This window comes from Enhydra lutris, unplaced genomic scaffold, assembly GCF_002288905.1.
Source record: "Enhydra lutris kenyoni isolate GAN:26980312 unplaced genomic scaffold, ASM228890v2 scaffoldscaffold12, whole genome shotgun sequence".
Taxonomy (NCBI): Eukaryota; Metazoa; Chordata; class Mammalia; order Carnivora; family Mustelidae; genus Enhydra; species Enhydra lutris.
Genome location: NW_019154096.1, coordinates 23,518,198 through 23,590,286, shown reverse-complemented (window position 1 = coordinate 23,590,286; position 72,089 = coordinate 23,518,198). Strand labels below are relative to the sequence as shown.

At 42.7% G+C, this 72,089-nt stretch overlaps 1 protein-coding gene across 1 annotated transcript; it reads right to left on the bottom strand.

Moving 5' to 3' along the window:
• Positions 1-35,687: 35,687 nt before the first annotated feature.
• LOC111145355 (KIF1 binding protein) lies at positions 35,688-71,862 on the bottom strand. The gene is made up of 7 exons (XM_022500210.1): positions 71,362-71,862; positions 64,437-64,535; positions 48,871-48,950; positions 48,371-48,554; positions 45,674-45,758; positions 41,193-41,308; positions 35,688-37,098 (listed from the first exon to the last, which is right to left on the bottom strand). The coding sequence occupies exons 1-7, from the start codon at positions 71,785-71,787 to the stop codon at positions 36,223-36,225; spliced, it is 1,866 nt and encodes a 621-aa protein (XP_022355918.1). The 5' UTR covers positions 71,788-71,862; the 3' UTR covers positions 35,688-36,222.
• Between the last annotated feature and the right edge of the window lie 227 nt (positions 71,863-72,089).

Below are 72,089 nucleotides of genomic sequence, written 5' to 3'. Positions count from 1 at the left end.
TCTCTCAAATATATAGATAAAATCATTTTTAAAATATTATTTATGTAATGTTAGGGGTATCAGTGAACCCCCAGGGTTGCAACTCCCACTCTGATGACTTCTCTCCCTGGGATCTGCCACCAATTCTCCTGGACACATTCTTTCCCTACTGAAGGCCTCAGTTTCCCCATCTGTCACATGGATTCTCTGGACTCCTTTGGCCAAATGGTCCCTGAGGACCTCCCAAATCTCAGAAATCACTGATTTCAGAAATGCCACCCCCCACCCTCCAGTTCTGAGAGAAAGCCGGCCAACTGAAATGATATTAGGAGGAGGAAAGCATGCACGACCTTGGAGTCATCTGAGAGTAAACAGAAGGTGGAAGGCACAAAGCATTTCCTTAGAGACAGAAGGAAAGAATGCTCGTGTCCCAGCACGACATACAATCAGTCTTCCACTAGGACAAAAGTCATCCAGATGGGACAATAGTTCAGTCCCGCTGCTAAGACAGTTTAGTCCCAGTGCTAAGATGACCCCCAGAAGCCACCCCTTTAATCAGAGGAATTCACAGGAGGATGAGGTCACCAAATCCCTCCTCCATTCAGCAAGTAATTATTGAGGAATGCTCTGGGGAGATCAAGGTGAACAAGCCAGAGGAGGCCCCTGACCTCGTGCGGTTTCCTTTCCAGAGGAGTGGACAGGCCACTCACGCAAACCAAGCGAGATCGTTCTAAGTAGTCATAAATGCGTAGCGAACAGAGAGTACGGGGATAATCAAGGAGTGGGGGCTACTTGACAAGGGGTCCACCCAAAAAAGGCATTTGAGATTAGATCAGAATGTTAAGAACAAGCCAGCCAGGAGACTGTGGGGGAGGCGCTTTCCGGGCAGAGGGCGTCACAAGGGAAAAGGTCTTGTGGTGGGAAAGAGCTTGGCAAAGCAGTGAGGGGGACAGTGGGAGGCACTGATGTCTGAGGGGCAGTGGGGGGTCTTATGGGCCCAGAACTGGAAGCCACTGGAAGGTTTTACAGAAAGGAGAGAACAAATGCCTCCAAGTGTTCTTCTCCCCTTCCCCCTCTGACCTCACTGCGTCCCTCCCTCCCCCTCTTCCCCCAGCCACACTGGCCTCCTTGCTTTTCAAGGGACAGGACGGTTCCAGGCCACTCTTCCCTTGAGTTTTTCTGCAGTGGCCATTCCGTCCTCCCGAAACACCTCTCCCCCGGGTACTCACAGGGCTCACTCCCTCTCCTGCGCCAACCTTGGCGCAGATGCAGATGCAGACCATAGCCTCTCAATGAGGTCACCTTCACCTCCAAACTTAAAAATTGTACCTCCTGGGGTGCCTGGGTGGCTCAGTCAGTTAAGCGTCTGCCTTCAGCTCAGGTCATGATCCCGGGGTCCTGGGATGGAGCCCTGGGCCCAACATTCTCCTCTAGCTCCCAGCTTGCCCAGGAGCCTGCTTCCCTCTCCCTCTCCCTCTGCCCCTTCCCACTGCTCATGCTTGCACCAGCCTGTGCTGGCTCCCTCTCTCAAATAAATCTTTAAAAAAACCCTCCCTCCCTGCTTTCTTCTGCATACTCACTATTTTCTCCCATGTGAAATAATCTGCGGGTTCCTTTGTTTAGGGCCGTCTCTCTGCCGACATGTCCCTCCTAAGGGCAGGGACTTTCTTGTGTTTGGTTCCCTCCTGCTCCCCAGGACCCAAACAGTGCCGGACACTAGCAGGTGCCCAGTAACTATTTCTGGAATGAATGAAGCAGGGAAGAGGCGGTTGCAGTAGTTCAGACACAGATGATGGTGGCTTGTAAAAGGATGGTGGCCGAGGAGATGGGGGCAGAAGGCAGTGAGAATTCTGGAAGGCTGAGCAAGGCTGGAGCTGGCTGGTTGGGCGCCTGAGCTCTTTTGCTATGACCACATAGTAGGCCTGCAGAGCCCCAAATGCTGGGCCCCATCTCAGACCTGCACTTCACCACCTTCCTTCTCATCTTTTAATTTACCATCAACCTGAACTAGATCAGAGGCAAAAAACCAACAAACTCATTTTTTACTCCAGACCCCTAAATTCCTACAAAATGTCAATAGGGGGCAGCTGGGCAGCTCAGTCGGTTGAGGATCGGACGCTTGGTTTCGGCTGAGATCATGATCTGCTGGATCTGAGATCCAATATCTGCTTATTGGATGGAATGTCGTGAGATCGAGCCCCACATTGGGCTCTGCGCTCGGCGGGGAGTCTGCTTGAGATTCTCTCTCTCTCCCTCTCTCTAAAATAATCTTTTTTAAAAAATATTTTATTTATTTATTTGACAGACAGAGATCACAAGTAGGCTGAGAGGCAGGCAGAGAGAGAGGAAAGGAAGCAGGCTCCCTGCAGGCAGAGAGCCGGATGTGGGGCTCGATCCCAGGACCCTGGGATCAAGACCTAGGTCAGGCTCCCTACTCAGCAGAGAGCCTATTTCTCCTTCTCCCTCTGCCAGCAGCTCCCCTTGCTTGTGCTCTCTCTCTCTCTTTCTCTTTCTGTCAAATAAACAAATGAAATCTTTCTTTAAAAATGTAAATAAGAACCTAACCAAAATTTACAACAGAACTTAGTATATTGTTTTCTCTTTTTTTGAGACGTAATGCCCATTCCATGATACCCACTCTTTTAAATTCAGTAGGTTTTTTTTTTTTTTAAGATTTCATTTATTTATTTGACAGAGAGAGACACAGCGAGAGAGGGAATACAAGCAGGGAGAGTGGGAGAGGGAGAAGTAGGTTTCCCGCTGAGCAGGGAGCCCAATATGGGGCTCGATTCCAGGACGCTGGGATCATGACCTGAGCCAAAGGCAGAGGCTTAACCCACTGAGCCACCCAGGCACCCCAGTTTGTGTTTTGTTTTGTTTTGTTTTGTTTTCGTATATTCACCACTACTAAAAATTCCAGGACATTTGCATCACTCCAGAAAGAAACCTTATACCCATTAGCAATCACTCCCCATCAAAGACTCCTACCCCACCACCCAGCAAGCACTAATCTAATTTCTGCCTCTATGGGCTTGTCTATTCTGGACATATTCATATAAATGAAATCATACAATAAGGGGCGTTTTGTGGCCGGGTTCGTTACCTAGCATAATAGTTTTGTTTTTTGTTTTGGGGGGTGGTTTGGCCATGTATTTTCTTTCTTTTTTTTATTAACATGTATTATTTGTTTTAGGGGTACAGGTCTGTGATTCATCAGTCTTACACAATTTGCAACACTCACCATAGCACATACCCTCCCCAATGTCCGTCACCCAGCTATCCCATCCCTCCCACCCCTCTCCCCTCCATCAGCCCTCGGTTTGTTTCCTGAGATTAAGAGTCTCTTATGGTTTGTCTCCCTCTCTGGTTTTGTCTTGTTTCATTTTTTTCCTCTCTTCCCCTATGATCCTCTGCTTTGTTTCTCAAATTCCTCATATCAGTGAGATCATATGATGATTGTCTTTCTCTGATTGACTTATTTTGCTTAGCATAATACCCTCTAGTTCCACCCATGTTGTTGCAAATGGCAAGGTTTCAATTTTTGATGGCTGCATAATATTCCATTGTGTGTGTGTGTGTGTGTGTGTGTGTGTGTGTGTGTGTGTGTGTAATATACCACATCTTCTTTATCCATTCATCTGTTGATGGACATCTAGGCTCTTTCCATAGTTTGGCTATTGTAGACATTGCTGCTCAAAACATTTGGGTGCACATACCCTTCAGATCACTACATTTGTATCTTTGGGGTAAATATCCAGTAGTGAGATTGCTGGGTCATAGGGTAGCTCTATTTTCAACTTTCTGAGGAACCTCCATGCTGTTTTCCAGAGTGGCTGCACCAGCTTGCACTCCCACCAACAGTGTAGGAGGGTTTCCCTTTCTCCGCATCCTTGTCAACATCTGTCATTTCCTGGACTTGTTAATTTTAGCCGTTCTAACTGGTGTGATGTGGTATCTCACTGTGGTTTTGATTTGTATTTCCCTGATGCTGAGCGATGTTGAGCACTTTTTCATGTGACTTATGGCCATTTGGATGTCTTCTCTGCAGAAATGTCTGTTCATGTCTTCTGCTCATTTCTTGATTGGATTATTTGTTCTTTGGGTGTTGAGTTTGATAAGTTCTTTATAAATTTTGAATACTAGACCTTTATCATTATGTTATGTTATTTGTCATTTCCAAATATCTTCTCCCATTCTGTAGGTTGTCTTTTGGTTTTGTTGTCTGTTTCCTTTGCCGTACAAAAGATTTTTATCTTGATGAAGTCCCAGTATTTCATTTTTGCCCTTGCTTCCCTTGCCTTTGACAATGTTTCTAGGAAGAAGTTGCTGTGGCTGAAGTCGAAGAGGTTGCTGCCTGTGTTCTCCTTAAGGATTTTGATGGATTCCTGTCTCACATTAAGGTCTTTCATTCATTTTGAGTCTAGTTTTGTGCGTGGTATAAAAAAATGGTCCAGTTTCATTCTTCTGCATGTGGCTGTCCAAATTTCTCAACACGATTTGTTGAAGAGGCTGTCTTTTTTCCACTGAATATTCTTTCCTGCTTTGTCGAATATTAGTTGACCATAGATTTGAGGGTCCATTTCTGGGCTCTCTATTCTGTTCCATTGATCTATGTGTCTGTTTTTGTGCCAGTATCATGCTGTCTTGATGATCACAGCTTTGTAAAAGAGCATGAAGTCCAGAATTGTGATGCCACCAGCTTTGGTTTTCTTTTTCAACGTTCCTCTGGCTATTTGGGGTCTTTTCTGTTTCCATACAAATTTTAGGGTTATTTGTTCCAGCTCTGTGCAAAAAAGTTGATGGTATTTTGATAGGGATTGCATTAAATGTGTAGACTGCTCTTGGTAGCATAGACATTTAGCAATATTTGTTCTTCCAATCCATGAGCATGAAATGTTTTTCCATTTCTTTGTGTCTTCCTCAATTTCTTTCATTAGCGTTCTATAGTTTTCTGAGTACAGATCCCTTGCCTCTTTGGTTAGGTTTATTCCAAGGTATCTTATGGGTTTGGGTGCAGTCGTAAATGGGACAGACTCCTTAATTTCTCTTTCTTCTATCTTGCTGTTGGTGTATAGAAATGCAACTGATTTCTCTGCATTGAATTTATATCCTGCCACTTTGCTGAAGGTCCTGTACGAGTTCTAGTAATTTGGGGGTGGAGTCTTCTGGGCTTTCCAAATAGAGTACCATGTCATATGTGAAGAATAAAAGTTTCACTTTTTCTTTGCTGATTCAGATACTATTCATTTCTTTTTGTTGTCTAGTTGTTGAGACTAGGACTTCTAGTACTATGTTGAATAGTAGTGGTGATAGTGGACATCCCTGCTGTATTCCTGACCTTAGGGGAAAAGCTCTTGGTTTTTCCCCATTGAGAATGATATTTACTGTGGGTTTTTCACAGATGGCTTTTATGATATTGATGTATATGTACCCTTTTATCCCTATACTGTGAAGAGTATTAATCAAGAAAAGATGCTGTACTCTGTCAAATGCTTTTTCTGCAACTAATGAGAGTATCATATGGTTGTTGTTCTTTCTTTTATTAATGTATTGTATTGCATTGATTGATTTGCAGATGTTGAACCAAACTTGCAGCCCAGGAAAAAAAAATCCCACTTGGCCGTGGTGAACAATGCTTTTAATGTACTGTTGGATCCTATTGGCTAGTATTTTGGTGAGAATTTTTGCTTCCATGTTGATCAGGGATATTGGTCTGTAATTCTTCTTTTTGATGGGGTCTTTATCTGGTTTTGAGATCAAGGTAATGCTTGCCTCATAAAATAAGTTTGGAAGTTTTCTTTCCATTTCTATTTTTTGGGATAGTTTCAGAGGAATAGGTATTAATTCTTTTTTAAATGTTTGGTAGAATTCCCCTGGGAAGTAGTCTGGCTCTGGGCTCTTATTTCTTGGGAGATTTTTGATTACTGCTTCAAATTCCTTGCTGGTAATGGGTCTGTTCAGGTTTTCTATTTCTTCTGGTTCAGTTTCGGTAGTTTATCTGTCTCCGGGAATGCATCCATTTCTTCCAGATCGTCAAATATGTTGGTAAATAGTTGCTCATAATATCTGCTTATAATTGTATTTCTTCAGTGTTGGTTGTGATCTCTCCTCCTTTTTTTTTTTTTTTTTTAAGATGATCTCTCCTCCTTCATTCATGATTTTATTTACTTGGGTCCTTTCTCTTTTCTTTTTGGGAAGTCTGGCCAGGGGGTTATCAATCTTATTAATTCTTTCAAAGAACAGCTTCTAGTTTCGTTGATTGGCTCTACCCTTCTTTTGGTTTCTATTTCATTGATTTCATTGATTTCTGCTCTGATCTTTATTATTTCTCTTCTTCTGGGTTTAGGCTTTATTTGCTGTTCTTTCTCCAGCTCCTTTAGGTATAGAGTTAGGTTGAGTATTTGAGACCTTTCTTCTTTCTTGAGAAGGGCTTGTATTGCTCTATACTCTCCTCTTAGGACCACCTTTGCTGCATCTCAAAGTTTTTGAACAGTTGTGTTTTCATTTTCATTTGTTTCCATGAATTTTTTAAATTTTTTAATTTCCTGGTTGACCCATTCATTCTTTAGTAGGATGCTCTTTAGCCACTATGTATTTGAGTTCTTTCCAACTTTCCTCTTGTAACTGAGTTTGAATTTCAAAGCATTGTGGTTTGAAAATATGCAGGGAATGATTCCAATCTTTTGGTACCAGTTGAGACCTAGTTTGTGACCCATGATGTGATCTATGCTGAAGAATGTTCCATGTGCACTAGAGAAGAATGTGTGTTCTGTTGCTTTGAGATGGAATGTTCTGAATATATCTGTGAAGTCCATCTGGTCCAGTGGGTCATTTAAAGCCCTTATTTCCTTATTGATCTTTTGCTTTGATGATCTGTCCATTTCAGTGAAGGGGGGTGTTAAAGTCCCCTACTATTATTGTATTATTGTCGATGAGTTTCTTTGATCTTGTTATTAATTGGCCTATATAATTGGGTGCTCCCATGTTAGGGGCATAAATATTTACAATTGTTAGATCTTCTTGGTTGGATAGACCCTTTAAGTATGATATAGTGTCCTCCCTGATCTCTTATTATAGTCTTTGGTTGAAAATCTAATTTGTCAGATATAAAGACTGCCACCCCAGGTTTCTTTTTATGTCCATTAGCATGATAAATGGTTTTCCACCCCCTCACTTTGAATCTGGAAGTGTCTTGGGGTTTAAAATGAGTCTCTTGCAGACTAGCATAATGTTTTTGAAGTCTTCTCATGCAGCATGTGTCTGTGGCTGGATGACATTCACCTGTATGCACCTCACTTTGTTGCTCCATCCATCTGAGGATGGACATTTGAGTTGTTTCTGCTTTTATTATGGGAGTGCAGCTCTGAGCTTTCTGTGCAAATTTTTGCATGGACTATATTTCTGTTCTCTTCAGCATATGCCCAGGAATGGAACTGCTGAGTCACATGGTAGCTCTATGTGGAACATTTTGAGGAAGGGCAGACTGTTTTGTTAAGTTTCACCTCTGTTATCATCATGTTGCTAAGTTGGGGAGGAAGTGAGGTGACTCGTTCATGTTCACCAGGTACCGAATATGGTGCGGGCAGGGGCGGAAGGGAGTGCTGCTCATACCAAGGAATCCTCTGCTTCTCTGTGATGCATTTCACCCATTCTTCCAAACTTTCGAGCATCTCCTGTGTGCCCATCACTAGTCTGGGTGCTAGAGATACTAGAGGTATCTAAGAACAGGAGAGACATGACCCCTGCCCACTCAGAGACACAGTCTAGTGGGGAAAACAGATGATGAGCCAAGAATTACAGTTTTGACAGTGCAGTGGGGAAGTCCGAGAGAGGGTGTACCTCAACTTACCCTGTCCTTTGTGCAGTAAGAGCCTGGGCTCAGAACCAGCCAGCTTGGGTTTAGATCCCTGTGCCCCTCATGCTAGCTGGCGGACCCAGGAAATTCCCAAGCCCCCCTGCCTCCGTTTCTCATGTGGGAAATGGATGGAGTAACGGTATCCACTCTGAATGGGTCAGCTAGATTCAGCCCATCAAAGCCTATAAGGCACTTCAAAGCTAACCCTGGTTAGCCCCCTGAAGAAGTAACAAGTGTTGACGTTGCTGTTAGGCTCTCTACCCCTTACCCATCATCCAGCAACATGAATCCCGGTTCCTCCATCTTGCACGGTTTCAACTGGCAGTGCTCGCCCCACCCTGTCCACTCGGCCCTGGCCGGAATCAAGGGGAAGCCCCGCGGTGCTCTGTTGCAACGTCCTGCCGAGCGGCTCGAGGGGTTTGATGCTCCAGTTAGAACCCCTGACTGCCTGGTTCATTGTGGAACCAGGAGAAGGAGATACTTTTGATATGTCATCTTTTCTCCTTAGAAAAGATACCTAGATTATAAGATTACCTAGATTATAAACTCCTGGAAGCCAATCTGTCTCACTCCTGCAATGTAAAAATGTGTGGGCCAGAAAAAGAAATGGAGGCAAAGTCTCTGGGTGGGCAGTAGAGGCTTCGGAACACAGGCTCTGGAGCCAGACAGATCTGGGGCACAAGCTTGGCTCTGCCACGTAGAGCTACCTCACCTGGGGTAGGTTGCCGAGACCCTCGGACCCTCCTTTTGTCCTCTGTGAAATGCAGCCTGGGGCCACTGCCTCTCCCCTTGCTGGGGGCTGGCACTGAGCCACAGGAGCGCCTTGCTTGTGCCCAGTAGGTTCTCCGTAGCAGGTGGTTGCCGCCCCTTGCATCATGGCAGTGCAACAGGGAGACCGAGCCCTGCGGGCCAGCACATCCTGCACACGTAGCCAAGTACAGGGAGTACACAAGGTCAAAAGGAGAACCAGTCTCAGAGATGTCCTCTGATCACTATCAGGTACATTGGGTAGAATGGAACAGAATTCGCTGTTTGAGCTTTTCTCTTCTTCTTACCTTATAGATGCTTCTTTTGCTATTTTTATGACATTAAGAAGGCAACAGAAAGTATTCATGTAATCCTACCCAGTGAATTATTAAGAAAGGACATGATCAGGAATTGCGCAATCCCCAAACTGCCATGTGACCTCGTCAGCCCACCAGCCAGAGAGACAGTCTAATTCCTGACCTTTATGCTCTTCCTAAGGAGTTTCCTGGGTTGGCTTTAACACATTACTCAAAAGAGTATGACAGAGGGTAGTTAAAAAAAAATTTCCTCTCATTAAAAAAGAAGCATAAAAATAAATTCCTCTCATTCCATGGTGTCCTGCAAAAGTGACCACACATCAGCAGTGTATGTCCCATATTCAAGCTTCAGAAATTTGTGAGGAATAGTGACATGTTGCCTTTGAAACTTTTCTTCAAGTGGTCTTCATTAAGGATAAGCTGTTTATTTATATCAAAAAAGTCACAGAATTTGTCTACTGCAAGGAGCAAGGATCCAAAAATACAAGTTTTGGAGATATATATATATATTTTTTAAGATTTTATTTGTTCATTTATTTTAAGATAGAGGGTGTGCGGGCACACAGTGTGGGCGGGGGGGGGGCAGGGGGAGGGGCAGAAAGAGAGAGAGAGATTCCCAAACTCCGCTGACTTCAGAGGCTGACTAGGGCTGATCCCACAACCCGAGATCACCACCAGAGCCAAAACCAAGAGTCGGATGCTCAACCGACTGAGCCACCCAGGCGCCCCTTTATATATATTATCTTATAAATGGTTTCTCATTTTTTCCCATGGCAATTCCAAGAGGCAGCAATGAGATTGTCCCTGCAATCTCATCGTGTTACCTGAACTTCTTGGGGTGTCAAAAAGAGGCCCCGCCAGCCCCAAACTTCATGCCCATTTTATATTCAGAGGCACTTATAAACCAGGAGAATTTTGCACAGAAGGAACTCCCAAATGTAATTCTCGACTCAGAGAAATCTCCCATTTTGGTAGGAGAAGACATGAAGTTCACGTTTACTTAGCAAACCCCTGAGATAGAGTGAATGAACTATGCAAACAAGGTCAAGTGTGTGTGCTGTGTGGGGGGCGGGGATGACGAGGGTGAGGTCGGAAGGGCTTTATGATTTAAGAAAACTTTTTTTTTTTTTAAAGATTTTATTTATCTATTTGATAGAGAGAAGGGGATCACAAAGTAGGGAAAGAGTCAGGCAGAGAGAGAGGTGGAAGCAGGCTCTCTGCTGAGCAGGACTCTGGGATCATGACCAGAGCCGAAGACAGAGGCTTTAACCCACTGAGCCACCCAGGCATCCCTGATTGATGAAAACTTGAGAACAAACTCTTCTAAGACCCCAGTATGGTCAAGGCACAGGCCAATTATAAACCATTCTTATCTAGATTCTCTTTTCTAGAAAACTCTGTAACTCCCCCAGGGTATGAAACCTGCTCTTTAGCAGTAGAATCAAGAACTGAGAGGGAGGGTGAGAACTGGAGAGGATTCGAGGCCTCTGCCGCCTTCCGTACCTGTGGTATCCTGTGCTCATTTCTACCAATTAGTGTCCCCGGTTTGGTGTGGAACCGGAAGTGTGGCCTACCCTCCGTCCCACTTCCTCCCCTCCAGGGTTGCTGCTGACAAGGAGGGGAGAGGGCAACCGACTCAGCCAGCAGGGACCTGGAGGCCTGGCTCTGCCACCAGCTGTGCGATGGGTTGTGGAGGATTCACTGCACATTTCTAGCATATATTTTTCTCCCCCAAACACAGGGTTTCTACCCTCCGGGTGAGAACCTCTGAAACGGTGTGTAGAATTTCAATGATACACACGCATTCTCCTGGGGAGAAGAGTCTGTGGCTTTTGCCAGTGGCGGAAGGAGTTCCCTGACCCCATGAGGATAAAAGATCATGTCTGAGGAGCCTGTTCTCTGACCCCAGGCACCAAGGGGTCATTTCCTGGGCTTGCCCTCTGTTGAGTTTTATGCAGGCTCTTACCTCAGTGACTTCCCACTCAGATGTTTGCCCAGAGCCCTCTGATCCCCTCGGGACTCCTGCCCCCCACAGCCGCTATTCCTTTTGTTTAACAAAGCCTTGTTTATGGCTGCTGAGTGGGGAAGTCAAGTTCCCCGAGTGACAGGGCAACCTCTCACCAGCAGGTCACCAGTGAGTGTGTCCATGGGGTGGGGGCTGGGTCCCAGGGTCACTGCTGAGCTCTGAGCAGCTCACACCCTAGGCTGTGCTCCACCCAAGACTTTCCTCCTCAAGCAGGGAGAAGGTTCCAGGATTTTAACAAGAACCAAACCACCATGACCCGGAGTGTTTGCTCTCACTGAAATCTGAAAGGTAAGTAGGCCAAAAGCTTTTGCATCCAGGCTGCCTGGAACAGGTGTCTTCCCAGCATGAGCTGAGCCACCCAGGAAGTGGGCCAAGACTCCTCGCCCCAGCCCTTCCCTGCATTCCTACTTCCTGCTTCCTCTAAACAGGCTCAACGCTCTGGTCAACCCACCGAGAGCCCAGGAGCCGGTGGGAGAACTTGGAAGCATCATTTAAAATGAACCCAGTTGTTTCTGATTTGCTCTACACTCCGATACCAGGCCCAGCCCCAAACCTTCCTAAGGTTTTGTTCATTCTCTTCCTCCTCTGAGTTCTAAGCTCTGCTTCCCTCCCCTCAACGGTGAGCTCCCCAGGGCAGGGACCATGTCTGGGCCATGCTGCCATGCCCCTGAGCCTGTCAAGTTGAAGAAGAGGTCTAAATGAGCACGGATGGGAATCCACCAGTCTCCTGTTTCCTTCTCTGATAGTGGGGGTAGGGCGGGGGAGACGGGCCAGAAGGCACTGGGAGCCAGTGGCCTGCACCAGCCCCCACAGGTTCCAGCACTGTCACTCCTCCAGTCCCAGCGACACAGGAGGGCCTTCCCCAGGCTGCCAAGGAGCCGAAGGGGCACTTTTGCCAAGAGATGGGAATCAGAGTGAGCGACCCACCACAAAAAGAGGCCAGACAACCCTAACCATAAACGGTGTGACCTTTGTCTGCAGATCACATAGGACAAGAGAGAGAGTTGCTATTTCTACTAGATGTCACTTGTCTTCTCTTGGGGGTCAGCAGGGAACAGCAAGGTATATCTTCACCTCAGTTGGGGATCATTTTGGCCATCAGGGAAAGTCTGTAGACCCCTCCTCAGAATTCTATTTTAAAATACATAAAAGGGGGCTCTTCCCATAGTTTGGCTATTGTGGACACTGCTGCTATAAACATTGGGGGGCAGGTGCCTGGCATCCTGTTTTGCTTTGGTTGTTAATTCCCCAGAGTCTACCATCAGCCAGGGTGAAGAGCCAGTGGCTAGAGTATAGAGTCAGGGGAGTGAACCCCACTGGGTTAAAGAGCTGGGCCTGAGAGAAGCCTGAGCTTCTGGCCCCAGGACTCGAGCTGCCCACTCATCAAGTCTGGCATAGAGAACATCATGGCGGCCATCCTGGACCCGCACTCCCCCCAACCTTGGCTGCTGATGCTCTTTCTTGGGTTGGGCCCTCCCTCTGAGCTGCCACACCCTGCAAGGTTGTGTCCACTCTCTCTTTAAGCTCCCTACCCTGTTCCGTCCACAGTCTCTCCCTACCTATCTCACCCCTAGGCCACCACCTTAAACAATCCCAGGGGCACCATATGCTTTCTGTTCTATGAGAATGACACCCCTTGGAGTTGTGCACAGAGGGAAACTGCCTGCCCAGGTCTGTCCCCAGCTCTATTCCGCGCTGCCTCTCTGTTTCCTGCACCAAGCCTGGCATACTCTAGAGGTCCTCTAAAGAATTCCTTTCGGGGGGCGCCTGGGTGGCTCAGTTAGTTAAACGTCTGCCTTCGACTCAAATCACGATCCCAGGGTCCTGGAATCAAGGTCCTGGGATGGAGCCCCATGTTGGGCTCCCTGCTCAACAGGGAGACTGCTGCTCCCACGGGCAGCTTGCGTGCTCTCTTTTTCTCTCTCAAATAAATAAATAAAATCTTAAAAAAAAAAAAAAAAGAGAACTCCTTTTTGTTCTCTGCATCTCAGGGCCCATGTCCAGGAGGACACAGAGGAGTAATCAGTCATTCTGGGCTCTCCCAGTTCAACCGTCTAAGATTATTCTCCACAACTACTCGCTTTGGTTCATTCATTTCAGTTTGTAAATACCTGAGTACCTATTATGTGCAAGGCACTAATCCAGGTGCTTGGGCTACCTCAGTGAAGAAAAGGTACAAATCTTTGCCCTTGTGGAGGTTAGGATTTAGTGGGCTGGGGGTAGGGTCAGGGAAAACACTGAGCAGTACGCGATGCTTCGGGAACTCCCCCATGTGCTGTGGGAGGCGGAAGTGGACAAAAGTGAAGAGGGAGGGCAGCTGGAAGTGGGAGGCTCTCCTCTTAAATAAGGTGGTCGGGGAGCTCACCGGAGAAGGGCACATCTGAGTGAATACTTGAAGGAGGGGACGGAGTCAGCTGGATGGAGAGCCCACCGACGCCGGGGCCTGGGTGCTACTTGCCCCCCTTTCCAAGAAAAGCAGACACCAGCCTCAAACTCTGGTGAGACAGAGTGAAAAGTCTCAGGCCTGTTGCTGCAAGAAACAGAAGAAATGGAAGAAGAGGTTTTAGGACCTTGAGCTTCAAGATTAAGTAGCAAAGAAAAAACCAAATTCCATTCTTATTGTCTGGAAAAGAAAATATGACAAGAACGTGGGATCACTGTGGCAATAGCCAGGGATAACCAGCCTCCGCCCAGTCAAACAATGGGGGAAGTGGGGCTGGAGGAAGTGAAACCCTTGAACTAGAAGCCTTGGAAGGCCCCTCCCCACTGCCACCCCCACCAAAGGCCGGCAGCTCCGGATGGAGAGGCCGGATGCCCTGCCCTCAGCCCAGGCCTCTCTGCTCAGCCTGAGCCCCAGCACCTTGGGTGGGTGACCCACATCACTTGTGCCCTCCCTGTGTTCCTTGAACTCATCAAGCACTGTCCTAATTCGGGGGTAAAGGAGGCTTGTGTCTGCTCTTGTCTCTGCCCTGAATCTCTGACCCCACATGCTTCTGTAACTCTCTGTTCTGTTCTCAAGTGTTGCCTCAGAATGGTCTTCCCTGCCCATCCTATCCAATCAAAAACAGCCCACCACCTCTACCACCCACTCCCCTCCATCCCTCCTCACACACTGCTTACCATAACCCAACATTATATCATATTCCAGTGTACTGATCATCTATGTCCATCACTAGAAAGTGAGTTCCATGGGGACAAAGACTGTGTCATATTCATCATTGTGTGCCTAGAGTCTAGACCAGTGCCTGGCATACACTCAGCACTCCCGAGTTTCCTGGCGTTAGGAGATGTTATGGAAACTACCCAAGAACTAACCAGATTCTTTGGAAATACTTTCCTCACAAAAGATACCCTCCAACTGCACTGGATTGAATAGTGTCCCCCGCTCCAAAAAAAATTCGTGTCCACTGAAAGGTCAGAATGTGACCTTGCTTGAAAATAGGATCTTTGCAGATGTAATCAAGTTCAAATAAAGTCATGCTGGATATGGATGAACCCTAATCCAACTGTCCCTACAAGAAGAGAAAATTTTGAACACAGAGGAAAGAAGATGTGAGACAGAGGGAGAAGGCCATGTGTTCACGGTGTCAAAGATTGGACTGATGCATCTAGAGGCCAAAGATTGCCAGCCACCGCCAGAAGCTAGGGAAAGGGAAAGAAAGATCCTCTCCTAGAGCCTTCAAAGGGAGCAGGCCCTGCTGACACCTGATTTCTGACTTCAGGTCTTCAGAACGGTGAAAGGATACACTTCTTTTAGCCAACCAGCTCGTGGAGCTTTGGAAAACGAGTACACCAATGTTACCTGGAGCTCTGATCTCAAAAGTGGCACTCCATTTGCTGGGTGTCCATCCCTGGAGGGATCCAGAAGCATTAGACGTGCCCCTGCCCTCAAAGAGCTTTCAGTCTAGTTTTGGGAAGACACGAGTTATAGCTTGTTCTTGCCAAGATTCCCCTGCCCGTTCTGGTAACTGCTTCCTACAGAAGGAGGAAGGGTTGGGCTTGCAGTGAACCACGGGGAGTTGTAAAGAGCTCCTGCCCGCTGGCTGACTGAGGGGAGAGGTCCGTGAGTCTCAGCCCACAGGACCTCATCACAAAGCAGGGCTGTCCAATAGATACATCGCTCCAGCCACATATGTCATTTCAAATGTTCTGGCTGCATTTTGATTTTATTTATTAATTTTTTAACTAGGCTCCACCCAGACGGTGGAGCCCAACCAGGGTGTGAGCTCACAACCCTGAGATCAAGACCTGAGCTGAGACCACGGGGCAGCCACTTAACCCACTGAGCCACCCAGGTGCCCGTCTAACCACAGTTTCACAAAACAGAAACAGGTAAAAGCAACTTTCATCAAATATTCTATTTCGCCCCAAATATCCAACATATGTTTTAATACATAATCAACATAAAAATTACTAATGAGAGATTTTCTTTCACTCATACTCAATCCAGGGTGCACTTCTCACTTAGAACCCATCTGAATTTAGACCCGCCACAGTTCAAGTGCTCAGTGACCACACGCGGCCAGCAGTTGCCTCAGTCTAGCCGAACAATGGCCAGCACAGTCACAGAAGCTCCAGACTGACCAGCGGTGTTTCACGTGGGGCCCACGGACCCCCTAGGGCTTCATGAATGCACTTTGGGAAGTCCATTCATTTCCCTGAAACCGTCAGCCAAAATCTGAGTGTCTGTGCTTCTCTCCAATCCCCCTCCCCGCCCTCGCCACCGCCCCTCGCCAGCTCAGCATTGCAAAGGGGCCCCAAGCCGGTTAGGAAGCCCCGTAGTTCGTGTTGACCTCAAGGCCCGAGCCCAGGCCGGCCCCTTCCTGCAGCCCCGGAGTGTGCGGGCGGGAAAGGGGCGTCTCGGCCCAGGCAGCCACGCCGCCCCGGCCGGCGGGGACCCAGCTGACCGCCCCCCGCCCCGGCCCTCGCCCGCGGCCCTCGCCCCCGCCCCCGCGCCGGTGACGTCAGCAGCGGGGGTGGGGCGCGGGCCGGAGCTGAAGTCAGCAGGCGGCAGTTTCCCGGTCTCTTGCGACATCTGTGACACACTCCTCCGCGCTCGTCCTAGTTCTCACACAACTTACCACGATAAGAACGGCTTCCTCTTTCTTTGCTCTGGCCTCCCCTTCCTCCTTAAGAGCCTGTCCTCCGTCTCCGCCCGGAAGGGACCCCAGCCCACCACCCCCAGGCCGACCTACAAGGAGGGTTCTTTACAGTGAGGGGTCGGTCGCCAAATCAGAATCACCTGGGGGTGGGGGATGGGGAGGGGAATGTCTGTGCCTGGCCCGCGGCCCCATCAAAACCGGTGTGTGGGGAAAGGGGCCAGGGAGGGGTCCTCTACCGATGCGGACTTGTGCCAGGGCCGCTGCTCCTGTTTGCCTTCAGCCTTGCCTCTTTCTGCTGAGGAAGGTGGCCTGGCAGGGTGAGAGCCGGCCTTTGCAGACACCTGAGTTTTGAAGCGGGACGCCTGCCGCTGTCCAGCTCCGTGAATTTCCGCAAGCGGTTTCTAACCTCTCTGCCTCTCCATGTCCTTACACGAAGAAGGAAGATACCATGAGATTAAATCATCCACATCTGTAGAAGCCCTGCCCAGTCCTGCGATGCCAGCTTCCAGGGTCCCGCTCTCCACCCCTGGCCTCCCCACCCCCACCTCACCCCTGTCTTCACCCCAGACGTCCTGCTCTTCCCCACCTAACTGGGAAGTTACTTTCAAGCCCAGTGGCTTGAAGAAGAACCAAATGTTTCAGACACCAGCACATTTACGGTCAAGCTACTTCCTCAAGTTCCTCCAAAGATGCCAAAAGAAAGGTAACCAACCGTACTTATTTTCCCCCAAAGGATGGGAAAAGAATATTCTTGCGACCAATGCCATAGTCTTGACATGACCCCAAACAACACCACACTACAGATTTCCCACAAAGCCAAGGTCTGGGATCCTACCATTTCCATCAACAGAAATGTTACCTTTGACCATCAGCCACAATTAGGGATGATTTCTTTTTAAAGTTCAATAAATTCCCAAGTTTCAGAAAGATCCTCTGAGGGGGTTTATATGAGGGATAAGCATGGATTCCGCCCTTGCTGGGTGGAGGATGAGGGGACAGGGAACAGCTCTAGCAGGCTTGGACTCCTGGAACATCCTGACATCCCCACTCTCTTCCCCTTCCCCCTTCGTGGACCTCCACTCCAAGCAGGCTGGGCTCTTCCTGGTGCCCAAGCACTGCTGGACCATCCTAGCCTGAGCCCTCATCACCACCCATCCCTCTTTTCCTCTTTGTCCTGTCTCAGCCTCCAGTCCCACCTCCTCCAGGAAGTTTTCAGGCTTCTCCAGCTCTCAAGTTTGTAGGCTCCCTCCTTAGACTTTCCAAAGCCTGGAATACCTACCTGTACCTCCTCCTTGGCTTCTGTGCAGGAAGCTAGAAGCCTGGGTTCCCAAGCAGGGCCAGTGGAGATAGGGGTGTTGCACAAAAGAAATACCCAACATGGTTTTATTTATCACTACTCGATATGCTGCCTCAAGGGCTAGAAGTGAACATTCAAATAACTTGGGGCCTAGACATAAATTATATCAGCCTAAGAACTGGGTCTGTATGACTCATGTTTACATCCAGGCCTACTGAACTTGAAGTTGCAAAAGAGAGGAAACGGGTTACTACGAAACACCCTGACCACAACATGCACTCACCTTGTTTGTAATCTGCGTGTGACACCTTTGGTTTCAGGAACACAGGCCTATTGCAAGATTGGTTCTCTGGGCCAGGAACTAGGTCTTCTCTATTGGATCAGCTGGGGGCAGTGAGGGGTGGGCCTCTCTAAGGGTTAGGACACTTGTCACACTCAGAAACACTTTTCCATAAAAGGGCTTCCCCTCAGTAAAATGTATCATAAAGTCAAGGAGGAAACATAATGAGAAGGGAAAAATCCTGCCCAGGGTGTGTTTTTCCCGAGTCATCAGTTTGTTTTACTTCTTGGACCTGGTATGGAACTGTGCAATTGATCTAGTTTCCCTTTTCTCATTGGCTCCTAGGAAGCGCAGGATCCATCATGTGACCCACCAAAGCAAAGATGTCCATTTCTGTATTAGTCTCTTCTCTGGCTCCTTTTCATGTTCCCACATTCATTTTTCCTCCATTTTTCTCATTAACCTGCTGAAAATTGCCTTCAGTCCTATTTAGAATAAGGAGGAGGGTAAGGGGCGGGGGATGGTCCTTACCCTTGAGGAATCAAGAATAAAAACATAAGTAACAATAATGAAATTATTACAGAAGTTAACATTTATGTAGCATGTATGCAAGGCATTATGGTACATATCATCTCACTAAATTCCCAGATAGAACCAGCAGGTAAGTATAGAAGTATTATTTTCCCTAAATTAGTATGGATGAGGAATGGGCAACTGAGAGAGGTCAAGATCAGATCACTGGGGAAGAGTGTGACGTCAAAGCTTGGGCTCATAGGCACCAAGTCTACAAACCACATGTAAGTGAAGGAGCCATAAGTGTTCACAGAGGGTCTGTGGAATTAAGGGTTAGGAAGGTTGCTCCTGGCCAGTGCACTCTAAAAACTGCCAGGATCTTTAACTCTCGTGGAGAATATCACTAGGTTCTTGGTACCAGCATTCTAATGACGAATAGCTAAGATCGAAAGAGCCTGTGGGTCCCACCTCTAACGCCACACATTCCTCCCAAATCCAGACCTGGGGGTGACTGGGACTGCACAGCCCCTGAGGGCAAGACCTGTGTCTTGTTCCTATGGGTCCCCAGAGCCCAGCATGGTGCCTGGCCCAAAGAAGGCCCTCCTAATAGGTGTTAAACTAATAAACGAATAAGCAAGTTCACAGATGCTCTGCAAGCACGCGAAGACAGCTACACCTGAACCCACACAAATGTATTCTGATCACGTACTTGACACAGACACACACACTTTCAGACCCCATGGGTTCCAACAGAGGCCCTACCTTTTCCAATAGAGCCGTGCTTACATAAGTGCTACACAGCAAAAAAGGAAAAAATAGTAAACTGACCACTTTGTATCCAGGATGAAGTAGAAGATTCACACTTAGATGACTGGAACATTGGAATCCGCCAGCAGGGAAAGCTGGAGCCACCATGGAATCAAGACATGGGGGTCAGCACCCAGGGTGCCTCTCACCAGGCAAGGCCATGGGAGTCTCTAGACTTTCTACTCCCAGCATTTTTGCTCAGTTGAGGCCTAGATTACTCTTTCAGTCAATAAGCACTATCGGCAATTGGAAGGCGGAATGGGATAGTGAGTAAATTCCAGGGCACTGGCATCCACACTGCGCTCGGGTCCCTTCTCAGGCACTGTACTAGTCAAGGTTCTCCAGAGAAACAAACTCCTTCCTCCTGGTGGACCTTGGTTTTTTCTCTTAAGACCTGAACTGGTTGGTTGAGACCCATGCACATTATGGAAGGGAATCTGCTTTCTGCAAAGTCTACTGATTTAAATATTAATCTCATCTGCAATCAACCAATGATGTACCCCTCAAAAGTCAGATGTTGAAACCCTAATCCCAGTGTGATGGTACAAGAGTATTAGGAGGGGGATACTTTGGGAGGTAAGGAAATCATGATGGCGGAGCCCTCATGAATGGAGGCCAGAGAGCAGCTCGCTCTGGGGATGAAGCCAGAAAATGGAGGCCTGCAACCTGGAAGAAGTCTCTCACTGGAATCCAACTTGTGCTGACAGCCTCCTCTCAGACTTCCAGCCTCCAGACCTTTGAGAAATCAATTTCTATGTCTCAAAGCCCCCCATGCTGTGCTACTTTGTTACAGCAGCCTCAGGTGACTAAGGCATCATCTAAAAAGTACTATCCCAGGCGCCTGGGTGGCTCAGCCATTAATCATCCGCCTTTGGCTCAGGTAGTGATCCCACAGTCCCAGGATGGAGCCCCGCCTTGGGCTCCCTGCTTGGCAGGGAGTCTGCTTCTCCCTTTGCCCCTCCTCCAGCTTGTGCTCTTTCTCTCTCTCACAAAAGTAAGTAAATAAAATCTTAAAAAAAAACAAAAACATTTTATATCCCCTGAAAATCCAGAGTTAAATTTATTTGTTCAAAGTGAATCATGTGTAAGGGACCCCGGAGAGCTACACAACAAAGAACCCTCTAAAAGACAGCGGTTCTCAGATCTGAGTTGGCATTAGAGTCCCCTGGGGGGCTGGTGAAAATTGACATTGGGCCCCCTTCCGCCCCTAGAGTTTCTGATTGAGCAGACCTGGGTGGGGCCTAGGAGTCTGCATTTCCAAGTTCCCGGAGCTCCTGCTGCTGCTGATCCAGGGAACACACTTTGAGAAACCAATGTTTTTAGGACCTAACACCCAATTTTTAAAAACGATTTTATTTATTTATTTATTTATTTGAGAGGGAAAGAGAGTGTGTGTGCACAAGTAGGCAGAGGAGCAAAGGGAAAGAGAGAAGCAGACTCCCCCCTGAGCCGGGAGCCCAGTGCGGGGCTCTATCCCAGGACCCTGGGACTGTGACCTGAGCTGAAGGCAGATGCTTAATGACTGAGCCACGCAAGCGCCCTGACAACCAACTTATATTTTCTATTAAATTGAATCTCCCCATACAGAGTTTGCTTCACACGAGCTTCATGTGCATAGCGATTCACATCTTTTCATTCAAGGTGGGCATGGGGACCTGGGAAGCTTAGCGAGAACACTTGGGTAGCTCAAATAGGTCAGTGACTGAGAGTTGATGTCCTCCTCTGTGGGCGTGGTATAAGAGAGTCCTTTTGTGGGGAGGCAGGAGAGGGGCAGAGGGAGAGAGAGTCTCAAGCAGACTCCATATTAAGCGGGCAGCCCGATGTGGGGCTCGATCTTACAACCTTGAGATCAAGACCTGAGCCAAAACCAAGAGTCAGATGCTTAACCGACTGAGCCACCAGGTGCCCCTAAAGTCTGCACTCTTAATTGTCAATGACAGATACTTGAATGGATCTAAGCAGGAGAGGTGATGTGTTGGGTGAGTCAGGGTTTCAGGAACACCTGGGTCCAGGTGTCACCACCACCATCAGGAATCTGACTACATCTTTGGGCTCCGCTTTTCTCCTGCCACCTCTGCCCTCCGGAAGTTCCTCTAACCACAAGGGGACAGGGCAGCCCCAGCAGCTCCACGTGAGGCTCAGACCAGCCTAGCAATCTCTGTGGAGACCAAGCTCATCTGTGCCCCCAAACTGGCCGAGTCCATGAAATCACAGGTTTGCCCAGAACAGGGTGTGTCTTCCAGGCCCAAGAGTAAAATGAGGTGTGTGCATGTCTTCTTCCCCTGCACCCTTTATTGCTTGAATGACAGATTCTTAAGGAACTTTGCAAACTGGGGGTGATCTTTCTTTCCTCCTGAGTCCCACAACACCACTGACCCCAGAACAAAGCTGGAGTGAGAGTGACTTGGGAGGACGGGAGCTCTTCCCTGGGCCTGGGTTTTCCCATCTGTAGAGTAAGGAGCTTGTACTGCTGTGCTCAACCTCACAGCTTTGTCAGAAAAATGCAAATTAAATTAACAATGAGATCCCCTTTTGATCCATCAGGTAAGCAAAAAGTTGCAAAAGTGACCTCTAAAGCTAGAGAGGACGTGGGGATACTAATAACGCATTTGTGCATTTCCTGTGGGAATGTGAATTGCTACAACTCTTGTAGCGAGATGAAAATATGTGCCTTGTTAGAAATCGGGATAGAGGTAGCTTTGGGAGGGTACCCCAGGGGCATGAGGCAGGCTCCTCCAGGGCTGGCCATGTTCTGGGGGTTTGTTTTATTTTTGAAGTACAGTTGACACAATGTTACATTAGTTTCAGGCATACAACCTAGTGATTCCACAAGTTCAGACCTTCTGCTGTGCTCGCCACAAGCGTAGCTACCATCTGTCATCAAACAACATTGTTATGACTGACTATATTCCCTATCTGTACCTTCCATTCCTGTGACTTACTCATTCCCCAACTGGAAGCCTGTACCTCCCACTCCCCTTCACCTATTTCGCCCATCCTCCCACCCGTCAGTGTGTTCTCTGTATTTACAGGTCTGATTCTGCTTTCTGTTATTGCTGTCGTTCATTTGTTTTTGTTTTTGATCCCGCCTATAAGTGAAATCATATTGTATTTGTCTTTTTCTATCTGATTTATTTCACTTAGCATAATAACCTCTAGGTTCATCCATGTTACAAACAGCAAGATCTCCTTCTTTTTATGGTATGTGTATGTGTATGTGTATATATATAAACACACCTCACACCTTCCTTGTCCATCCCTCTATCCATGAACATTTAGGTTGCTCCCATGTTCTGGCTACTGTAAATAGCGCCACAATGAACACAGGGGTGCATTTATCCCGTTTTTCTTTTCTTCGGGTAAATACTCAGTAGTGGAATTACTGGATCGTATGACATTTCTATTTTTAATTTCTTGAGGGACATCCATACTGTTTTCCACAGTGGCTGCACCAATTTATATTCCCACCCACAGTGCACAAGGATTCCTTTTTATGCATCCTTGCCAACACTTGTTATTTCTTGGCTTTTTGATACTAACCATTCTGACAGGTGTGAGGCGATATCTTGTTGTGGTTTTGATTTGCATTTCCCTGATGGTTAGTGATGTTGAACATTTTTTCATGTGTCTCTTGGCCACCTGTATGTCTTCTTTGGAAAATGTCTGTTCAGGTTCTCTGCCTGTTTTTAATTGGATTATTTGCTTTTTTTGGTGGTGACTTCTTTATATATTTTGGATATTAACCCCTGACTGGATATATCACTTGCAAATATCTTCTCCCATTCAATAGGTTGCCTTTTTATTTTGTTGATGGTTTCTTTCACTATGTAAAAGCTTTTTATTTTGGTAAAGTCCCAATAGCTTATTTCTGCTGTTTTTCCTCCCTGCCTAAGGTGACCTATCTAGAAAAATGTTGCTAAGGCTGATGTCAAAGAGATTACTTTCTATGTTTTCTTCCAGAAGCTTTATGGTTTCAGGTCTTACATTCAAGTCTCACATATGTTGATTTAATATTTGTGTATGATGTAAGATTAGTGATGTATGTGATATATGATGTAATATTTGTGTATGATGTAAGATGTAAGACTGTGTATGATGTAAGTTTCATTCTTTTGCACGTGACTGTCCAGTTTTCCCAGCACCATTTGTTGAAGAGACTCCATTTTCCCCATTGAATGTTCTTGCCTCCTTTGTCATAGATTAGTTGACCACACAAGCAGAAGTTTATTTCTGGGCCCTATTCCATTACATTAATGTATGTGTCCATTTTTGTGTTGGTACCATACTGTGTTGATTATTATAGCTTTGTAGTATATCTTGAAATCTGAGGTAGTGATACCTGCGGTTTTATTCTTCTTTCCTAAGATTTGCTTTGGCTAACCGGATCTTTTGTGGTTCCATACAAATTTTAAGATTATTTATTCCAGTTGTGTAAAAAATACTACTGGTATTTTGAAAGAGATTGCATTGAATCAATGTTCTGTTTCTTGTTCTGAGTTCTGATCACACTTTTGTGTTCTATTTGTGATTATTTATTAAACAGTACATTTTTAAAAATTAACGTATAATGTATTATTTGTTTCAGGGGTACAGATCTGTGAGTCATCAGTCTTACACAATTCACAGCATTCACCATAGCAGATACCCTCCCCAGTGTCCAACCCCCAGCCACCCCATCCCTCCCACCCCCCTCCTAAACAGTACATTTTTTATGATGCACCTTTTGATACATATGTTGTATTTCAATAGTAAGTTAAAACTATATATACAATTCCTTTGATCTGGTCATTTTAGTTTTCGCAGTCTATCCTATAAAAGTAAAAGCAACATTATGTATCGATAAGTAAAGATTTATTCACAAGCATGTTTATTGGTTTATAGTCACATAAAAACTGAAAATAACATGACTGTTCATCAGTGGAAATAAGTGAATAGGCTATAGCGTTAGAAGCTGCTTATTAAAAAAGTTGTATCAGGTATGCCTGGGCGGCTCAGTGGGTCAGGTGTCTGCCTCTTAGTTTCGGCTGGGGTCATGATCTCAGGGTTGTGCAATCCATCCCCGCATCCGGCTGCCTGCTCAGTGGAGAACTGGCTTGGGATTCTCTCTCTCTCTCCCTCTGCCCCTTCCCCTGCTCGCTCTCTAAAATAAATAAATCTCTAAAAAAAAAAAAAAGTCATACCAATCTGTATTGAGCTGGAGAAAGGTTTATGATAAATTATTAAATTGGGGAGAGAAGCAAGTTGCAGAGTAAGATTTTGAGTCCATTTTTGTAGAACAAAAAAAAAAGGAACTCGTATCTGTGTTCACATGTTTAAATATATGTATTTAAGCATAGATAAAGGTGAAGAAGGGCACCTCCCATACAGTTAACTTAGATTCTGCAATGCAAGGGTGGAGAAAAACGAGGGGAGATTTTCGTATGTCTCCATACTTGACTGGTTATAACAAGCATCTATTACTTTAATTTAAAAATTTAATAAACCAAGAAAAAGCAGATATAGGACCTAAGAAAGAGGGACTCCACCCTGAAAATGCACCAAAAGGAAGTCCTGGGAAGAGACCTGAGCATGACATCTGGAGAAGCATCTGTGCGGACCGAAGCAGGAAGAAGGGCTCCTGGACGGAGGGCTTTGAGGGGGAAGAGGAGGAATATGGGATCATGAAAGTGAGTTTGACAAGCAGAATAATAAGGGCAGATACAGAAGGAGGGACAAGGCAGTTAGAAACTCCAAAAAAGGACAGAAATCTGCACTGCAAAATGAATATTATCATGGTCTATTTTACTTAATTCTGCAGTGGATGATATTTACATAATCACTGCAATGTAGTTTATTTACCAGCTTTTAGAGTCTTAAAAAGATAGGGGCGCGTGTGTGGCTCAGTTGGTTAAGCATCCGACTCTTGGTTTCAGCTCAAGTAATCATCTGAGGATCTTGGGATCCATGTTGGGCTCCTCACTCAGGGGGAGTCTGTTTAAGATTCTCTCTCTCTCCCTCTGCCCCTCCTCCCACTTGTTCTCTCAATCTCTCAGTCTCTCTCTCTCTCTTTCTCAAATAACAAATAAATAAAATCTTAAAAAAAATACATTTCTTAAGGCTATAGCTGCCATAATAGTGATTTCTCTGATGGATCTGGGCAAAGTCAATTGAAAAGTACTGGAAAGGATTTGCCATTCTAGATGCTATTAAGAACATTCATGATGAAAAACTGGCTGGCTCAGTCCGTAGAGCATGTGACTCTCGACCTCGGGGATGGTAAGTTCGAGCCCCACATTGGGTGTAGAGGCCCCTTAAAATTTTTTTTTAAATCTCAAAAATAAAAAAGAATATTCACGGGGCACCTGGGTGGCTCAGTGGCTTAAGCCTCTGCCTTTGGCTCAGGTCATGATCTCAGGGTCCTGGGATCGAGCCCCGCATCGGGCTCTCTGCTCGGTAGGAAGCCTGCTCCCCCCCACCCCTCCTGTCTCTCTGCCTACTTGTGATCTCTGTCTGTCAAATAAATAATAAAATCTTTGAAAAAAAAGAATATTCATGACTCATGGGAAGTGGTCAAAATATCAACATGTACAGGAGTGTGGAAGAAGTTGATGCCAGCCCTCATGGAGGACTTCGTGGGGTTGGAGACCTCGGTGGAGGAAGTAACTGCAGATGTGGTGGAAACAGCAAGAGAACTAGAATGAGAACTAGAACTAGAACTAAAACTAGAACTAGAACTAGAACTAGAACTAGAACTAGAACTAGAACTAGAACCAGAACTAGAACTGGAACTAGAAGGAGAGCCTGGAGCTGGGGCTTCGTGGCTACAAACTCATGACCAAACCTGAACAGCTGGGGAGTTGCTTCTTCTGGATCAGCAGACAAAGTGGTTTCTGGAGATGGGAACTAGTCCTGGTGAAGACACCGTGAAGGCGGCTGAAATGACAACTAAGGACTTAGAATATCACATCCACTCAGAGCAGGGGCAGGGCTTGAGAGGACAGACCCCAGTTTTGAAAGAAGTTCTACTGTGGGAAAAATGCTATCCAACAGCATCCCATCTGACAGAGACATCATCCATGAAAGGGACAATCAGTGAGGCAACATGCATTGTGTCTTCAGAAATCCCTGCAGCCGCCCCAACCTTTAGCAGCCACCATCCCCGTCGGTCAGCCGCCATTGATACTGAAGCAAGACCCTCCACCAGCAGAAAGATGATGACTCGAAGAAAGCTCAGCTAATGGCTAGATTTTTTTTTTTAAGCAATCAAATATTGTTCAATTAAGGTGTGGACATTTTTTTTTGACATAATGCTACTGCACACTTAACAGACTATGGGACAGTATAAACATCACTCTTACATGCACTGGGAAACCAAAAAATTCATTTGACTCAAATCATGGCTACATTCACTTTATTGTGGGGGTCTGGAACGGAACCCATGAAATGTCTGAGCTTTATCTGTACTACATATATAGTCTAACCAAAAACAGTATCAGTATTGAGACATATTAAAGAGGCAAGGAGGGGAAGTAGGGGACTGTAAGTGGAAGAAGCCAAGACGATGCTAAAAGTTGATAAATCAAGAAACAGTGATATGAAGGTATTAGTATCACATATCTGAGTAGCCACCAAAAGACAGTTACACAGGTTCCCTCTTGGGAGTGGTTGAAGGGGTGTGTGGGGAAGACCAGTACCAGGATTGCTACTTTCCATTTTAAACTCCTTGAAACTATTTTTATTTTTGTTAGATTTTATTTATTTATTTGAGAGAGAGAGAGCACACGTAGGGGTGGGGGGGGCGGCAGTGGGAGAGGGAGAAGCAGGCTCCCTACTGAGCAGGGAGCCCGAAGCAGGACTCAAACCCAGGACCCAGAGATCATGACCTGAACCAAAGGCAGAGACTTAACGACTGAGCCAACCGGAAAACCCCCCTTGAAACCATTTTTAAATGAAGCATGTTTCTTACATAGATTTTTTAAAAATAGTATTTAAAGTAACTTTTTAAAAATACTAATTCAAAGGGATACATGCACCTGGTGTTTATTGCAGTATTATTTGTAGTAGCCAAATTATGGAAACAGCCCAAGTGTCCATCAACCGACCAATGGATAAGTGGCATATATACAAATGGAATATTACTCAGTCATAAAAAGAATGACATCTTGCCATTTGCAACAACGAGGATGGAGCTGGAGAGTATTATGCTAAGCGAAGTAAGTCAGAGAAAGACAAATACCATGTGATTTCACTCATCTCTGGAATTTAAGAAACACAACAAATAAGCAAAGGAAAAAACAAAGAGAAAGAAAAAGGCAAACCAAGAAACGGGCTCTTAACTATAAAGAACAAACTGATGGTCACCACAGGGGAGGTGGGCAGGGGGGTGAGTGAAACAGGTGATGGGGATTAAGGAGGGCACTTGTGATGAGCACTGGGTGTTGTATGGAAGTGATGAATCACTAAATTCTACTCCTGAAACTAATATTGCACTGTATGTTAACTAACTGGAATTTAAATAAACACTTGAAAAAGAAAATAAATTAACTTTTTAAAAAAATATTTTATGTATTTATTTATCAGAGAGAGAGAGAGAGAGCACAGGGAGGGGGAGCTGCAGGCAGGAGAAGCAGGGTCCCCGCTGAGCAAGGAGCCCGATGTGGGACTCAGATCCCAGGACCCCGGCATCATGACCTCAGCCAAAGGCAGATGCTTAACCGACTGAGCCACCCAGGTGTCCCTAAATTATTTTTTTTAAAAGGAAATGAATGCAATTGTGTGTGTGTCTAAGTAACATTTGGCAATTGGTGAACTTACACACTGATGATAATTAGTACCTTAGAAACGGATGACATTGCCCCAGGGAGCCTGGAGAGACTGAGAACCTAGGTCAAATCCCAAGTATCATCATATTTAAGTGACAGATTGAAAGGCTATTAAAGAAAACATAAGAAGAGGCTGGCAAGGTAGAAGCAGTGCAGTGTGGTGGAAGGACGGGCAGGAGTGACAAGGACTGACAGATCTCCACTGTGCATGGAATCTCCTTAGCTGCATGGAGGTCCTAGGACTTCCGGGCAGTGGCTCAGTGGACATGCGCATGTACAGGTACATTAGATTATATGCCCTATATGTACGTATACTGGTATCTTGGACCGACTGACTACAGAAGTATGAAGGGATGACTGTATTTTTCTCATTCACAGAGTTCAAGTTCTCGTCCACCTGGCATGCGACTCTCCTCCCCTCCAAAAAGAGGGCAGTATTAATGGCAGGTCCAAGTACAAACCTGTCTCCATTCTGCAAGTTGGGGGTTTCCCAAGGGAAGGGCCACAATCTCTACTACTGGAGGAAGGACTGCATCTTCATAAGCATGCACTCAATTTTTCTTCTAACCAGAAGTTGCCAGAACACAGTCTTTCTTAGGGTGTGAGAGCGAAGAAACCTGTGCATTTGTTTCACCCTAAACTTGTCAGTTTCCTGAGCCACAGGCCTGGCTCTATATGCAGAGTAGCTAGTACCACACCACTGGGGAAATGATTTGGGTATTTCCATTCAAATCTTCCAAGAACTGCTGCTTGGCAAACAACCTTTCCTTTTTCTTGCCACCCTTGAGGCATTCTAGAATATTCTTGAGGGGTCATTAGAAAGTCCCTAACTCTCATCTTGGAGGCTTCCCCTTGGGCCCCAAGAGACCTGCAGCTGTGGTTACCAGGCTGGGCACCTCACTGGCATGCACCCGGCAGAATTCTGCTGGTGAAGGGGGATGCTTAGGGAAGCTGGAAGAGACAGTCGCAGCTTCTTGGCCACCTAAAATTGCTGAGAATGTTCATTTTGTCCCTCTATCCCCAGGCTGGGTTTTCTTGGGAACCAAAGGCACAGAGTAGTTTTCTGGTTCTGGAAGCTTCTCTCTAAAAAGCTGTTCCAGTACATTCTAGCTCACCTTCCTCCTCTTAATTCTAAGAGCAGGGATTCTTGTATTTATTATACATAAGAATCACACTGGGGTTGTACTAAAATGTAGATTCCTGGATCCCATCCCCAGAGTTTCCAATTAGTTCTGGGCCAGAGCCTGGGAATCTGCATTTTACTAGGTGCCTGTAAATGATGCTGAAGCAGGTTGTGCTGGGACTTTAGGAAACACTGTCCTATAGCTTGTGCTAATGCAACCAGTTATTAAAAATATGATCTTAAGTATAATTACCCTAATTATCCAATAGTCATGAACCATCATTAAAAATTAAATTCCTGCTGCTGGCCCTGGAACAACACAGTAGCCCATGTGAGAAGCAGCTTAATTACCAATCAGTACCTGAATTTGGAGTTCTTATTTGAAACCTAGTGATTTTGTCTCTGGCAGCTTAGACCCATCTCTGCTGAACAGCTTCACCCAAGCCTCTCCTACCTTATCAGCTGCCCTGGAGGGCGTCTGCCTAGTTCTTGAAGCATCCCCAAGGACTCCCAAAGTGACATTTATAACGCATAATCATATATCATTCCAATCATACCTTCCATGTTTGGTATACATGCTCCATCAACTTCACAAGGTAAGATAATGCGTATTATTTTCAAATTAAGGAGGTAAAAGCGGGCCCATTAATTACAAGTTAGAACACTCTGGCACATACCCAGGGAATGAAACTTAAGCTCTCTTCCAGAGGAGCCTGGGAATCATCTCTCCGTACTTGTTAATGAAAGGTAATGAGATTCTATGGTCTCTGTGCACAGAAAATCATACGAAGGATTAAATACTCAGAAGCAGAGTTTAAAACTCTTGGGTATAAAAGGACAAGTTCCTAATGTAAAGCCAGCCCACGGTTTTGCATAATCAGTAGAGCATATTGAAATTATTCCGTTCTCATTGTTAGGATTTCTTACGTGACTGTACCATTTTCTCAGTGTCCAAGCAATAGGTTTCGGCTGAAAATTAAAAGCATAAAAAGCATCCGAATGAGATAATAGATGACTTTCAAGGGTGATGAGTCTCTTGATAACCAAATCTGCCTGAGGGTGCTAACAGGAAAGGCAAAGTGATTAAGATAACCAGTGGGGAAAAAGTGAGTGAGATAATTCAGAAGGAAGTGGGGGGAAAGAGCTCTGTGCGGATAGCTGGTGTGTGGCTGTGTGGGTCATGCCAGACTGAGAAACTCATTATTATCCAGCAGGTTCTTTGGCTTTCTTTTTTTAAAGACATTTAATTATTTATTTATTGGAGAGAGGACAAGCACGCACACACAAATGGGGGGAGGGGCAGCGGGGAAGGGAGAGGGAGAGAGAATCCCAAGCAGACTCCTCACAGGGTGCATAGCCCAACGTGCAGCTCGATCTCACAACTCTGACATCATGACCTGAGCTGAAACCGAGAGTTGAATGGATGCTTAACAGACTGAACCACCCAGAGACCCCTTAAAGACTTTAAGTCACCTCTACGCCCAACATGGGGCTTGAACCTAAATCCCAAGATCAAGAGTCATACGCTCTACCAGCTGAGTCAGCCATGCACTCTGGTTTTTTTAATTTTCTTAACTGTAATTTTGAACCCTATTTTCATATAGGCATGATCAAGGCCTTCTTGTTACTTCCTATAGATAAAAAATTAATACTAGGTCATGGCCTTTCTGAAAAAGAAGTTACTGCCTTAGAGTCTGGTTGGATTACGTGTGTTGTGTGGGTTATCTGGGTGAGTTCATGAGAACTATATTTTTTCTGAGATTCCTCCTTGACACATAGTTCCTGACTGCCTTCTTGAATTTTTTTCCCATTCTAGGTTTTCCCCAAGTCTAATAATAATAAAAAGTCATGATAAAAACAATTTGAATGGATATTATGGCTTCCAATTGTTTTTTTTTTTTTTTTTCTTCCTCCCTAAGATTCCATGTCTCTAGAGTACAAAATGACCAAAGGCCCATTTATGTATGGCCTCCTACAACACGGGTACATCTATACCTACTGGGCCATTTAGAAAATATTGCTGTCCTGACATCTTTGAGTTTTCTCTCTTCATATCTCCTAACTAGTAGCTAACTGTGATAATCGAAAGCAGACATGCAGTGTGGGTAGCTATGAAAAGTTTGGAAATACTGCAACAGATACTTAGGTACAAAATAATCCTTTAAAAATATATATAGATATAATTATGGTTTGGACAATATGTGATTTTTGGTTAATCTGGCTAAGTTGACGGCTTGTCAGCAATTTTACTCGAAGTGTAGTTTTCCACTGAAACTAAAAGTCCTAGAACTAGCAGCTTGTGAACTTTGTAAAAGATGTGAATATTGACCTTAGTTCAAGTTAATAGCTCTGCCACTGGCAAGCCAGGTGACCTTGGGTACATCACGGAAGCTTACTCTCCAAGCCTGTTTCACATTCTGGAAAAGGGGTGTAATTGTACACATGGCCTAACGTTTTTGAGGCAAATATATGAAATTATGTATGTAAAGTACTTAGTAGAGCTCCTGGAGTAGATTAGTGCTAAGTAACACTAGCTTCTGTAGGTATGTTATATATAACATATGAAGAAACTCCAAAAGTAAACAGTAAAAGCAAGAGTTGGCAAACCACGCCCACCTGGTTGCCCCATTTCTGTGAGTGAGGGTTTATTAGAGCAGAGCTCCATTTATTCTTGTCTTGTCTACAGCAGGATCGAAGAGTTGCAACCGATCATATGGTCCAGAAAGTCTAAAATAATGATCGTCCTTTACAGAAAGCCCTTTACAGAAAGCTTGCCAACCCCTGAGTAGAAGAAGAAATTTAACTGTCCAAAACAAATAGCCTTGGGAGTGTGGACAGGTTGTGGCGCCTGGCTGGCTGCTTATGGGACATGCGACTCTTGATCTCAAGGTCGTGGAGTTCAAGCTCCACGCTGGGTGTAGACAGTACTTAAATAATTAAATCATTCTTTGAAGTGTGGGCAGGTCTATTTTCTAGTCAAAAACAAAAAAGAAAAATACACATCAAGCCCCTCCTCTCACATCATCATGGGAGAAACTGAAAGCATCGCCTCAAGCTGTGACCTGAGAAGCAGAGATGAACGACATGTGCATGACCCAGAACACTCCACTAGGTTACAGACAACTGCAAAAACTTTCTCTGAGGACTTGCAAGGGAAGAGGAAGAGTCTCCCTGAGAGTAACAGCAAAGGAGTAAGAACAGCATTTAAACAAACCTGTTTCCATGCTTAGCATCACTCGCCTTCACGGAGATGCAAATCGAAACCACAGTGAGACATCACCTCACAGCTGTCAGAATGGCTACAACTCAGAAACTGAAGAAACAAGTGTTGGCAAGGATGTGGAGAAGGAACCCTCTCACACTGTTGGGAATGCAAACTGGTGCAGCCACTGTGGAAAAGTGTATGGATGTTCCTCAAAAAACTAGAATTATTGTATGAGCCACTTATTCCACTGCTGGGTATTTACCCAAAGAATTTGAAAATTTACACACCTGTATGTTTACTGCAGCACTGTCGACAACAGCCATGGGAGGAAGCAGCCCAAGTGTCCATCGGTTGATGAATGAGAAAGATGTGACAGAGAAAGAATGAGGGAGAGAGAGAGAGAGAGAGAGAGAGAGAGAGAGAGAGAGAGAGAGAAAATGAATATGGAATATTGCTCAGCCATTAAAAAGGGTGACGTTGGCAGAGCCTGACTGATCGGTCAGCGGAGCGTGCAACTCTTGATCTCGTAGTCATGAGTTTGAGCCCCACACTAGGTGTGGAGATTACTTAAAAATAATTTTTTTTAAAGATTTTATTTATTTGACAGAGAGAGATCACAAGCAGGCAGAGAAGTAGGCAGAGAGAGAGGAGGAAGCAGGCTTCCCGCTGAGCAGAGAGCCCGACGCAGGGCTCGATCCCAGGACCCTGAGATCACAACCTGAGCCGAAGGCAGCAGCTTAACCCACTGAGCCACCCAGGCGCCCTAAAAATAATTTTTTAAATCTTAAAAAAACAAAACAAAACAAAAACAGGTGAAGTTTTGCCATTTGCAAGAGTATGGATGGATCTGGAGAGTTTAATGCTGAGTAGAGTAAGTTGGTCAGAGGACAGGTGCCTTAAGATTTCATTCATATGTGGAATGTAAGAAACAAAACACCCAAACAAATTAAAGAGAAACCAAGAAACAGACCCTTAAGTCTAGTGAACAAACACGGCTGCCAGAGGGCAGGTGTATGGAGGCATGAAAAAGGTGAAGGGGATTTAGAGCACGCTCATCTTGATGAGCACTGGCTATACAGAACTGCTGAATCACTGTACTGTACACCTGAAATGAATGTAACACTATGTTAAGGATACTGGAATTAAAAAAATATTTGCGAAAATATAAAATATGCCACTTTTGGGGGGGAAAAAACTTCAATTTTCATAAAAGTTTGTTTCAATCCAATGGGTTTAATTGCCATTTTAACATAAACTGCTAACATCTTCTTAATTTGAATTTTCAGTGGGACAAATACAGAAAGTTATACTATACATATAAACAAAAGCCTTTTGGCATCCTCAATAATTTTAAGTGCAAAGGGGTCTTGAGACCACAAAGTTTGAGAACTACTAATTTAGAGAAGCAACGCAGTGTTGGAGGACAGCTGTCTCTGGGAAGCAAGGCTCAGGAAAAGCCATCTGTAGAGTCAGGTATGCAAACAGAATGCAGGACTGCGAGACAGCCGGTCAGCTGCTCTGCTGATAACCAAAGACACAGTCTTAAAATATGAAGTCACCACAGACAGCCAACGATAAACAGCAGAGTATGTGGACGGTTCTAAGGCTAAAGACTGGTTTCAAGACCAGTGCCTGTGATACCTGAATATTATCGTTTGAACTCAAGTTGAATAACACAGTTGGGAGGAAAAAAGTGCTCAAGGCTCACAAGGCTGTGTCTTACGAACCATCTTCTCAGAGATTAAAATAATGATTAGCACACAGAAGGAGCTCAGCAGTTGTTAAAGGAATAGTGAATGACTAGATAAATGCAGTTATGAAACTGAGTCAGTTGGTAGCAGAACAGCTCTATCAAGAAAGGCTTATAACGGAGGGATTTGTTCTAGAATCAGTTTTCAAAAGACAGCTGAAGAAATGAGAGCAGCTGAGATGCAGTCATTATCACTTGTCCCCAAGAACACTCCCTCCCATCTCGAGCCCCTTCACTTTCCTTTTAAAGTCAGATCAGCGGATTTATTAGCTATCATTTCATCTCAAGCATCTTGACATCCTAAACAAAACTCTTAACTCTAACCCTCATTCCTTCAGAGCAACACATTTCTCCTGCACACTCCAACTTAATATGGTTCCCGATTCTTCTCTTCCGCTCACGCCTTCCATTTAATCCTTTAACATGTCCTGTCATTCTGTTTGCAAAGCACATACGGAATTTATCCACTCCTCTCCATCCCTCCTCTATCACTCTAGTCCAAACCACTCAGGTTAATCTTAATGGAACCAGCTTGTCTCCCTGTTACCTTCCCCCCAGCCCTGTGCCTGCCCCTTCCCTTCCAATCTACTCTCTCCCTCGGAGCCAGAGTGGTTTCTTATAAATGCCAATCAGATCATGCCACTCTCCTTTTAAAATTCTACAAAGGTGGGGCGCCTGGGTGGCTCAGTGGGTTAAAGCCTCTGCCTTCGGCTCGGGTCATGATCTCAGGGTCCTGGGATCCAGCCCCGCATCGGGCTTTCTGCTCAGCAGGGAGCCTGATTCCTCCTCTCTCTCTGCCTGCCTCTCTGCCTACTTGTGATCTCTGTCAAATAAATAAATAAAACCTTAAAAAAAAATTCTACAAAGGTTTCCCACTGTACGTAGAATAAAATGCAAACTCCTTCTCCTCCTCTACAAAACCTTCTCTGTCTGGACTCTCTGTCTGTGCCTGACCGACCCCATTCCACAATCCTCATCTGCTACAGCCACACCGGCCTTTCCTATCTTCTAAAGCCAAGTGGCTTCCTCCACTTCTTCCAGCCTGAGCGCCCAGCACGCTCCAGAATACGCCACCACAGGATCTTGACCGCCTTTTCCCCCCGTCTGGTTCTCAATGTCACCTTCTACATTTTCAGAGGCCTCTCCAGATGACTGTAGCTAAATCAGGCACCCCTTCCTATTAAATGTTTACCGTATCACTCTGGTTCCTTCCTTAACAGCACTCCTGACCCGACATCGCTCTGCTCGTTGGTTCAGTTGCTCCGTGATGGCAGGACCTTGTTGATCTTGTTCATCACGGTGTCCTCTATGCTTACAGCAGCGAGAACAGTACCTGACCCACATCCAACACCTAACAATCAATATTAAATATGGAGTGAGTTATACATGGCTGTCATGCTGATTCTTTTTTCTTCCTGAAAAATTGATGTCAGAGGAAAAGCAGGGTGTTTATCACACACAGAGTCGACTGAGTCCTAGGCTTTCCGAAGCAAATTAATAGGCAAGCCAACAGACACAGTGATTCTCTGCATCAAACCTTACAACCGATCTTGATTTTTGTGCTTCACAGGGACTCCATTTCAATTCTTCATTTCTTGAAATGACTAATGTATATTAATGATGTTATTTTGAAGTACATATTCTTTTTCAAAAGTGCTTCAAGGTTTATAAATACACCAAAATGCTCTTGTAAGAAACTCAGCCAGTAGATTTTTCCAGCACAGAGACTATCTGTGCTGGTTTGGAATGAGGTTTTAATGTTTTCTAACTGTGAGATGAGGCCCAAGAAATATTCTTCTCTGGCTTCAAGTAGAGCAATACACTCGAAGTGCCAAAAATAAAATGAATTCTTACAAGAAAACAAAAGAGTAAATGGAAGCTTTTATTAGTGAAACAAGTCAATTTATTTCCAACAAGGCCTTTTCCTCTATAAATGAGATAAACTACTTTACAGTACTTTACAACAATATAACTTAGTTTTTTGATGTTTTCAGAAAAGGAGCGATTTCTCTGGGAATTAGGAAAGTAAGTATTTTGGGAAGAATAACTACAAGAAGTTACTTTTTAATTAACAGGCTTATCTACTAGGTATGTAACTCCAGAGTTGTTCCTCTTAACAAATCTATCAAGTACTAGCCAACAAAGAACCTACCTTTAGAAACTGAGGCAGGAAAGGTTTCTACTTAAATAGGAAACAAGCAATCTAACATACCAATCACATGTCACCTTAACAAGGCAATTTACATAATTAGGTATAAATTATCTTTATGTTGATTAAGGTCCTAGCAAAGACAATTGGTCTGTTATATCAAGTTCAAACTGCACTCATCTGGCTAGAAAGGTAAACATCACAATGGAATGGGGTTTGACTAAGGGGAAATCTCTCTTTAATATTGCACTTTCATTAAAAACAAGGATTATTAAGTCAAGGCCATCTTGGTTCTAAATCTCTCCATTTTTGTTGGAAGAAGACTCACCATCTCTTTACTAAGTTCTAACTCAACTTCTATTTCCTGGGCAGCCTCAGGGTGCTTTTCACAGTAATCAACAATAAATTTGTAATGTTCCAACGATGTTGCCAAATTTTCTAGCTCTTTCTTGGGATCTGCAGTGATGATTTTGCCATAGAGACGGGCAACTCGAAACTTAGCTAACATGGCAGGGCGAAGAACATCTTCCCCTATGTGCTCAGGAAAGACTTTATTTGGGTCTCTCAGGGAGTCTAGGAAGAGCTGGTAGTACTTCAATGCTGACTTATTGAGATTATTTATTTTTTTTACAATGTGTGAATCGGGGTCCCTCAGCTTGTCGGCAATGGCAACCTTCAAATCCATCATGTCATAGTACGCATGTGCAATCTCAAACTGAATCTGCCTGTTGACCAACAGGTAATACTGTGGATTCAGGTCCACAATGAGGGGCTCTAGCATGGCTATTCTCCGTTTATGCATTTTGCACCGTCTCTCCATATCGGTTTCAAAGAAGGCGAGCACCTTAAACAGAGCACTGTGGTCTTGGACCACTTCGATATGGTCAGTGACATAACCATCAATCTGAAAGAACTCTTTTGCCTCAAAGACATAGTGTTGACCCAGTAAGAAAAGTTCTCTGGCTTCCTCAAAATCTAAAGGTCTCAGATAGCTCACTTTCTCTTCCACCGCGGAGATGGCGTCACACAGCTCACCGGTTCCAAACTGTACAGCTTTCTTCCTCACCCTTTCTTCCTCATCTAATTCTTTTTTCCTTAAAGCTCTAAGTTCAGATTGTTTATCAAGATCAAGCTCTCCTATGTTGTCCTGAAAGAAAAAAATACATTATGGTGAGACAGCACACTGATCTCCTGCTGTCAAATAATATTATGGCAAACTAAAGAAGAAAGAAAAGAAAGCCCTCTTTCTTAGCTGGGTTTATGGAGGTACCATAATCTTACACATCTTTTAAAACTCCTTTCTTCTAATTATATTTCAATTGTATTAAAAATGTAAGAACAAGAAAAAGATATTTAAATCAAATAAGCTGCTTATACATGACTTTCCTCTTCAGGGAGCTAAAACTCATTTATAGTTTCTCTTTTCAGGTAAGATAAATACGTATGAAAGAACCTTAGAGACTGTGAAACATTACACACATGCAATATTAATATTTTAATATTAGAATGCGACTGTAATCTATATCCTAAAAATACTGCACCGAGATGCCATTAAGATTAATGATATGATGTCTATGCTAGAAGTTATTTAGAGAAATACAGAGAAATGTCCTAGGTCTCAAAGACACTCAAGTGAAGACACAGTTAAATCTACTGTCAAAGAAATCTCCCCCTACCTCTCAGGACAGGAAAAAGAAAAAAAAAAAAGGTAAAATGGTTTAAAAAATAGACTAAGCAGAGTGCCTTGCTGGCTCAACTGGTTAAGTGTTTGCTTTCAGCTGGGGTCATTATCCCACGGTCCTGGGATCAAGCCCCGCATCTGACTCCTTGCTCGGTAGGAAGCCTGCTTCTCCCTCTCACTCTGCCTGCTGCTCCCCTGCTTGTGCGTACATGCTTTCTCTCTCATTCTCTCTCAAATAAATAAAATCTTAAAAAAAAAAAGAGAGAGAGAGATTAAGCTCAGGGTGTCTGCGTGGTTCAGTTGGTGAAGTGTCCTGCTCTTGGTTTCAGCTGACGTCATTATCTCATGTGTCCTGGGATCAAGCCCTGCGGTAGGCTCCTCGCTCAGCACAGAATCTGCTTGAGATTCTCTCTCTCCCTCCCTTTTTGCCCCTCCTCCCACTCATACTTCCACCACTCTCTTTCTCTCTCAAATAAATCTTAACAAAAAAAAAAAAAAAAAAAAAAAGAAAATACTAAACTCATCTTCCTCTTCCTGGCCAATAAAACTGAACATCAGATCCCTCTATGCTCCCCCCGCCCAAGCCTTTTCTTCCTGTCACTCAACATTGTCTCTTGATCTGCACTGTTCAAAACAACAGGTAGTGACCACATGTGGATGACTCCTGGGCACTGGAAATGCAGCAAGTTCAAACTGAAATGTGGGCTGTATGCACATGATATACCCAATTCTAAGACTTAATTCAAAAATAATTTTAAATCTCTTTAATATCAATGACAATTTTTTTTTAAGATTTTATTTATTTATTTGACAGACAGAGTTCACAAGTAGGCAGAGAGGCAGGCAGAGAGAGAGAGAGGGAAGCAGGCTCCCCGCCGAGCAGAGAGCCCGATGCGGGACTCGATCCCAGGAACCCGAGATCATGACCTGAGCCGAAGGCAGCGGCTTAACCCACTGAGCCACCCAGGCGCCCCTCAATGACAATTTTTAAAATATAATCTGGGTAATAAAAGGTATAAAGTTAATTCACCCTTCCTCCTTTTTTAATGTGGCCATTAGAAAACTGAAAATTACATACAGGGCTGGTATTCGATTTCTACTGGACAGCGCTGCCCTCTAGGTGACTGTGCGCACCCACGGCTGCAACCATTACCCATGTGAGGATGCCTCACAGCGCTACAGCTACAGCCCACACCTCTTCACGAGCTGCAGCCCCGTAGCCAAAGCCCCCCACAGACCTCTCCTGTCAGAACACCCAAAGGCTCCTCATCCGCAGGATGTCCGCAGCAGAACTCCTGTTCTTCTTCCGCTGCTTCCTACCCTAGTACTGTCTGAGTGAAGAAGCCTCCGTCTACCTGGACAGTCAACAGCCCGGAAATCATCCTTGAGCTGTCCCTCCTTGCTCCCCTTTACCCCACACTTTCAGTCTGTCTCCAAGTCCTTTACATTTGCTTCCCGAAGAGCTCTGGAATCCATTCTTTCCTCTTCCATCTGTCCTGACACCACCCCAGACCAAGCTCCCTTCACTTCCCGCCCGGACTGTCACAGTGCTCTTCTACCTAATCTCCCTCCTCTCCTGGTACTTCCCCTCAATTCGCCCCCCAAGCGACTGTTCCAAAACACTTCAAGCCTCCACTCCTCAAAGGCCCTGTTTATGCCAGCCCCCTTCTGACTCTGTCTTAGCTCACGTGCTCTCCCACTCTGCCCAGCCTCACAGGCCTTTGTCCACCCCATCTAATACTACGCTCCCTGTGCTGCTTCCACTCGCGGGAATCCTGAACTTCCATTTTTCCAGTCCAGCTAATTCCGACTCATTCCCAGAGCATCCTTCACATGCTACTTCCCCTTACATGTCCTCTGGCATGGTGTCTCTCCTTTGTGGAACTGACCCAAGGTACACTTCTACATGAAGGAAAACGCCAAGTCTACTCTTCTTCCTCCTTGGACAACGACCAGCACAAAGCTGGCGTAAGTACATCTGTGTAGGTCTTAAACTTGAGTTGAAGAAAGTTTTTCAGGGGAACAGATAATCAAAGGAGGAAGTTAAAGTAGCAAAGTCAGATTAAGAAGAATCTGAGTCATTTCAGAGCAAGCGACTATTTAAAGTAGTTTCTAGCAATCAGGTGTAAGTCCTGGTGCCCAGTCTGGGAAGCATCAAGTAAGTGATGGGTAGGAGTTAAATGACAGTCTATTTCGCTTGGCACAATTACTTCAAATGCAGGCCCTAAGTCTCCCAAATCTTACTTACTTACTTGCTCCCCGGCTGTTTGTTTATTTACATGCTTTCCTGGCTGCTTTCTGAGCAGAAGCAAGTTGATGGCTTTTCCTAGCTCCAGCTTCTCTAGACATAAAACTATCTAGCTCTCCCTATTTCCTTTCTTTCCCAAATATGCCTCACCTTTACCCTCTACCTCTAAAATGTTCTCATCCTTGCACGATGTATGCTTCTGGGGTTTTGTGGTTTGGTTTTCTTTTGTTTAGTAGTTTCATAAGTTCTATATTATCACTAGTAAAAATTATTGTATTTTAATGCATGCCAAAAAAAAAAAAAAGCCTAACTCCTCTAGGAAAGTTTTCTATGTATCTATGTTTAGTATACTGCATCCAAATGATTTACTTTCCTCCTTAGTGGTTAGAAAATAGGATTCAGGGGCGCCTGGGTGGCTCAGTGGGTTAAAGCCTCTGCCTTCAGCTCAGGTCATGATAGCAGAGTCCTGGGATCAAGCCCCCCATTGGGCTCTCTGCTTAGCAGGGAGCGTGTTTCCTCCTCTCTCTCTGCCTGCCTCTCTGCCTACTTGTGATCTCTGTCAAATAAATGAATAAAATCTTTATTAAAAAAAAAAAAAGAAAGTAGGATTCAGTATGGATTAGCATATATATGTTAATTTAACTCTGATAACAATAACATTATTAGGTTAAGTACTGTTATCAACTCCACCTCCTTTGTGAGAAAATTGAGACAAAGAGAGATTAAGTAAAATGCCATAAACATACAACTACTATAAACTGGCAGGGCTATTTCCAGATACAGATTTTTATAAAATAAATATAAATATATGTACTGCATAAAGTATATAAAGATTAGGTTGCTTATCGTCTAAAAAGATGTAAAGGAAAAAGATAAGAATATGAAGAGATAATACAAAGCAAAATCTAAGTGATTTAGGATGGGCAAGGAAAGTTTTATGGTGTTTAAAGAAGGCAAATGGTACATCTAGGCTATGAAGAATTACACACTGAACAATTAATATATTGAGAATCTACTGTGCCTGGTGATGATAATATGAATATGATGCAGCCCCTACCTCTCCAGGAATTTATAGTCTATCCAAAGGAAAGTCTTTAAGGAAGAAGTGGTATTTGGGATAGACCTTAAACAAGTAAGATTCTAAAAGCCAGATGGGAAAGCAAGAAATATTTGAGAGCATTCTGCACGCCGTGCATAATAAACATGCAGTGAGCCCAACAAACATAACTACCATTTTAAGCTTTTACTTCCTTCCTGCTTATTTAAGGAAAAAAAAAAAAAAAAAAAAAAAGGCAACTTCTGACTACATTACCTGCATGGAAAGCTGGGCATTCTGCAGGAGAGTCAAACAATATTTGATCCAGCATCGTGCTATCTCTCCTTTTCTTTGATGGTAAAGCTCTGGTACATCTCCTTCAGCTTCAGTAGCTAAAATCACAGAACGTTATTTATTTAATGGTCACCATCACAATTTTCACTGTGTACTACATTCTTCTTAAAGCACTTTTTCCTGAATTTAAGAGTAACAGATTCTCATCGAAGCAGTGGGGGGAAAACCCACCCAAAATTCCAACCACCCAGAGGCACTCACGTTATTATTTTTGTAGATTTCCTTCTAGTTTTTTTCTTGTGTGTTGTCTGTAAAAACTAAGGTCACAATATATACTCAATTTTGAATATAGGTTTTTCTTTTACATATTCTACCACTAACACTTCACCCATATCATTATCAACTCTTCAACATTTTTTAAGTATAGCATTACATACGATTAAATAGATGTTCCCTGGGTTATATAACCATTCTTGTAATATAACCATCTTCTAATTCTGTTGTTTCCACTTCTATAAGAAACAAATCTACACAAAGTCAGGTCATGATCTCGAGGTTGTGGGATGAAGCCTGACATCAGGCTCTGTGTGGAGTCTGATTCAGATTCTCTCTACCTCTCCCTCTCGCTCATTCTCTCTCTCCAAATAAATAAATAAAATCTAAAATAAAGAGGGGACGCCTGGGTGGCTCAGTTGGTTGGACGACTGCTTTCGGCTCGGGTCATGATCCCGGAGTCCCGGGATCGAGTCCCACATCGGGCTCCCAGCTCCACGGGGAGTCTGCTTCTCCCTCTGACCTTCTCCTCACTCATGCTCTCTCACACTGCCTCTCCCTCAAATAAATAAATAAAATCTTTAAAAAAAATTAAAAAATAAATAAATAAATAAAATAAAGAGAAACATTCTTTCTCGCTGCCTCTACCCCTTCCCTAAGTTTGTGCATGCATACATGGTCTCTCTCTCAAGAAAAGAAGAGAAATATGTCAAACAAGGTGAAAGTCAGCATAACTACTAACCAATTTGTCAAAAATTCCAATTTAGTGAAATTCAAAATGAAATGGAGTTCTCATGAATTAAAAGTTAGTCCTGGGTGCAAAGCTTCCCCCAAACTAACGTTCAGAATGATGGAGGCAGTTTAGTGAAGGCCCAATTATTTCATTTTGTAATGCAAGTCCCATATCCAGTTTTACCAAAATACTTAAGTTACACCCGTGGAGGGCATTCCTTTTTGCAAAAAAATTTATTTTAAGAATTTGCATGATTTGGGGCACCTGGGTAGCTCAGTCTGTTAAGCATCCAACTCTCGATCTCAGCTCAGGTCTTGATCTCCAGGTCGTGAGTTCAAGCCCCATATTGGTCTCCACACTGGGCATGGAGAGTACTTAATAAATAAAATGACAATGTAAATAAGTAAATAACTTTCATCATTTAAATTATTTTGGTTTTCACTATTTGAGAAAAAATCCTTAGTAACATGAAATTTCACCTTCCATCTCCATATCAGATTTAATGAAGTATTGCTATTAATCCATGTAAACCTTCCTCTGTAGGCTACCTTTTCCATCATCATGGGTGTACCACCAACACCAAGTATAACAGTCACAGTGCCCAGCTCTACAGGGAGAGAATCAAGTCACTAGCCTCCCAAACAACACAGAAGCATGGCACTGAAGCAAGTCACTGGTGGGTTTGATGGTCTCCTTTAGATGAACATTTGTTTCAGCAGAAAAAGTGGGTTTGTTATTCCTTCTTAAGATTTATTTATTTATTTGAGAGAGAAAGTGGAGGGGGTGGAATGGGGACGGGGGAGAGAATCTCAAGCAGACCCTCCACTGAGCAGGGAGCCCAACGTGGGGCTCAATCCCACAACCCTGAGATCATGACCTCAGGTGAAATCAAGAGTCAGACACTTGACCAACTAAGCCACCTCGGTGCCCCCAAAAGGTGGGTTTTTATCTCCAACAGTAAAACTAAAGAAACAACATACAGTTGACTCTCATTATCCGTGATAGTTATGTTCTTTCTATAGTCACTGTGAACACGGAATTATCAGCAAATGCTGAAACAACTTGGAAAAATACAGGGTTAGATTGCCATGAGCTTCTGGTCACATTTTCATCACCTGATCAATATGTGTAACTTTATTTTGTGTGTGTTTCTATTTCACGATCCCTTACTTAGTATCTACTGTTGGCTTCTTAACACTGAACTCAGGACCAACAGCACTATAACCTGTGCCTGAATGAAGCATATCCTGCACTGTCATTTCTCCATAAGGCACGTCACAGCCGTCACCTGTTTATACTGGACAGCACTTCAGCACTACTCGGGGGCCATTTTAAACAATGAAATTGCCAACAAAAAACACAAAAATGTGAAGAATAGAGTACTAAATAAACCACAAAAAGGGCACTTATTCACTCTATGGGAGCTGAAACAAGAAGGCGAGTGTTGCCTTGTTCAACATCAGCTGAAAACGTGCACCTCAGGTGACCCAACTTCTTTTCTGTTCTGAACAAATGACCACAGAAGTGCCTAGAGTACAAAGTTTGGGGTCACAAGTAAATGGCAGCAATAGGTGAATCCACAAATAATGGATTCTACTTTGGAACCTGTACTTAGATATGAAGTCCTTTTTTTCTCTTTCAGAAATAGCTGGTGGAACTGGGTATTTGACCTCCTTAAGGTTTGGAAGCAAAAGTTATTGGGTTGATACCTTTGTAAAATGTGTTCAGGGACCCCATGTAGATATGGTACTGATTTGATAATAATAAAAAGCTCCAACTGTTTTTTAAAATTGTGGTACAACTGACATTATAGTTGACCCTGAACAACACGGGTTTGAACTGCACAGGTTCACTTACACATGAATTTTTTACAGTACAGCACTGTAAATATATTTTCTCTTCCTCGTGATTTTCCCAACATTGTCTTTTATCTGGCTTATTTCATTGTAAGGATAGAGCATTAATACATATAACATACAAAATATGTGTTGTTATGGTAAGGCATCTGGTCCACAGTAAGCTCTTGGTAATTAAGTTTAAGGAAGTCAAAATTTATACATGGATTTTTAACTACACAGCGAATAGTGACCCCTAACCCCACCACATTACTAAGGATCAACTATACACTAGTTTCACATGCACAACATAATGAGTTGATATTTGTATATATTACAAAATGATCATCACAGGAAGTCTAGTTAATATTTATGACCATATGCAGTTCAATTTTTCTTGCAATGAACTTTAAAGATATACCCTCTTAGCAACTTTCAAATATGCAATACAGTATTTACTACAATCACCATGCTGTACATTACATCCCACAACTTAATTATAACTGCAAGTTTATACCTCCCCTAAAAAGATTTTCCTCTTTTTCTCCTGGTTTACCTCCCCTAAAAAGATTTCTCTTTTTCTCTTTTTCTCCTTGTTTTCCTGCATAATAATCCATTGCACATACACCATATTTTCTACTACTCATCCAGCAATGGACACTTAAGTCGTTTTCATATCTTGGTGACTGTAAATAATACTGCAATGAACATGGGGATGCATATATCTTTCGGTTTAGTGTTTTCTTTTTCTCTGGGAAAATACCCAGAAGTGGAATTACTGAACTATATATTATTTCTATTATTAATTTTTGAGGAACCTCCATACTGTTTTCCACAGTGGTTGTGAGAGAATTTACATTCTCACCAACAGTGCACGAGGGTTCCCTTTTCTTCACATCCTCACCAACACTTGTTATTTCTTGTCTTTTTCATAAAAGCCATGAGAATGAGATGATACCTCACCGTGGTTTTGATTTTCTCAAATATACATGTTAACTGTGATTTTTAAAACCAAATAAAACACAGTAATTAAAAACTAGACATTTGGACACATCACTTATGCAGTATTCCAACCAAAAATGTGTCATCTGATTCTTAGCTTAAGGAAACATCAAACACCAATTGATGGAAATCTAATTTAATAACTGGCTTAGATTTTTCAAAAATGTCTATGTGGTGAAAGAGAAAGAATGGCTGGGGAACTGTCCCAGAGTAAAGGACAGTAAAAAGATGTGACAAGTAAATGCAGTAGGAAATCATGAACTGGATACTCTAGTACTAGAAAAGACATTATGGGAATAATTAATGAAACAGAAATATGCATTATAGATAAAGAATTGTATCAATGTTACATTTCCTATTCTATGATATATAAGAAAATATTCTTGGGAAATATGCACTGAAGTACTAAAGGGGTAAAGGAGTCTAGCGTTCACAATCTTCTCTCAAATGCTCCTGAAGAACAATAAAATGTGATTTGCAAATGAGGCAATTATTAAAAGTTGGTGAATTGAAAAGGGCTATAGTAGTTCCTTGTTCTGTTCGTGAATTTTCTAAAATTTAAAAGGATTTGAAAATGTTTTCTAAAAGCTATGTAATAAAACATGCACATACGAACTTACTGTCTTCTGTTGTTGAGATCTTTCCAGTTTGACCAAAAATGACATTAGCAGCAGATAAACAGTGCCTGGCCTCCATAAAACATAGCTGTGGAGGAAATAAACAAGAGTAAGTGCAATCATCACCCAGCCTTATTTGCAGTCAACACTTTTACATAAAGACTTCTAGTATGAGAAAAGCTATAAAATTGGGTAAAAACCACTAAGGAGACCCTGTATGGTTGCTGAACATTAAGAAGGTATATGACACGTATACTCTAGTTAAAAAGCTACCTCACAGATTAAAATGACAATCCCCCCAAACTCTTCATAATAATCCAAACTGGTTGAGAGACAACTGCTGACTGAACTGAAAGCTCTCTTCGGGTTATCACTCAGGATGCTTCAAGAACGGTGATCATCCTAGACTGATAGCGCTTCCCATAGGCCTTTAGGTTCAGTCCACATAGCCAAAATGCCATCTGGGATAAATGTGTCTCCTGTCTGAGGACTTGAAGATTTAATTTTCAGAGATCTCTCTATATATCCTACTTCAAAGGCAAAAAGGGTAAATATAGATAGGAAGAGATTCCTGTCTTCCGGAATTTGGGGAATTTACATATCATGAATGAGGATTCCCATCAACTTTTGAAGTTAACAGATTTTCACAGATGAACTTTATGGAACTGCTTTACCGACACACTTGAAGACTTCCTAATTCAAATTTGGGAATGGCAAAGTTCTCACAAACACTTTGCGTTTATCACGTAAGTCATAGGAACAACCCAGCAGAGATACAAAGTTAAAGTCCAACTTTTAGTTGGAAGCCACCCTCATTAGTTAAATGTCTAGTTCATATTAATAATACCTCATTTCGTTGAGAAGATTTTTCATGGTTGGCTATGACTTCAAAATCTCAGCACTAAATGTATCTCTCCATGACAGCAAATTCAGAAGCCACCTCGAGACTAGCTAGGTACTGTGTACAGTATTAGCCCAGCAACATCTACAGATCAGAATGTTGGTGTTAAACCTCAGAAGCCTAAAGAAAGTTACAGTTTACATAAAGAAGCTTTAACTGTCCCCCTGCAATCCCTTACCCATCATTATCTTTCAGTTTTATTTGGCTTTGTTGCCCGCAAGCAGCCACCGCTACAGCAGTGAGTGCCCTGTGCCCTCTAGGTGGCTGGTAAATGTGGGACTTTAGCATCTGCCAGGTAGGGACACATCGAGTAGCAAAACCTCATCACTGGAACCAGATGGAAGATGAGAATGATATAAAAATGACAACTGCATTGCTTAAAAAAAAAAATGGTTCAAATCTCTATTTGCAATGTAACTAAGCTAGTTGTAACAAAAACTTAGAAAACATTTCAGTTTAAAAGAAAAAAGGCACAAGGTGGGGGAGATACTCATGAAAATTACTGCATGCTCCACATAAGCAATGCTTAACAACTTTAAATTTTTTGTTATACTTTAAATTAATATCTAAATATCTTAGTACTATTAATATCGATGGAGTTTTAAGCGTTAGTTAAAATCACAGTGAATATGTGGCTTTAAAGTTGCTAAACAAAACAAATAAGGGGCCTCTGGAAGCTATAAAAAAAGGTGCCACAAGCAGAGGCACCAGGTAACACTTCTGATGACGACCACAATGGAATGGATTCATGAGTCAGGTTTAACTGAATGCTCCAAGAGACGCGACAGCGTTACTTACACGCTTGATCTTAGACCAAAGTCCTAGAAGCGATGCTGCAGTCACCACAGCCCTTTCTCGCCTGCTAATAGCTTTTCTGAATGAAATTCTGTGGGACAATACTTTAAACATAGGGCGCATTTACAGAACCAGCACTAACAAAAAGCTTACAAAGGATAAAGGCCCAGGAAGGATACAGCAGCAGGTAACCAAAGAGATTTAAAGAAGGAACTCTGATCAGCAAAGAATTACCAAAATTTCAGAGCGAATCAGAAATACAAATAGAAGTAATTTCTATTGCTGAGTATCTTACTGAGGATTAATAGAAAATCTGGCCGGGAAAGGTGGCTGAAAGGGTTTAAGCATTAAAACTCTTAGGAACTAAAGGAATAAATGGGTTAATTAAAAATATACCAACGTGATTCTGAATAACTGTGATCAACAACTGAGAAGCTCAAGGTTGTTCTGTGTAATCCTCCAGAAGAAGTGTATCATAGAGAGTCACAACTCAGGAACTGAGCAGAGACATTTCCAACAGAGAAAAATTACTATGGAGGAGTTAATTCTAAAGAATAACTGAAATGCATCACATGCTTTTATCGAAGCCCACATTTAACAGTCAACTTCCTCAGACAAATCCTCATAGTTACAGATTACCACTGCATAAAGATAAAGCTGTGTCTATAAGATAAACTCCGCAATTTAAGGTAACATCTCCCTAGAATGAATGATCATGTTCTGTATTAACGAATTGGTCTTAGGTAACTAAAATGTAATTTTAGGGGAGAGTAGCATGTAAGACAAGGACGAAATTCAGCATCTTACCATTCAAAAGGATTAATGCAATAAAAAGCTACATAAGTCTAGTATACTGGCAAACTGGGCTGCATTTTTCTGTCCAGTTTACATCATAAAATACAAGCTACCTGTTTTTAAAAGATGACATTTTCAAGGTACTCCTGGTTCTATTTTTATACCCATGTACAGTAACTTTTGGTTAGACAACTCTTTGAGAAGCTTACCTTATTGATGTAAAACTGCGACAAGGTAGCAGCATTAATAGCCCACTCTATGGGATGGTAGGCATTGTGTTCAAGCTGGCGTTTTAGGGTACTGTGACAATAATGAGCAGCTTTCTCAAACATTTCCATATGCTGGTAGACTTGAGCCAGGTAATAGAGGTTATGAGTATAAACCTTCTCAAATCTGTGAAGAAGAAGTGAATATTTGTATAGGTTTACAATTGATATGGAACTTTCATATAGCTCAGTCCTCTCACCAGCCCTTGGAGTTGGGTATGGCTATGGTAGCTATCTGAGAGATGAGGAAAACAGAGCCTCAGATTTGAACAGGGTCACATTTCTAGTAAGTGGCAAACGGACATTTTAAAATCTATGTCAGAATCCACATTCTACAACTTTAGGAGCATCTCAAAAGAGAAAATACTGTGCCTTTTGGAACAATCATCTTATCTACACTACGTGGAATTTACCTGTGAGAGCAGATTTCTGTACTTACTCACCTTTTTGATCTCTCCTGTTCAGCAAGTTTCTCTTCTTCAGGAAGAAAATGCTCAGTAGGATCAAGAGGAGGACTCCCAATCTACAATTAAAGAAAAACAGAACTCTAAAAATTTAACAGAACTCTAAAATTTTAAACTGTAAACACCAAGCGCCCTCCTCTGGAGAAACTGGACAAAGCAAATTTTTAAAGCTCAGTATACCTCATTTTTTACTAGCTCATTTTCATGTTACCCAAGAAGTAATTTTCTCTTCTTTTTTTAAAATTTTATTTATTTGTCAGAGAGAGCAAGTACAAGTAGGGGAAGCTGCAGGCAGAGGAAGAAGCAGATTCCCCACTGAGAAAGGAGCCTGACATGGGGCTCAGTCCCAGGGTCCTTGGATCATGACCTGAGCCAAAGGCAGACACTTAACCAACTGAGCCACCCACGCATCCCAAGAAGTAATTTTCTTAACCATAAGTTTTTAAAGAGTCAAACAATGAAAGGAGATTGCCTAGACTGACAGAATTTTAACTGCTGTGGAAAGTGAACCTCAAATACACTAAAAAAAAAAAAAAAAAAAATCTACCAATTTGCCTTCAAGTCTTAATTTTGTCCAGTAAAAAAAAAATCTTTTCAAAACCTACATAAGTGGGGCACCTGGCTGGTTCAGTTGGTAGAGCACTCAACTCTTGATCTGGGGGTTGTGAGTTCAAGCCCCATGTTGAGTGTAGATATTACTTAAAAATAAAATCTTACAGGGAGCCTGCCTCTCCACCCCCTGCCTGCCTCTCTGCCTACTTGTGATTTCTGTCTGTCAAATAAATAAATGAAATCTTAAAATAAATAAATAAATAAATAAATAAATAAAAATAAAAAATAAAATCTTAGGGGCGCCTGGGTGGCTCAGTGGGTTAAGCTTCTGCCTTCGGCTCAGGTCATGGTCTCAGAGTCCTGGGATCAAGCCCCAGATCGGGCTCTCTGCTATGTGGGGAGCCTGCTTCCCCCTCCTCCTCTGTCTGCCTCTCTGCCTACTTGTGAATTCTCTATCAATAAATAAATAAAACCTTTTTAAAAAAATACATAAAATAAAAAATAAAATCTTTTTTTTTCAAAGATTGCATTTATTTATTTGTCAGAGAGAGAGAGAGAGAGAGAGAGAGAGAGAAAGAGAGTGCACAAGTAGGGGGGAGCGTAAGAGGAGAGAGAGAGCAGTAGCAGCAGGGGAGAGAGAGGAGAAACAGGCTCCCTGCTGAGCAGGGAGCTCGATGTGGGACTTGATCCCAGGACCCTGGGATCATGACCTGAGCCAAAGGCAGACATTTAACTGAGTCACCCAAGCATCCCTTAAAAATAAAATCTTAAAAAATAAAAAAACCTACATAATTATGACAAATAAAAAGGTATGTTCATCCTTAGAGTGATATTGTTCTAAACTGACCACTAGTGAAAATCAAATCAAAGTTTTAAATATTAAATATTTAAATTTAAAATATTTAAAACATTTAAAATATTTAAAAAAAAAAGTATTGGAGCAAATATTTAAATATTTTATTTATTTATTTGATAGACAGAGAGAGCGCAAGCATAGGCAGACAGAGTGGTAGACAGAGGCAGAGGGAGAAGCAGGCTCCCTGCCGAGCAAGGAGCCCGATGTGGGACTCGATCCCAGGAGGCTGGGATCATGACCTGAGCTGAAGGCAGCTGCTTAACCAACTGAGCCACCCAGGCGTCCCTGCTCCAATAATTTTTTTCTCAACGTAACGAGAAAAGCATATAGATTACCCCCTTTTAATAGAGAGGCAATAAAATCAGTGATTCTATTGTGCATTACTTTGGCCAATTCACCCAATCTCTTGCACTTCTGTTTTCTCGTTGATAAAATTACTTCATAAGATTGTTAATGAGGATTCAGTGAGTTAATACATGTAAATCACTTATAATACCATCTTCAGCCCTCCAAAACAGCACCACTGTCCATCTACTTCTACGAGGACAGACACATCTGCAAGACCAGCCTTGCTTTAAAGTGAATTCGCTGTACTTCAAATAGCAAAAATCCCTCTTCTGTTTTTAAAAATGTGATTTTACATTCTGGATGTAAATGCTAAAAGCATCACAACTTGGATTCCTAGAATTTACAGAAAGTAAAAATGACTAAGACAGGAAGCAAGGCCCAAGGCAAACACAACAGATAAGTAATTCTTCCAAGATCTCAATAATTTTGAGGGCTGTTTATATGCTTACTCTTTATTTTTTTTATGATTTTATTTATTTATTTGACAGAGAGATCACAAGTAGGCAGAGAGACAGGCCAACAGAGAGAGGGGGAAGCAGGCTCCCTGCTGAGCAAAGAGCCCGACGCGGGGCTCTATTCCAGGACCCTGAGATCATGACCTAAGCCAAAGGCAGAGGCTTTAACCCACTGAGCCACCCAGGCGCCCCTATGCTTACTCTTTAAAATATATATATATATATATATATGCTTACTCTTTTTTGAAGAAGGGAATTAATCAATGTATTATTTTCTATACATACTTCATCATTACAGCTACCACATGTCATAAATGACCCTAAATCAAACCACTCTCTTCTCTGAACTAAAACACAGGTATAACTCAGTACAAAATGTTTGATATGTTTTATGTTTCCATATTAATACTAATTTTTAATGAAATATCATAGGTGTTTGGTATTACACATTTCTGAGGGAGGAGGGGCAGAGAGAGAGAGAGAGAATCTTAAGCAGACTCCATGTCAAGTGCAGAGCCCAACATGGGCTCAATTTCACGAACCTGAGATCATGACCTACGCTGAAATCAAGAGTCAGATGCTTAACCAACCGAGCCACCCAGGCAGTCTGTATCTTAACATTTTAAATGAAGAATTCCATGTATAAGAGTGTGAGCCTAAAATCATGAAAGGAGGGTGGTCCATATGGATAGCTGTTTCTGTGATTTGTCCCACATAAGTGACCACCTAGACCTGCCTATACACAGGCAGGCTAATGTTTTTGAGACTCATCCTGTGAGGACAACCTGGAGAGCCTAGTTGATTGAAATATATTATCTGACCTCCAGATCAGAATTGGCCCTTCTGTTCTGTTTTGTTCTATAAATCTTGTCTCACATCCCCTCCTGCTCCAGGCTGGGCTGGCTCCCTGGAATAGAACCCGGGAGGGGAGGCAGACGCACAGAGTCCCGGCTCCTTGAAAATATAAAAACATGATAACACAGAAATGCAGCTCACTCCAAGCTTCATGTAAGCAAACAATGTTTAACTTTAAACCCCATCATTTGCTCTATAAATATGGCCCTTCTGGGGACAGTCAGTTCGAAGTCTCACCTAAAGGGAGGACACTTCCCCAGGCCTCTCCATCGGGATCCCACCTGGCTGTTTCCCCCGGGCTTCCCCAGCTAAGGAGGTTGGATGTTCTAAGCACCCAGTGTGATGTAATTTTCCTTTATTCTCACTTACTGCCTATTACCTTCATCTATGTAGAGATTCCTTTCCTCTTCTGTTTCTATTAGGTTTCTATAATAATTAATAAAGCTCTCTTTACCTTTCAAAACCTAAACATTGGCTGTTGTGAATCTTTTGTTCAGAACAGAGAGTAACATCTCCTTTGGCTTTGTGGTGCTCTGCTCCTCTTAGTTCATTTGGAGGAAAGTTAAAACACCAAGAAGAAGCACCATGACTTTTAAAATGTACAATCCAGGGACGCCTGGGTGGCTCAAATGGCCGAGGGTCTGCCTTAGGCTCAGGTCATGATCCCAGGCTCTTGGGATGGAGTCCCACATCAGGCTCCTTGCTCAGGGGGGAGCCTGCTTCTTCCTCTGCCTGCTGCTCCCCCTGCCTGTGCACTTTCTCTCTAACAAATAAATAAAATCTTTTTTTTTTTTTAAGATTTTATTTATTTATTTCACAGACAGAGATCACAATTAGGCAGAGAGGCAGGCAGAGAGAGGAGCGGATGCAGGCTCCCCGCCAAGCAGAGAGCCCAATGTGGGGCTTGATCCCAGGACCCTGGGATCATGACCTGAGCCGAAGGCAGAGGCTTTAACCCACTGAGCCACCCAGGCGCGCCCTAAAATCCTTTTTTAAAAAAAATGTACATTCTAAAATTCCTTGACAGGGAGCGGGGGTGGCAGAGAGGGAGGGTGCCTGGGTGGCTCAGTCAGTTAAGTGTCTGCCTTCTGCCTTCAGCTCAGGTCATGATCTCAGGGTCCAGGGATCGAGCCCCACATCGGGCTCTCTGCTTGGCGGGGAGCCTGCATCCGCTCCTCTCTCTGCCTGCTTCCTCCTCTCTCTCTCTCTCTCTGCCTGCCTTTCTGCCTACTTGTGATCTCTCTGTATCAAAAAAATAAATAAAATATTTTTAAAAAATTCCTTGGGGGTATAATTAACATGCTGATTTGCTCCGATCTTTATCCTCTAGGGGTAGCTTGTTATGGTTAGGGAACATATTTTATTCCTTCCTATTTGATTCCCTAGCATTCTGCACAGTATCTGTCACATAGTAAAAACAATAAATGTCTAGTGAATTAAACTGACGAAGCAAACAGAAATGTTCCATCTGTGCATTCTACTCACAGGACACTCCTTTTACTTGTTATCATTTTGGTATAGATACGGAAGTCCTCTCTATACTACACAATTTTTTTTTTTTTAAGATTTTATTTAGTTATTTGTCAGAAAGAGAGAGAGAGAGCACAAGCATGGGAGAGTGGCAGGCAGAGGGAGAAGCAGATTCCCAATGAGCAAGGAGCCTGATGTGGGACTTGATACCAGGACTCTGGATCATGGCCTGAGCTGAAGGCAGATGCTTAACCAACTGAGTCATCCAGGCATCCCCTTCTTTTTTTTTTTTTTAAACATTTTTAAAATTTATGTATTTGAGACAGAGAGATACAAAGAGAAAGAGGGAGCACGAGCAGGGGGAGAGACAAATGGAGAGGGAGAAGAAGCTGAGCAAGGAGCCAGATGCGGGGCTCGATCCCAGGACCCAGAGATCTGACCTGAGCCGAGGGCAGACACTTAACCACCAGAGCCACCCAGGTGCCCCTACGCTATACAGTTCTATTTTTTTTTTTAATTTTTTATTTGACAGAAAGAGATACCAAGTAGGCAGAGAGGCAGGCAGAGAGAGAGGGGGAAGCAGGCTCCCCGCTGAGCAGAGAGCCCGATGTGGGGCTCGATCCCAGGACCCTGGGATGATGACCTGAGCCGAAGGCAGAGGCTTTAACCCACTGAGCCACCCAGGCACCCCTACACTACACAGTTCTTAAAGGAGCACCTCAAACTTGTATTTTAGACTAAGTCCAACTACTGAGACAATGGAGTATAGTGGTTAAAAGTATGGATTCTGGAATCAGATCATGTGGGTCAGAACCCCAGCTTCACCACTTACTAGTGTGTGGCCTTGGGTGAGTCACAATCTAGTGTGCTTCTTTTTCTTCATCTATATAATAGGAATAATAAAAGTATCTACCTTATGAGTTGTCATGAGGATTAAGTGAGTTAAAATTGGTAATATTTATAACAGTGCCTGAAGGTACTGTAAGTAAGTGTTATAAATGTTTGTTAAATAAGTAAAATATGAACAGTGGGAAAATAACAAATAAAAAGCTTCTAAACAGCAAAGGAACCCAACAACAAAATGAAAAGGCAACCTACCAAATAGGAGAAAGTTTCTGCAAATCATGTATTGAGAAGGGGTTAATATTCAAAATATATAAAGAATTCATGAAACTCAGTACCAAAAAAACCCAAACAACCCAATTAAAAAATGGGCAGAGGACCTAAACAGACATTATTCAAAGGAAGACATACAGATGGTCAACAAATACAAGAGAAGATGCTCAGCATCACTAATCATCAGGGAGATGCAAATCGAAACTATAATGAGAAATGACTTCACACCTGTCAGAATGGCTATTACCAAAAAGACAAGAAATAACAAGTGTTGGCAAAGTTAGAGAAAAGGGAACCCCTGTGCACTGTTGGTAGAAATGTAAATTAGGCAGCCTCTATGGAAAACAGTATGGAGAGTTCTCAAAAAATTAAAAATAAAACTACCTAAGACTAGCAATTCCACTTCTGGTATTTAGCCAAAGGAAATAAAAACACTAACTCGAAAAGATAAAAGCACCCCCTTGTTCACTGGAGAACTATTTACAACAGCCAAGACAAGGAAACAACCTAGGTGTCCATCAGGGGATAAATGGATAAAAAAATACGCATACACACAGGAAATTATTTAGCCATTAAAAAAAAAAAAAGAAGGAAATCCTGCCACTTGTAATATGGATGGACTTTGAGGACATTATGGTAAATGAGGTAAGTCAGAGAAAGACAAATACCATGTGGGATCACTTATATGTGGAATTTTAAAAAGAAAAAAAAAAAAAAGAAAAGGCAAAAACGCACAAGAAAAAAGAATGCCTAGAAGCAGAGAGCAAACTAGTTGTTTCCAGAGGTAGAGATAGTGGAGAAAAGGCTGAAGGTGGTCAAGAGACAAAAACTTCACGTTACAAAACAAATAAATCCTGGGGATGTACTATACAGCATGGTGCCTTCAGTTACTACTATTGTACTCTACATCTGAATTTTGCTAAAAGAATAGATCTTAAAAGATCTCAACCCCAAGAAAGAAAACCGTAAATGTATGTGGTGACAGACGTTAACTAGACTCGTGATGACCACTTCACAATATATACAAATATTGAAACATTACATGGTACATCCTATACTAACATAATATTTCAATATCTCAGTTTAAAATAAAAATTTAATATAAATGAGCAAACAAATCAGCCAGAAAACACAAACTTAAATAAATATACGTAAAAAGGCATGAAGTAAATGCTTTCAAAAGAAAAGATAAAAGTAGAATATAAACACTTAAAAATAATCAAAGAAATTCAAGTTAAAACAAGACCATTTTGCCTACAATAACAGCACAGATTTTTTTAAAAGCTATGAAAGATAAGTTCTGAAGGAGATGAGAACTCTCATATACTAGTGAAATAAGAGTACATTGCTAGTGGGGCGCCTGGGTGGCTCAGTGGGTTAAAGCCTCTGCCTTCGGCTCAGGTCATGATCTCAGGGTCCTGAGATCGAGCCCCATGTCGGGCTCTCTGCTCAGCGGGGAGCCTGCTTCCCTTCCTCTCTCTCTCTGCCTGCCTCTCTGCCTACTTGTGATCTCTGTCAGAAAAATAAAATCTTAAAAAAAAAAAAAAAAGAATACATTGCTAGTGTTTTTTGGAAAAGCAATCTTATAACATGTCAAATGCTTTAAAATGGCCATTCTCCAAATACTGAATGGTACGACTTATACATAGCATCCTAAATTTAAAAAACAAAAAACAAAAAAACTTAACTCCTAAAAATAGAGTAGAACAGTGGGTGGCAGGGCCTGGGAGAGGGAGAAATGAGGAGAAGCTGGGCAACAGGCGCAACTTCCAGTTAAAAGATGAGTAAGTTCTGAAGATCTAATAAGCAGCACAGTGACTATAATTAACAATACTGTACTATATACTTGAAAGTTGCTTAGAAAGTAAATTGTACATGTTCTCATCACCCCCCTCCAAAAAAGGTAATTATGTAAGGTGATGGAGATATTAACTACTCCTACTGTGGTAATCATTTGCAATATATCCACCTATCAAATTATCACACAGCACACCCTAAACTTATACAATGTTATATGTTAATTATATCAATAAAGCTGGGGGGGGAGGGAGCCTGGCTGGCTCAGTAGGTAGAGCACGCAACTCTTGATCTTGGAGTTGTGAGTCCAAGCCTCATCCTAAGTGTAGAGACTAGTTAAAAAATAAAATCTTAAAAAATAAGGGGCACCTGGGTGGCTCAGTGGGTTAAAGCCTCTGCCTTGGACTCAGTTCATGATCCCAGGGTCCTGGCAATGAGGCCCACATCAGGCTCTCTGCTCAGCAGGGAGCCTGCTTCCCTTCCTGTTTGCCTGCCTTTCTGCCTACTTGTGATCTCTTCTGTCAAATAAATAAAATAAAAACCTTTAAAAAAAAAATAAAAAGCTGAGAAAATTTAAATAAGTAAGTTAAATATACCTCTGTCTGATTTTTTTGACTGTTTTTTTTATGTAATCTCTACATCCAAAGTGGGGTTCAACTCATAACCCCAAGATCAAAAGTCACATGCCCCACCAAATGAGTTAGGTTCCCCAATATTTGGTCTCTTAACCTCACACAAAACCTACTAATGAATATACTCTTTGTAACAATAAAATATATTTTCTTTATTACTTATTCCATATCTGAACAATTTTATGGAGAAAAAGAATCCTTTTATCTTAATACAGTAATTATTCAACAATATTACCTTGGAAGGCAGCATGGTACATGAGAAAGAACAAGAGTTTACGGTCTGACAAACCATTTAAATCCTGACTCTGCCATACAGTCTATGTTAACCTCACTGAATCACACACTCACTACCTGCAAATGGGAGTAACAGTACTTCCTCCATAAAACAAGAATAACCACTAAACAGTACCTCCTTCAGAGTTGTTGTGAGAATAAAATACAGCGTGCTTAAGCACACAATAAACATTAGTGTTCATTAGTTACAACTTTTTTTTTTTTAAGATTTTATTTATTCGTCAGTGAGAGAGAGCACAAGCAGAGAAAATGGCAGGCTGAGCAGGCAGGGGGAGAAGCAGGCTCCCCACTGAGCAAGGAACCTGATTCAGGACTTGATCCCAGAACCCTGAGATCATGACCTCCTGGGCTGGCAGCCGCCCAACTGATTGAGCCACCTAGGCGTCCCTACAACTTCCAAAACTAAAATGATCATTGTTATTACTTATAACATCTAGCCCATCCTTACAGGGAAGATGAAAAGTATAATCAAGGTGCATGCATGTATTGTATACATTTTCCATGTATTCATGATGCAGAGTTTATCATTTTAACAGTTGTATCATATTCTCTTTTATTAGTGTACCATCGTTTACTTAACCATTATGTGACTATTTGATAGAGCATGTTTCTGGCGACTCTGCATTAACTACTCTATTATCTGATCCCCACAACATTTCTGTATTGTTAAGATAGGAAAGTTATCTCCATCTTAGGGATGAGGAACAGGTGGCACAGAAAGTCTGAGTTCCTCCAGGTCAGTCAGTTACAACCACAAACCAAACTAGAATCCCCGCTCTCCTACCTTCAAACCCAGTGATCTTCCCGTGCTGTGTTTAGATCTCTCCTTTACCTAGAACTCTTTCTTATCTACAGATTTTTTAAATGACATTCTAATGCCTGCCACTGTTAGCTCAGTAATTTATGAAATATTAAAAAATATTTTTATTCTGAATGACTACTGATACTAAGTACAAAATCATATAAGCAATTAAATTCTCCAACAAACTACTACTGTATATATATTTAAACTGAAACGCTCTATTAAATTCATTCAAGCATTCACACAGTAGTAACATTCTGTTTTTGGTTGATCTGGATGGACAAAGTGGAATATCACTCATTATTTCAAGAAATAGGTACTGTTGGGCGCTTGGGTGGCTCAGTTTGTTGAGCAACTGCCTTCGGCTCAGGTCATGATCTCGGACTTCCAGGATCGAGTCCCGCATCGGGCTCCCAGCTCCTTGGGGTGTCTGCTTCTCCCTCTGACCTTCTCCTCTCTCATGCTCTCTCTCACTCATTCTCCCTCAAATAAATAAATGAAATCTTTAAAAGAAAAAAAAGAAAGAAAGAAATAGGTAACTTCTAGATGCTGTGGAGACAGCAGTGAATACAATAAAAAAAAATCCTTGTCATCAGGCAGCTTACATTTTAGTACTGAAGACGGGTGATAAGATAAATCACTAAAATGGCCAATGTGTTAGACAATGTACATGTGAAGCAGGAAATACAGCAGGGAAGGAGGAAAGGAAGCATCAGAGGGTGGTCTGTAGTATTAGACGGAGTGGCCAGCGAGTGCTCACTGGATGGGAGACATCTGAGTCACGAGCAGGAGGGAATGAAGGAGTGAGCCAGGTCAGTGGCTAGGGGAAGAGCAGTCTCAGCAGAGGGAACAGTTAAGGGCAAAGACCCTGAGTCAGGAGCTTGTCTGGTGTTTTTCAGGAGCAGCAAGAAGGCCAATGCAGCTACAGCACAATGAGACAGGAGAGAATAGCAGAAGATAAAATAGAAAAGGGGCACCTCGGTAGTGCAGTCAGTTGAGCATCCAACTCCTGGTTTCGCCTCAGGTCACGATCTCAGGGTTGTAAGATCGAGCCCTGGGTCGGACTCTGTGCTCAACGCTGAGTCTGCTTAAGATTCTTACTGCCTCTCCCTCTGCCCCTCCCCACCTCAAATAAATAAAGAAGTCTTAAAAAAAATTACAGAAGTAAGGATAGCCAAGTAAGATACTGAACTTGTAGTCTTTATAAGGTCTTTGGGGTCTACTCTGAGCGCAGAGCCCCAGGGAAGCAGTGGTGTGATGTGATCTGCCTTTGAACAGGCTGTGAACAGGCCGAAGGGGGCATGAGAACAGGAAGGCCAGCTCAGAGACTACAGCACTAACCTCAACAAGAGGGGGTGGCAGCCTGCACCAGGGGATAGCAGTGGTCCGATTCTAGATATAATTTAAAAGTGAAGCCAACTGTAAGTCAGATACAGTGTGAGAAGAGGAGTCTCCAAGGCTTTAAGCCTCAGCAACTAAAGAAAGAAGTTGGTGTTTACCGTAAGAGAGGTGGAGAGAGGAAGGTTATCAGAAGCTCAGTGTTAGACAGTGGTTTTAGAGACACCTACTCCTTTAAAAGTGCAAATATCACAGCAGCAGTGGGACAGAAAGGTCTGGAATTTGAGAGGTACAGACCGGAGATATAACTGGGAGCCATCGCGAAGAGATGTTATTTAGAACAAGGGAATGAATGCATATGGAAAGAGGAGACGCCCAGAGACCACTCTAGGTATTCCCGTGTTCAGAGGCTAGGGAACCACAGAAGGCGCACCACAGAGAAGTGGGAGGTGGAAGCTAAGTTAAAGAAGTGTTTTAGGAAGAAAGACTAACAACCTGCCAAATGCTAATGAGAAGTCAAACAAGATGAGGACTAAAAACTTACCAGTGATTTTAGCAACATATAAAACACTGGTGAACTTAGTAAGACATTGATTTTTTTTTCTTTTTTAAGATTTTCTTCAGAAAACACACATTTATTTCTAGTTCCTAGGAGGTTAAAAAAAATACCAGACACTGATGCTTTATGCTCACTCAGGGCCAGCTTATAAATACTCCAAATTTGCATTGGTGAAAAGAAACTAGCAAAATCCACTGCTTGACACTCAACTTGTCAGATGGTGAAGACCAAAACAGAATGTTCCATCAGTTTTAATTTTTTTTTCAAAGATTTTAATTATTTATTTGAGAGAACAAGAATGAGCCTGCACACATGGTGGGGGAGGGAGGGGCAGAGAGAGAAGCAGACTTCCCACCGAGCAGGGAGCCCAACATGGATGGATCCCAGGATCCTGGGATCATGATCTGAGCCAAAGGTAGATGCTTAACCGACTGAGCCACCCAGGCACCCTCAGTTTTAATTTTTAAATACGGCTGTCACATTGGAAAACAAATAAATACTGTACAAAGGCAAAGTAGAATAACAAAAAATACTTTACTAAAACATAAGATTACAGAAGTTTCCAGACAAGCCATACAAAATGGTCATTAGCTTTTTCTTGAAGGAAGGATTCTACACTTGACAGCAAAGTCATAATGTTTATCAGTGAGGGCTGTGATGTTTGTTTAATGTTCCCACTTTGGTTCAATCAAGCTTGGCCATCTGTAGCATCTAAATAAAGTTAGACTTGGCTAGAGAGCATATTCTAAAGAACTGGTTAGCTGCTGTTATCCAAGGCAATTAGACCACCATAAAAGAGGGAAAGGAACCCATAAAATTAGAACTATTTTTCTGCCCCCCCCAAAAGTGAAAACACCCACTCCCCTAGAGCTAATCCCGACAACTTCATCCACAGTGCTTTACACTTAGACCTGATGGGGGAAATGAATAAAAGCAGAGAGGACTGCTTTTAAACAATTCACAACAATTCAGATGGTATTTCTAGCCCCTGCTCCTGCTTTACAACAGTGAAAGAGGACAAGACATAGATCTGCTAATGTGCATTTAATCACCAAAGGACTAAAGATGTCTGGGCTTTTATTCCGTAAGGTCTCTAAGACTGTGTCCATTAAGTGCAAACAAAAAAGGAAGAAGTCTTGGCAGAAAAGGAGAAGTGATGCACGCTTAACGATCAGATCGACTTTAAGAATTACTCATGGTGGGATGCCTGGGTGGCTCAGTTGGTTAAGCAGCTGCCTTCAGCTCAGGTCATGATCCCAGCGTCCTGGGATCGAGTCCCACATCGGGCTCCTTGCTCGTCAAGCCTGCTTCTCCCTCTGCCTCTGCCTCTGCCTGCCATTCTGTCTGCTTGTGCTTGCTCTCTCTCCCTCTCTCTCTCTGACAAATAAATAAATAAAATCTTAAAAAAAAAAAAAAAAAAAAAAAGAATTACTCATGGTATACAGCCTAGTGCATGGGGCTTCACTGGTCTTCTGCTGCTCCACTTCGTCACCATGGGTCAAACTACACTCAGTAAAACCTGGATCGGTAGCAGAACTGTGCAGACCCACAGTGCTGGGGACCAACTGTCTTTCTAAACATCTAAACATACTCTTCCCAACATGTTTACATTATAATGATAAGTTTTGGTGTTGAAACATAGCTTAAGGGCTACCATCAAGTATTTTTCTGGAAGGAGTAGTTCAAGTTTAAAAGTCCCCCTCCCTCAAAAAAAAAAAAACTAAAATCAAAATCAAAATAAAATAAAATAAAATAAAATTCCCTCCCTCAAAGGGAAATCTTGTGGGCCAGCAACGAGCACATGAAAATAACGCGCACTGCTTTCATCTGGTTCTACTTGGATGCCAGGAACTTCTTCTGCCAGCAAATGCTGGGTTCCCTTCATAATCCTGTGGGGCAGCCAGGCCATCATGTCTTGACTCTGGCTCTGCCTGCTTCACACACGAGTGCTAAGACTTTGTTTTTAAGTGATCTCTTCACACAACATGGGGCTTAAATGCACAACCCTGAGATCAAGAGTCACGTATTCTACTGGCTGAGCTGGCCAGGTGCCCCAGTAAGGCATTGCTTCTGAACTCTGCATATGAGAAACCTCAAAATACCTGGTTATTTAAAGGAGTGACACACACATAGCCTTGATACAGAATTAACTAAAATCCACTGTAATTTTAGAAGACTGCAAACATTTAAAAGAAAGAAAAGTTAAGCTGACAATACAGAAATAGCTTATTCCCCCCTTGCCTGCACACATGGGTAATCTCCTATAAACTGCCAATTTTTAGTAAGTAAAATTTGTTAAGAAATGGATGGTGGGGCGACTGGGTGGCTCAGTGGGTTAAAGCCTCTGCCTTTGGCTCAGGTCATGATCCCAGGATTCTGGGATCGAGCCCCGTATCAGGCTCTCTGCTCAGCGGGGAGCCTGCTTCCCTTCCTCTCTCCCTGCCTGCCTCTCTGCCTACTTGTGATCTCTCTCTCTCTGTCAAATAAATAAATAAAATCTTTAAAAAAAATAAAAATTAAAAAAATTTTTAAAAATTAAGAAATGGATGGTAACACAGTGATTTGCCGCCTTTGCAAGGTTGTGAACCTCTAAAGTTGAAATTTTCGATCTAAGCTCCCTACAGCCCTAGAAAGATCTATGGCACCTCTTTTGTACTACCAAGGTGGGGTGGGAAGAAGGTGTCTAGAGGATTGGGCTGAATGGATTCTGACCTGCTTAACCACAGCGGCTCAGTTTTTACAAACTATATTTCAAAGGGATTTCACAAGTGGAAAAAAAAATCACTGAAAATCCTTTCTCTGAGGCAGTGGTTCTCAAAGTGTAGTACCTGGACCAGCAGCATCGACATCACCTGGCATCTTGTTAAAAAGGCAAATTCTCGGGCCCCAACCAAGACTTACTGAAAGGTTTGGGGTGAGCATTCTGTTGGGTTTTTTTTGTTTGTTTGTTTTTAAGATTTTATTTTATTTACTTATTTGACGGAGAGAAAGAAACAGCGAGAGAGGGAATACAAGCAGAGGGAGTGGGAGAGGGAGAAGCAGGCTTCCCGCTGAGCCCAATGTGCGGATCAACCCCAGCAACCTGGGATCACGACCTGCGCCGAAGGCAGTGGCTTAATGACTGAGCCACCCAGGTGCCCTGTGAGCATACTGGTTTTTTTTTTTTTTTAAGATTTTATTTATTTATTTGACAAAGAGAGACACAGCAAGAGAGGGAACACAAGCAGAGGGAGTCGGGAGAGTGAGAAGCAGGCTTCCTGCTGAACAGGGAGCCCGATGCAGGACTCAATCCCAGGACCCTGGGACCAAGACCTGTTGCTTAACGACTGAGCCACCCAAGCGCCCCAAGCACTCTGTTCTAACAAGCTCCCCAGAGCCCTCCAGATTGATAATGCTGAAATTTGAGAACCATGCCTCAAAGACATCAGATATTTTGCTAAAGCAGCTGTTTGCTTTCCTGTAAGCACTGCTATTCTCATGGAAATCAAAATAAAATTTTTATTTTTATAATAGAATTTTAATTTTTTAATTTTTTTAAAGATTTTATTTATTTACAAGAGAAAAAGAGAGAGAGCTCACGCATGAGTATCGGGGAGAGAGGGAGAGGGAGAAGGAGACTCCTCACAGAGCAGAGAGCCTGATCCAGAGCTTGATCCCAGCACCTGGGAATCATAATCTGAGCCAAAGACAGATTCTTAACCAACTGAGGCACCCAGGCGTGCTCAAAATACAATTTTTAGATTATAAATGAAAGTATGCCAATATCAGTATTTTAGGATAGTAACAGAATATTTCCTATACAATTATATTTGGACTAAGATTAATTATACAATTATATTTGGACTAAGATTAATTATATTTGGACTAAGATTGCCCTTAGTCCCCATTTGAGGATTATTTTTAAGAACCCTATTAGGTAAACACCTAGATAGCCCCCTATCAAGAGATTCCTCAGTATAACTAAAGAGTCATGTACTAACATTGTAAATGAGGAATCAGAGCCTTCATATCTTGACTAGTTTTTTTATTTTTTAACATTTTATTTATTTTACAGAGAGAGGGAGAGTGCGTGTGCATAGGTAGGGGAGGGGCAGAGGAAGGGAAGCAGGCTCCCCACTAAGCAGGGAGTCTGATGAGGGGCTCAATCCCAGGACCCCGGGATTATGACCTGAGCCCAAGGCAGATGCTTAACCAATTGAGCTACCCAGGTACTTGACTCATTTCAATAAAAATTTAAAATCTGGGATGCCTGGGTGGCGGAGTCTATTAAGCGTCTGCCTTGGGCTCAGATCATGATCCCAGGGTCCTAGGATCAAGCCCTGTATCGCGCTCCTTGTTTAGTGGTGAGCCTGCTTTTCCCTCTCCCTCTGCCCTTCCCCCTACTTGTGCACGCACGCGGTCTCTCTCTTTCTCTGTAAAATAAATAAAATCTTCAAAAATAATTTTTAAATGTATCTGACATCCAACATACCTCTTTCATATACTGGTTATACAGTGCTTCTGATGATTCTAGGTAAGCCTGTGCAGTTTCGATTTCTTCTCTTTCAGACCACAAGATGCCCAGGTTATTCTGGAAAATAAAGAAAAGAGAAATAAATAATGACAATATAAATCTTCCAGTAAAGGTAACTTTCAGGGGCGCCTCACTGGCTCAGTTGGTTGAGTATCCGACTCTTGATTTCAGCTCCGGTCATGATCTCAGGGTCATGGGAGCAAGCCCTGTTTCGGGCTCCAGGCCCAGCAGGAAGTCTGCTTGAGATTTCCTTTCCCTGTGCCACCCCTTAAATAAATAAATAAATCTTTTAAGCAAACGTTTCGATAAACCTCTATATTATTGGTTTCTTTTGTAATCCTTTATATTTTTCTATTATACATTTAAAATAATCTTGTTTTATAAAATACAGGCTATAAAAAGGGGCACAGGCACAAAAATGTTTAGAAATCCTACAGTTTAAAGCTGACCTGATCATTCCTCTGGAACACAGACCTCTGGTCTTCTGGTTTCACATAATGTTTCTATCATTTTTTTAAGTTAAGTGATCAGTCCTCAGTAGGGACTGTAGGTCATAAGGATAATGTACAGAGATGGAACAGTTGTCTCCTTTTTAATTATGAGGGTTCTTTGCAGGACCCTGGGGAAACCTGAAGGGCTCTGGCCCATGACCAACTTACTGATTATTCTGCCCACCAGGCTCGAGGAATATAATCTCCCTTAATATTCATTTCCTGGTCTTAGAAATGGATCCACAAGTCACCTCGTCTCACTCTCTAGTTCAATTTATTTTTCCTGACAACAGTCCCTGAGAAGCTCCACTTAGCCATGACACCAATAAGCCCAACCCGAGAATACTGTATCTAGCCTAGAGAGTCTAGAGATTTCCCTAGTATCAGGAACTGGTTGGCACATTTGCTCTATTTTGATGGTATGGTGATATATTTAACCTGCTAGATCCAGGGTAGCCTGTGCTACAGAAATCAACGACTGCAGTGTACGATAAATGTTAAACCAAGGAGAGAACCCTAAAGCATGTCTAGAAATGACTAATATTTTTCTTTTGAACCATAACCTATTGAGGTCTTAAAGGTAAAGACTATGCAACAGATCTAGAATTCATTTGATTTTTAAAAATCAATAATGTTTTGTTTTTTAGTTTTGTAATTCTTTTTACTGAGATATAACTGACACATAATGTTACTGGTTTTTTAAAATGTTCACTCCACAAAGATAACTACCACTGACAATCTACATAAATTATGCTTAAATATAATATAAATCCTAAAATACACCAGAAACTATTATATCATTCACAGAGCATCATCATGTTCTTGCCCTCAGAAACCAGACTAGGTAGGAAAAAAATTAAATATAAAATAAAAACATTTGGGGCACCTGGGTGGCTCAGTTAAGCATCTGACTCTTGGTTTCAGCTCAGGTCATGATTTCAGGGCCATGAGATCAAGCCCTGCATCAGGCTCCATGCTCAGCACAGAGTCTGCTTCAGATTCTCTATAATAAATAAATCTTTTAAAAAAGATTTTATTTATTTATTTAAGAGAGAGAGAACACAAGTGGAGGGAAAAGGCAGATGGAGAGGGAGAAGCAGGCTCCCCACCGAGCAGGGAGCCCAACACAGGGCTCGATCCCAAGACCCCAGGATCATGACCTGAGCCAAAGGCAGACACTTAACCGACCGAGCCACCCAGGTGCCATAATAACTAAGTCTTTAAAAAAAGTAAAAAATAAAAATCAAAACAGCAGGGCGCCTGGGTGGCTCAGTACGTTAAGCCTCTGCCTTCAGCTCAGGTCATGATCTCAGGGTCCTGGAATCGAGCCCTGCATCAGGCTCTCTGCTCAGCAGGGAGCCTGCTTCTCCCACCCCCCCTCTCTCTCTCTCTGTGGGCCTCTCTGCCTACTTGTGATCCCTTTCTCTCTGTCAAACAAATAAATAAAATCTTTTAAAAAATAAAAAATAAAAACAGCTAAAAAGGTATTACTAGCAAATTCTACCAAACACATAAGAAATAATACCAACTCTGTACAACTTATTCCAGTAGAGGAAAGAAGGCTTTCCATCTCATCCTAAACCAAAGACAATAACAAGGAAATCATAGCCTAATACCCTTCATGAACATAGGTATGAAAAAAATGTTAAAATTTTAGCAAACTGAGTTCAACAATATATAGAAAGGGTAATACTTCACCCAAGTTTTTATGTGGTAAAAACACCAAGTGTATTTTACCACAGGAAGGAAAGGTTGGTTTAACACTGGAAAATCAATCAAGGTTATTCACTATATTAACAGACTAAAAAAGAAAAAAACATGAATGTCTCAGATGCAGCAATGAAATGATGCTGCTGAGTGAAACAAGTCAGACCAAAATAAGAGATACACTGAATGATTCCATTATGAAATTCTAGAAAATGTGGAGGAGGGACTAAGAAGAAGGGAGAGAGAAAGGGAGGGAGAAAGGGACCACAGAGGAGCACAGGAAGCCTGTAGTGGTAATTAATGGATATGGTCAATACCTTGATTGGAGTGATTGTTTCATGGGTATATAAATTCATCAAATCATGTACTTTAGACATACAGTTTACTGTATGCCAGTTATACCTCAATAAAGCTATAAAGACACACAAAAGCTACTCTTCATACATATATATCCAGGGAGTGGGGAGAATAATCTACTAATCTTTTTTATATATAATTTTTTTATTTTTTTATTAACATATAATGTATTATTAGCCCGAGGGGTACAGGTCTGTGAATCGCCAGGTTTACACACTTCACAGCACTCACCATAGCACATACCTTCCTCAATGTTCATTACCCCACCACCACCCTCTCCCTACCCTCCCCTCCCTGCCAGCAACCCTCAATAATCTACTAATTTGTGTGGAAATTTACTAAGGTGAAGAAGTTAAATTTCACTCAAAATGAAGGGAACCTGGCTTGCTCAGTGGGTAGAGCCCACAATTCTTGATCTCAGGGGTATGAGTACAAGCCCCAAACTGGGTGTGGAGCCTACTTAACATATTCTTAATTAAAAAAAAAAAAAGATGATAATGCAAGTGTATCTTGCTGATAGCAAAAATTGGAAAGAACACTGGAGAAAAATAGTCCCTTTTTTTTTTTTTAATGAGAGAGCTCATGCTCAAGATGGGGGAATGTGGGGAGAGGGAGAGAATCTTAAGCAGGCTCCACATCCAGCACACAGCCCGATCTCATCATTCTGAGATGAGACCTGAACTGAAATCAACAGTCGATATTTAACTGACTCAGTCACCCAGGTGCCCCAAGAAGAAAAATCATTCTTAAGGCCATGAGCCTCTAATGTGGATCCAGTTTTGTATTTTTATAATTTCCCAAGAAGGAAACACCATATTGAGACAAAGCAGTCAGAATATCATAAATTCCCATGAGCTGTTACTTTCAAAATTTTTCCTACACATACACAGTCTTTTACAAAACAGAATCATTCTACCTAATTCCAAACCTGCCTTATGGTCTTCCGTCTCCCCCTTAATATTGATATTTTTGGTTAACAAATATAAATCATTATTTTTTAGTGGCTGCACACTGTTTTTCTGAATGGATGTTATCAGTATTTATTTAACCATGTACCTACTGACTGATATTTATTTCAATGGTTTTTGAAGATATCCAAGTTGACGTACCTTTGCATACCTGTCCCAATATTATTTTAGGATATTGATATGGAATTTTAAAGTCAAAGTCTTGACTCCAGAATTCTGACACCTACGGATCTTCAGAAAAGTTCTGTGAATTTGTATTTCAAATACAAATTTTGGTAGTATCTGTCTCTCCAATAACAAGTATAAGCACTATCTTTAATAATCTCTGCCAATCTGATACAATTTTTCTAATTCTTTTAGTTTGTTTTATTATTAGTGAGATCAACTCTCTCATCACTGGAGCACCAGGGTGGCTCAGTTGGTTAACCTTCAGACTCTTGGTTTTGGTGGCGGTCACAGTCTCAGGGTTGTGAGACGAAGCCCCATCCTCTACACTTGGCACTGAGTCTGCTTAAAATTCTTTTTCTCTTCCTCTCCCTCCCATTCTGCCCCACCCCTGCTTGCATGTTCTCTCTCTAAAATAAACAAATCAATACAATCTTTAAAAAAAAAACTCTTGGGGCACCTGGGTGGCTCAGTGGGTTAAAGCCTCTGCCTTCAGCTCGGGTCATGATCCCAGGGTCTTGGGATTGAGCCCTGCATCGGGCTCTCTGCTCAGCAGGGAGCCTGCTTCCTCCTCTCTCTCTGCCTGCTTCTCTGCCTACTTGTGATCTCTGTCTGTCAAATAAATAAATAAAATCTTTAAGAAAATTTTTTAAATAAATAAATAATTAATTAAAAAAAAAACTCTCATCCTGTATGGCAAATATTAAATGTAATAAAATTCTAGTACAGTAATGCCACTGGAAACAACAGATCAACAGAACAGTAGAGTTAGAAACACATTAGCACAGGGGCGCCTGGATGGCTCAGTGGGTTAAAACCTCTGCCTTTGGCTCAGCTCACGATCCCAGCGTCCTGGGATTGAGCCCCGGATTGAGCCCCGCATCGGGCTCTCTGCTCCGTGGGGAGCCTGCTTCCACCCCCTCCCCCCGGCTCTGCCTGACTCTATGCCTACCTGTGATCTCTGTCAAATAAATAAAATCTTTAAAAAAAAAAAAAAAGAAAGAAACACATTAGCACAAACAAATTATTATTGCTGTATAGTTTGGGTATCTGGTAAGCTAGGTACTAGCTAATTAAATTAAATTACTATTTAATCTAATCTAATTAAATTACTATTGCTGTATAGTTTTAATACCTGGTAAGCTAGTCTCAGTGCATTTTTCTTTTTCCTATGTTCACTTTTCTTTATTCTTTCAGATACACATATTCATTCTGTCAAGCTCCAGAAAAACTATTACGATTTCAGCAGAAACTTCATCAAACCTACAAACGAATATCAGAATATGACTGTTATGTTTAATTCTTGCCACCCAGGAAACTGTTATATCTTTCCTTTTAGGATTATCAGTTCTATTATCCCTAATATTGCTGTTGTGAAAGTAATTTCTAAAAATTGTATTTTTAACCAGTATTGCTTAGATACACGAATACTACTGATTAAATACATTTATTTATATCTTCCCACTTTATTGAACTGATCACAGTTCTATTAGTTTTTCAGCTGATGCCTTCAGTTTTTAGTTATACCAGGATCACATATGCAAGTAGTTACTTTTAGAAATTATTTTATTTTTTCCCAAAATTAGTAACTCTTACTGGCTTTCTATACTATTTAACAGCCAAAACTTTTTTTTTTTTTAAGATTCACCCATTCATTTTATTTTATTTTAAAGATTTTATTTATTCATTTGAAAGAAGGAGAATGAGCAGTGGGGAAGGACAGAGGGGGGAAAGAGAGAAAGAAGCAGACTCCCTGCTGAGCACGAAGCCCAACACCTCCGTTGGATCCCTTGACCCACCCTGAGATCATGACCTGAGCCAAAATCAAGAGTCAGCCACTTAACCAACTGAGCCACCCAGATGCCCCTGCAATCGCCAGAACTTCTAATCAAGGTTTTGTTCCTGATTTTGGTAAGAATACCTAAAATAATTCACCGTTCAGAAAACGCTGGCTGCTTGAAATACTGTATTTCAAGATGTAAGATGTCCTATCTGTAAGACACAATTATTTTACCTATCACCAAGAAAACACTGCCAAGTAAATTATGACACAGCTATAAGATGCATCCTGATTTTAGAAATATTAAGATATGAAACAATGTGCACATTAAAATCAAAATACAGTAAATACTGGACATTCTGTATCACATTTAGAAAGGTTTCTAATTCTATTCTTGAGATGTTGAAATTATTAAGATTTTAGGCAACCATATGGTTAAAGAAAATTTCAAGAAACTGAGGTTTTGTTTCAGTTCAGCATTGTATGAATTTCATTAGACTATTCATCCACTGGACAAATATTTGGAATGGCCTAATATGCAGGAAGTACGGAGGTTATAAATAGTGTGCAAAAAGAGATATAGTTCCTGTTATTGTGTAGCTTTTAATTTTATTGGATTATAATAGAAAAAAATGACCTATACAATTTTCTTTTTAGTTCTGAGGTTTTTCTTTGAGACCTACTTATCATAGGATCAATTTTGATAAATGTTCCTGGATCACATGTATTAAAAACTGGAACTACTGGATGTAAAGGTTTGTAAGCTTATGCCAAGTTCCTGGCCCATACGAGGAGTTCATACAAATCTGTATTTTGAAGTGTTATGTTCTGGAAGGGAATGTCAGATTTATTTCTTAATAAACCAGGGGCCCTATAAATGGGAAACAATAAGCACTATAAGAATTCAAAGATACAAATTCGAAACAAAATGATCCAAAGAAAGTCACTAAAAGTATTAACTTTGTTTTGAGACGGGTTTGAAGAATGAGCAGGAATTCCCTGGGGAGCAAACGTACACATACATATAGGGTAAAAACAGCAACTGAAGATTTTCAAACAACCTTGTTTTATTAAATTAAGCATGCACTCGGATCATCCTCCGTAATTTCCTCGAGACCTTAAATTTAGATTTAAATTACTGTGGGTTTCTTAATGAAATGAAAGGAGTTGGACTGGTGGCGAAGAGCTGGAAAAGGTATTTACGATGTAACAGGGTGTCACGAAACCAACGCGTTGACCATGACCGAGAGAAACAGCAAGTGATGTTGTTGGAGTTGGCAAGCTGTTTATTCCAAAGCTTCAAAAACACGGGGCCAAACTGTGCCTGATAACATCTGCCTTCGCCCTTGGCGAGAGTGGGGACCCTCTCCACCCCTCGGCTCTGGCCGACAGCCGTGGGCCGGGCTCGCTCTCACCTGCGCCTGGATGTAGAGGGAGACGCAGTCCTGCGACAGCCGGTATTTGCGCAGCAGCCTCAGGCATTTCACCAGATGCTCCTCCCCCGCCGACAGCTCCTCGGTGTCGATGTGGTTCACCCCGAGGTGGAACTCGATCACCGCCAGCCTCACTGCCCCCTGGGCGATGGGCCCCTCCGCCTCCACCACTTCGGCCGGGAGCCCCAGGGTGTGGTCCCCCGCGCCCAAGCCGTCCTCCGCCTGAGGCCGCTCGTCCTCGTCCTCAGGCGCGGGGCCCAGCAGCGCCTTGACCTCTTCCAGCAGTGCTCGGGCGCCGTATTTGGACTTATAGGGTTCTTTCTCCGGGTTTTTATGCAATTCTACCCCTGACAGAGCCAGCGCGGCCTGGAATTTCTCACGAATCTCGGCCCACGGAGGATTCGCCATAACGGCCTCTACAGCCTGGGCGTCCTCAATACTTGCAATCGGGACTCGCGCCTTCGTTCTGCCTTGCAACACTTCACTTACGGCCCCGGACTGATTTCCGACACTGCGGAACCGTAACCAATCAGGTCCGCCAGAGGACCGGCAATGGGCTCGGCCGTAACCAATGGAAAGGCGGGAAGGCGCCACAGCAACCGTTGTCGCGGAAACGAAGCTCTCCATAAGGGTGGTCCCACCTCCAGCCCCACCCTCTGCGGTGATTAATTGTTCTCTTGCGGGACCCGTAGAAGTTCTTTCTGCTTAGA

Excerpts from the sequence above, each read along its gene's own strand:
- LOC111145355 (XM_022500210.1), bottom strand. The coding sequence starts at position 71,787 with ATGGCGAATCCTCCGTGGGCCGAGATTCGTGAGAAATTCCAGGCCGCG. Across the intron at positions 41,309-45,673 it reads GATCTCAACAACAGAAGACA|CTACTGAAGCTGAAGGAGAT; the intron begins GTAAGTTCGTAT and ends CTGTGATTTTAG. Across the intron at positions 37,099-41,192 it reads ATGCCCAGCTTTCCATGCAG|GACAACATAGGAGAGCTTGA; the intron begins GTAATGTAGTCA and ends TTTTTCTTTCAG.